The sequence below is a fragment of the Glycine max genome, chromosome 2, assembly GCF_000004515.6.
Source record: "Glycine max cultivar Williams 82 chromosome 2, Glycine_max_v4.0, whole genome shotgun sequence".
Lineage (NCBI taxonomy): Eukaryota > Viridiplantae > Streptophyta > Magnoliopsida > Fabales > Fabaceae > Glycine > Glycine max.
Window position 1 is genome coordinate 11,088,127 of NC_016089.4, and position 56,485 is coordinate 11,144,611.

General features: G+C 28.9%; 3 protein-coding genes and 1 long non-coding RNA gene across 6 annotated transcripts in view; 2 read left to right on the forward strand and 2 right to left on the reverse strand.

Moving 5' to 3' along the window:
- The window catches only part of LOC106797823 (heparanase-like protein 2), a 9,203-nt gene extending 5,349 nt beyond the window's left edge, over nucleotides 1-3,854 (forward strand). The window contains 1 exon segment of the mRNA XM_041012203.1: nucleotides 3,638-3,854. Within this exon segment, the coding sequence (XP_040868137.1) occupies nucleotides 3,638-3,854 (217 nt within the window).
- Nucleotides 3,855-10,889: 7,035 nt separating this feature from the next.
- On the reverse strand, nucleotides 10,890-15,324 carry LOC100797744 (probable leucine-rich repeat receptor-like protein kinase At1g35710). Its single transcript, XM_003518712.5, has 11 exons — nucleotides 14,924-15,324; nucleotides 14,633-14,780; nucleotides 14,416-14,487; nucleotides 13,986-14,057; nucleotides 13,675-13,746; nucleotides 13,431-13,574; nucleotides 13,250-13,330; nucleotides 13,076-13,147; nucleotides 12,825-12,896; nucleotides 11,324-11,395; nucleotides 10,890-11,247 (listed from the first exon to the last, which is right to left on the reverse strand). The coding sequence occupies exons 1-11, from the start codon at nucleotides 15,015-15,017 to the stop codon at nucleotides 11,157-11,159; spliced, it is 990 nt and encodes a 329-aa protein (XP_003518760.1). The 5' UTR covers nucleotides 15,018-15,324; the 3' UTR covers nucleotides 10,890-11,156.
- Nucleotides 15,325-17,500: 2,176 nt separating this feature from the next.
- Nucleotides 17,501-22,047, forward strand: LOC100806250 (uncharacterized). 2 transcript variants are annotated; one of them, XR_001384464.3, is made up of 8 exons: nucleotides 17,540-18,216; nucleotides 18,298-18,363; nucleotides 18,491-18,570; nucleotides 18,926-19,034; nucleotides 19,605-19,686; nucleotides 19,793-19,869; nucleotides 20,519-20,677; nucleotides 21,853-22,047. It is a non-coding gene; the product is annotated as an uncharacterized lncRNA (long non-coding RNA). The 2 variants fall into 2 exon arrangements; XR_413097.4 differs by having other exon boundaries at nucleotides 17,501-18,216; nucleotides 18,926-19,686.
- Nucleotides 22,048-31,844: 9,797 nt separating this feature from the next.
- On the reverse strand, nucleotides 31,845-35,798 carry LOC100806781 (putative SNAP25 homologous protein SNAP30). 2 transcript variants are annotated; one of them, XM_003520061.5, is made up of 6 exons: nucleotides 35,487-35,798; nucleotides 33,840-34,289; nucleotides 32,999-33,092; nucleotides 32,766-32,896; nucleotides 32,569-32,666; nucleotides 31,845-32,115 (listed from the first exon to the last, which is right to left on the reverse strand). In XM_003520061.5, exons 2-6 carry the CDS (start codon nucleotides 34,260-34,262, stop codon nucleotides 32,019-32,021), a joined length of 843 nt encoding a protein of 280 aa, XP_003520109.1. In that variant the 5' UTR covers nucleotides 34,263-34,289; nucleotides 35,487-35,798; the 3' UTR covers nucleotides 31,845-32,018. The 2 variants fall into 2 exon arrangements, with proteins under 2 accessions (XP_003520109.1, XP_040868142.1); XM_041012208.1 differs by having other exon boundaries at nucleotides 32,569-32,896.
- Nucleotides 35,799-56,485: the final 20,687 nt, after the last annotated feature.

A 56,485-nucleotide genomic window follows, 5' to 3' on the forward strand; every position in this document is an offset into this window, starting at 1 on the left:
TAATTTTTAAAAATAATTATATCAAAGTAACTTAAAACATAATTTATACTTGGATGATGATATAAAACAATCTTACATTATTAGTTTATAGCCATTAAATTCCATTTTATAAAACTTAAACTCTCATCTTTAACTGTGTCATTTTTCAAGTTACAATCTTTCTCATTTTTTAAGATTATAATTTTTGTTTTTATAGAATTTTTTGTCTCAATGGAATGGTTTATGATCTTATCAGCCCATGTAGACATCAAACAAGTTAAACTTGTATAAAAACTTTAATATGTTAATAAAAAAAGATTTTAATATGAATTAGACCTTTAATGAATATTTATTTATTATAAATTTAAATTACAATAAAATTTAAATATACAAAAAAATTTATCTATTGTGAATTTTAATTATGTAAAATTAAATATTTGTCATGTGTAGTGCACAAACTAAAATATTAAGTAAAATTATTTTAGAGACATGGATTTATTTAAAAGTTTTGAGAAAGAAAAATCACATGTAGAATAAACATAATGATAAAAAAAAATTCTATTTGATTGAATTAAGTTTAAATTATTGAAATGATAGTTAATGTAATTTATGATAATAAATTTTGATCGTAAACAAATATAATAAATTTTGAAATTAAAGATATTTAATGCATCAATTGATTATTAATCAAACATCAATGTAGTAGTGTTAATTATTTTTTTCATATATCAATATATTCTTTATACAATATGATTATCAAGTCTTCTAACCATTACGATGTGTTAACATTTCTTTTATATATATATATATATATATATATATATATATATATATATATATATATATATATATATATATAAAATGTGACATGGGTAGAGATTTAATTTATATTTTTCATTCAAAGGACTAGGTTTGTGTAATTTAAAAACAGAAGGATTGAACTTGTTAAAACAAAGGTACGCCAACAGAAATGTACCAAAAATACAATACATAGGGTAAAGTAAAAAAACAACAAAAAGTCTGTTGCATCATTCCCCACTTGTCAATAATAAAATAATAATAAAATCAATTCCATGGTTGGATCTTTCTGTGGGTTCTTAGGTGGATCATATTTATATACATTGTTCCATTCTTATATTTTATTTAAACGTGTTTAAAAACTCAATTTCTTCTATCCAAACTTATATTGACTTGATTAGTTCACCCCGGCACAGGTGATTGATTTATCTGAACATCTCTTTTTTTTTTTTTTCTTTTTCTTCCCACTAATGGTGTATAAAGGGATAAAATTTTGTATAAGTTGTTAAAGGTTGAATATATGTTACAAACATTAGACCAAAAGAAAAAAATTGCTAGGTAGTATAAAAAACACACAGAGAACAAGTACCAAGGATGGTAGCATTCGGAGTGATGAGACGCTGTTGTTGAATGGAACTCCATCCGTGCTGACCGGTCACTGGACCCAAAGCTGGTTGATCCATCTTCTCCAATCAATTTTGTTGTGCATAACAAGAGTTTGAGTGCACCAGCATGTAGTTAGTGGTTGTCATGCACATTTAGTATTAGTCAGCAAGCAAGCAGCGCATCATTTTCTTTTCATATTTTTTCTAGCTAGGTCATTAATCCCTTTTAGTTTAGGTACCTTATAAGGTTTTGTTTTAGAATTTTTTTTTCTAGTTTTATAATCAATTTCTTTAGTTTTTCTTTAGGTCATTTGTCATGTATAGTGCACAAACTAAAATATTAAATAAAATTTATGTAGAGTCATGTTCTAATCATATTTAACAACTATGCTAACTTGACTAACAAGTTTTAGCACAACTTTCCTTAAGAAACATAGATTTTATATGATTGTTTTAATCATATTATTCTTAAAAAAATATAAATTAGAAATGGAAGAAAAATACTCCCTCCAATCCAGTGCCAATCCAGTGTAACAATTATGTAATTGGAAAAAAAATATCCAAAATAATTATTATTTTAGTTTTTTCAATATAACATTAATTATTTTCTTTCACTTATATCTTTTATAATATTAGTGATAAATAACATATTTATAAAATAATTAATGATGATATAATGTTAATTTTATAAAATTAATTATTACTCTCCTTCATTTTTATTTTATTTTTTTTATAGGTATAAACAACCTAGGACAATAATTATTTTGGGATGAAAAAATGACTAGAGGGATGACCTCGTTACATTTCGAAAGGAGTTAAACTTTACATCATAATTTGAATTATTTATATTAAATTTATACTAAAATCATGAAATATATTTAATGCCAAATAATTTTCAATATATTTCCTTCTTTAAAAAAATTCTATTTAAGTAAAAAAAAAATTCATATATTAGATTAACTCGTTACACACACCATGCACCTTAACATGATATGCACTATACTAGATCCTAGTTAGATGTTTTTTAAAATTAAAATCATACAGTGATAAGTTAGTTACACCGAGATCTCCTCTCCTTTAAATCTAAACAAATAAAAAATTACTTTTTTCAACTATATAGGATATACTAACTTAGTATAACAGTGGTGGCAAAGATGTGTCAAATACTTTTGTTAATGGCTTTTGGTCTGTCTATTAATCTGCAAATCAATTGAGTTCTTTTCTGTCTCTTTTTTTTCTTCTTTCCTCTACAAAATCTGCATTGACATGTCAATGTATGTGAATGAATAACAATAGGTACCTTGACCAGCTGGGAATGACATCAACCTTCAACCACAAAGTTTATTGTAGACAAGCACTAGTTGGAGGAAACTATGGTTTGCTAGACACCACAACCTTCATTCCTAACCCAGATTATTATGGGTAAGTAAGTGTTCCTATGGGTGTGTGAGAGACATTTGCTAAAGATAAATGTTTAATTCTACGAAACAATCATATATAGTTTCATTTAACAGAAAATTTTGGCATATTAATATCCTACAAAATATCATAAAACAGTATAAGCAATCAAATTAAGACTTGTTTGTGTGCACATGGTTAAATCTCTATCTAAGCGGCATGCCTTTAATTTGATCAGAGCTCTTTTGTGGCATCGGTTAATGGGAAGCAAAGTGCTTTCTGTTTCTCACGAAGGGTCGCCATATTTGCGTGCATACGTTCATTGCTCAAAGAAAGAGGTGAGCTCTTTTATCTCAAAATCTTTTTTTTGTATTGTCTTTGTTAAAGAAGGAAAAAAGTATTTATACACAGGTTATATCATACTATCAAGGTTTTAAATATGGTTTTGTCATGTTTGTAGAGCGCGAATAAATGCATTCGATGCACTCCAATTGTGGTCGTCTTGCTATTGCGAACGGTTAAAAAAATTTAATGTTGTGGTTCAAAAAAATTAATGTTGCCCTTCAAATCAGGAAGCAGAACTTAACGTTTTTTTAACCCTCGCATGCAATGTTTTTTTTTTTATCATAAAACACTTACAATTAATTGACAATAACTAATCATACAAATTAAAATCAAGAAGTTTTTTTTCAATCTAACTCAATGCCATTAATTTGTTCCTAATCTTGGTTTAAGTGGTTCATTTCTTTTCAGTCTGGTATCACCGTGCTACTCATAAACATGTCCAACTCTACCACTTTCGAAGTATCACTCCTCAATGAGAATCTGTACCACCCGGAAGTAGGATTAAGAAACAGAAACACGCCGAGAGAAGAGTACCATTTGACACCCAAAGATGGTAACATTCAAAGTAAGGTGGTGCTGTTGAATGGAACTCCACTAGTGCTGACCCAGTCACTGCACATCCCAGAAATGAACCCAAAGCTGGTTGATCCATCTTCTCCCATCAAAGTGAAGCATGATTCAATTGTATTTGTGCATAGCAAGAGTTTCAATGCACCAGCGTGCATGTAGTTACAGTTAGTTATCATGCCCTTACATTAATGTTTTTTAGAATCTTTTTTCCTAGTGTTATAGTCAATTTCTTTGGTTTTTCTTTAGGTCATTTGTTTCTTGGAATACACGTTTGGCTCGTGACTAGATGTTTTTTAGTTCCTATCAAATTTATTAAGACCTTATATAAATTTTAAGATAAATATTTTACTTTAAATGAAAAAAAAAATATTAAATATTTTTGTTAGCATATAAGATTTTTTTTAATAAATGACTTTTTTACTTTATAAGAACTAAAAAATGGTCGGAACGATTAACCATAAGTCATAGCGTGTAGTTCTTTGAGGAGGTTATGTTGGAGAATGTGAGTGTCAAATTATTACTATTTCTAAGGGAAAAATAATTATTTTAAAAGAAAAACTGAAAGAATAATAAATACTATAACAATTGAAGTTGAGATCAATTATAATAATTAAACAATGTTTAACATTGAAATTGAAGATGAAATTTGAAAATGAACGGGAAGGATATCATGAATACCAAAAGAGATCTGCGAGAAGTTAAGCCTAGAAGTCACACCTTTAGCAAGATCGATGCACATGGGGCAGAATAATATTTTATGAGTTTATTCTGTGGCTAGGATTATGATAAAATTCATTTAATTCAGAATTATAATGAATACGTGTCTAAATTAATCTCAATCATAAATTTATATTAAAATGTATATTTGTTATTAGAAAATGCAAAAGAAATAATTTTGGGAATGGAAAAAAATAAGTAGGTTCTAAATTGGTATAATTTAGATATTTTTGTCATTTTATAAAGTTTTTTTTCATCTCTCATAGTTTTCTTGATATTATGAGAATAATTTTCAATAAGTTATACAATATTGTTTTTATTTCTTTTTCATATGTTACACATCGGTGATAACTCATGGAGAATAGTAGTTTTATTGAGAAAAAGTTGTATACTAACTGTGTAAAAAATTTATATACTAATAGTGTAAAAAAAATTATACTAATAGTATTTTTCATATGGTAAATTTGTTGGCTTTTTAAATAATTATCTTAAAAGTAATTCAAATGATAATTTGCGGTTGAATAAACATTAAATCCAATTTTATTTAACTAGTAAACCTCTAGATTAGTTTTCAAGATGAAAATTAAACTACATTTAATAATAAAATGAAATTATAGAATATAAATTTAAAAAATATAAATAAAAAAGTTTAAAATTAATAAAAAAAGGAATATACCCATTCAAAATTTAAGAATTATATCTCTACTATAATAAGATATACTTTATGAATAAAATGGACAAATATGATTAACAGAAAGAGTAAAATAAGAGATGTACTTGTTATACTTTATCCTATCTAGGTCTGGAGACAATAAATTCCTATTAAAAAAATTAAAAGGATAAAATAAATTAAATTTTTATATAAACTAAAATGAACTTATGCTAACTTTTAAAGAAAGTATGCTCCATTTAGCATAAGTTGATTTTAAATTGTGAAAAAATCTCAGTACATAATGGAAAAATTTATCCGAACAAAATCTTAATATAAAAAAATCTTTCTCTCTTTTATAAAGATATATTAAAAAAAACTCTTATAAATGCTTATAGATAGGACAAAAAATTGTTTTAAAAAAAATTATTCCAACTCAGAGAAGCTATTATCTTCTATATATATATATATATATATATATATATATATATATATATATCATTTTAGAAAAGAAAAAAAACTAATAATTATAACCAAATGATGAAATGCATGTCCGGTCATCATCAATAGTTCACTCTTCTTACCTACCTCTTGTTCTAATGTAAATTTTGTGATTTATTTCTATATATTAGAATACAAAATAAAAAAAGTTAAATTTACATTCTCTTCACTCTCTTAATTAGGTGTAGTTTTTTACATAAAAGAAAAAAAAAATCAGACAATGCAATTTTTTTACATGATTATCCAGTGATAATTCATCATGGTACATCTCTCCAAACTTGAATTTCTCTTGTCAAGAGAAGAGGAAAAAAAAAAAAGCACACAAGTTGTCTAACTCACTGGTAATACTACTAGCAATTTTTTGTTGTTTTTTGTTTTTTGTCTGTTCAGTTAGTTAAACCTGTAATGGATATTCCATGATTGTATTTAACGTTATCAACCTACCTTTAGTTAGAGAGAAGATTAACAACTTTGACTGTATTCAACCTGTCTTGTTGTTAACAACTCTTACTACACTGTTGAAAAAAAAAAGATTTTTATTTGTTTAGATTAAGAAAGGGGAGGAGATCTGTAACTAACTTTTCACGGTATAAATTTTAATTTAACAAAATATCTAACTAGAATCTAAACAAGGTCAACTAATCAAGTCAACATAAACTTTGATAAGAGAAATTGAGGTCTTAAGAGATAATTATAAATATATATATATATATATATATATATATATATATATAAAATAAATTGTTTCATTTTTAATTAAAAAAGAAGCTTGTATCCATGGATATTCATCCATGGAAGTTGTAGTAGATATTAGTATTTTTAGTGGGTATACAAGCTTAGTTCCTTGATAGATGTCCAGTGAGTAACTTTATAAATAACAACTACAATATATTCCATGGGTTTCAACTAATAACTCTGAGTAGTAGATTAATTGGAAGGTTGAAGCTTGGAGGAAAAACATTGTTACTTAGAATATGAGACGGAGCATTAGAACAAACAAGAACTGTTAATGTAAATTTAACTTTTTATTTTGTATTCTAATATATAGAAATAAATCATGAAATTTGCATTAGAACAAGAGTGACTTATTGATTGATTACGACCGAATATGCATTTCATCATCTGGTTATAATTATTAGTTTTATTTAAATGATTTCTTTATATATATATATATATATATATATATATATATATATATATAAATAAAGATAATAGCGTAACTGAGTTGGAATAATTTTTTCTTTAAAACAATTTTTGTCCTAGTGAGCATTTATAAGAGTTTTTTTTATATATCTTTATAAAAGAGAGAAAGATATAATTTATTTTAGGTTATACAAAAATTTAATTTAAAATCAACTTATGCTGAATGGAGCATACTTCTTTATAAGTTTGCATAAGTTCATTTTAGTTTATACAAAAATTTAATTCATTTTATTCTTTTAATTTTTTTAATAGAAATTTATCATCTCCAAACCTAAATAGGATAAAGTATAACATTTGTTAGTATTCTAGAGGACATCTATTATTTTACTCTTTCTGTTAATTATATTTTTCCATTGTACTCCTAAAGTATATCGCTTATTTTAGTATATATATAATTCTTAAATTTTGAAGGTGTATATATTCCTTTTTTATTACTTTTAAATTTTTTATTTATATTTTTGAAATTTATATATTTTTTAATTTTATCTTATTATTAAATATAGTTCAATTTTCATCTTGAGAACTAATCTAAAGGTTTACTCGTTAAATAAAATTGAATTTAATGTTTATTCAATAAAAAATTACCATTTAAATGACTGCAGAACATGATCAAAGGCAAAAATGTTAGGATTACATCTCTGGAACAAGTGCTGAACCAGAAAAACAAGATCGGATGAATATGAAGCATGGTAAGATGAAATTGCCTAGTCTAAGTCTTGCTTATGGACTCCAAGATGAAACTGACTGTTGAGAGGTATAAAGCACTACTTGTGACTAAAGGTTACACTCAGTCTGGGTGTAGAAGTTTGGCACTATGAGAATACTTTTGTTGCTAGCAGCAAATCAAGATTGACCTCTTCTACCATTTGATGTGAAAAATACTTTCCTACATGGAGAAATCTTAAAAGAAATTTATATGGATTCCCTAGCCGGCATGACAGATTCAAATGGAATGAAGGTTTTCAAATTAAAGAAGGCTCCATAAGGATTAAAAAAAATCCTCAAGAGCATGGTTTGAAAGGTTTACCAAGTCTACCAAGCCTTTTTGCTATAGAGCAAGTAACTTTGATCACACCTTGTTTTTGAAGAAAGGAAAAGGAAAAATTACATTTTGATTATATATGTAGATGACATGATTGTTTCAGGAAATGACCAAGGATGTGATTTCTAGTCTGCAACAATACCTTGCATCTGAATCTGAGATGAAACAACTTGGAAATCTCAAATATTTTTTGGGTATTGAAGTAGCTAGATCAAAACATGGTATTTTTCTATGTAAAAAAAAATATACTCTTGACTTACTATAGGAAACTGGGCTCCTTGGAGGTAAACCAGTTGATACACCAATTGAACAAAATCATAAACTCCTTTAATGCTCAAAATTCAGCAAGCATAGACAGAGGGGAGATACCAAATGCAGGGGATGTCATTAGTCAATTTATGCATGACCCACGAAAGCTTCACATGGATGTCGTCCAGAGGATTTTTGAGATATTTGAAGTCCACTCCTAGAGAAGGAATTTTGTTCTGAAATCATGAAAACTTAAAGGTAGAAGGGTACACTGATGCAGATTGGGCAGGTACAATTAATAGTCTTGATAGGAGATCTGGATACGATCTAGTCTAGTGCTAATGCAGAATTTAGAGACATGGCACTCAGTGTATGTGAACTTCGGGTTAAAAAATGTACTATCACATTTGGTTTAAACTATGAGTACGAGTTTATATAATGTGACAATAGGTCGGCTATAGCAATTGCTCACAATCATGTCCAACACGATATAACAAAGCATGTGGAGATTGATAATAATATTTTGAGTTCCAAGATTTGCTGCAAAGTAATTCTAAGAGGAGACATAGATTAACTTGTCTTTTTGTTTGGTATGTACACTATAATTATTTTAAAACTCTTTAAATTAATAATTATTAATTTATCGATAAATTAATAACTATCTAAATTAATAAATTTCTCCGGTCCTGACATTATTAATTTATAGAGTTTTAACTGTATGAGAGACGAAAAATAACTTTATAAGATGACAAAAATATTTCAATTATATTGAATTAGAACCTACTTATTTTTTCATTTGAAAAATTATTTCTTTTACATTTTCTAATAACAAATATATATGTCAATATAAATTTATGATTGAGATTAATTTAGACACACGTATTAATTATAATTCTGACTTAAATGAATTTTATAATAATCCTAACCTTAGAATAAACTCATAAAATAATTATTTTTTTTCTATCTTTCTTGTGTTGAAACAAATAACATAACAATATTTTTTCTTTTATTCTTTTTACCCTAAGAAGCTTATATTATTTATAAGTTAATTAAGATTTTAGTCACTCACCATTTGTAAATTCTAACTGCTGCAATTTATCCTCTGTGATTTTCAATGCAAGCTCCATATATATACATTACATTTTAGACAATCTACTGGCGGCTTGGTCCATAAGTGATTTTGAGATTGAGGTTGATCTATGATTTTAAATAGCGTTTTGTAATTGTAATTGTGATCGCAATGTAAGGCAAGTGACTAACCGCAATTGATATTGTGATCGTATCAACAGAATTTTCCACTCCTACCTACAAATAAAGGTTTTCTAACTCATTATAATATAATTACAATCGCGACCCCAATTTAAAATCATTAATCAAAATAATTTGATAATCAAACTTAATTAAATCTCTATCCAACTTTAGTACTAAAAATGAGTCTTTGCTCATAAGTCATACAAGTAGATGTGAACATATAATTGCATGCTGACATGACAGCAATTGAAACTCAATGTTGAACAAGTGAATTCTCGGATATGAAATTTAGAGTGAATTTGAATAGAGAATTTGAATTGAATAAAGTAATTTATCAGAGAATTTAAATTTCTTTAATCTAAAATTCATTGTTTGAATGTTTTTTTAAGAAGAAATTAAATTTTTGGAATTTTAAAATAGAATTCTAAATAATGTGAAATTTTAATTTCCTTCAAAAAGATGAGAAATTAAAATTCTCTTATTAATAGAAAAACTTGTGACTTTTCTTTCATGTCGATGATCCTCTTCTTCAAGAAACAACATCGAAGCTCGTGGAGCATCGACTCCTCATGCCACATCAATATCCTTCTCTCTGTAACCACACCAACTATATATTCTCTTCTCTTTGCATTCATTTTCTTTCACCCTCATAATTTTAATTTTATTTTTATCCAAACACAAAATTTTGAAAATAAAAGAATTTTAATTAAAATATTTAAAATTTATCTTGACGATCTTATTTCCATCATCCCATATCAAGTTGCAGCAAGAGACACCTAGTACTGTTGAAAAAGTGCAAGAACGTGAATCACCTCAAGCAGGCCCATGCCCAAGTATTCACCACTGGCCTTGACACTAACACCTTTGCCCTAAGCAGGCTTTCGGCTTTCTACTCCCACCCTCGTCAGGGAAGCCTCACCTATGCATGCAGGGTCTTTGAACACACAACCTCTATCATGCACGGTAAGAACCCACTCTGCCATCATGCACGGTAGAAACCCACTCTTGACACATACACTTTCTCCTCTTCCCTTCCCCTTCCCTCACCCTTCACCTCCACCTTCCCGCAGAGCACTAGCCTCCAGCGTCTCCCCCTGCAGCACGCCACCACACTCCCCTTTGTGGCGCATCACACTCTCCCCTTTGAATTTTTCAGTTCGTTCTCCTCTTCATCTTCATCTTCTTCCCCTCTTCCTTTTTCATTTCTATTGCTTTCCTCCACAATCTGTTAGGAGAGGGACACTAAAAAACTTCCTTTTTTAGAAAGATGAGGATCTTAACCCTCATCTTCCATGCTAGAGACCCCAAGTCTCTCTCTGGTGGAAGACCTCATTTGTAAAATATTTTATAGAAATGTATAAGGGTTTTTTTCTTCTTAAAATGAGTAAATAATTAAAATCTGAAAAATATTAGATTTTAGGTTAGTCTAAAATTACTTTTTCATGCTTAGACAAACGACAATCAATCCAAATTAAAATATTTCGGGTTCTGAATAGAACCTAACTGCAGCAAATCCCCTATCATTAAAAGGGAGAGCCCTCCAGGGATTTATTTTTCATTTCGTGCACAGTAATATTACTTCTTCACTGAAAAAATATGTAATATCATTCCTCAATTTTTGAAGCTGATATCAAGAGTTCAAGACTATCAATAATACAACTGTTTGGAGCGTGGAAAGCTCTTAAAATAGCAAACTTAAAACAACTGTTTACTCTGACAAGATAGATTTAGACAAAATTGAATTACCTATTTAGCTATTTCATTGAGATAATTAGAGGAACGATTGTTTCAATAATTATACAAGTACACCTCCTGAAGAAAAAAATATATATAAATATTTAGAGCCTCATTAAACGAGGAAGTCTCCATCAGAAACTTCAAGCACTTTGTGGAAACCAATGGGGTTGACACCAGGCCGGAATGCATTTCCCTCAATGTACCTGCCAAGAGCATATAATTAATTGCTCAGTTCAAAGAACATTATTGGTGATTTGCACTACTTTGTTGGAAACTCACATTTCTTTCAAAAATGGATGCTTGTAAAAGGGTTCAGGAATTCTCCCTGAAAACTGATTGTGATCCAAGTACCTGAAATATAGATTTAAAAAATAAATTCAAATTTTCAACACTACACAAAGATGAAAATCAAGTTTCTTGCAAGTGTTTGAGAACATATTTGTCAATCTAACTAGCAGATGGAAAGGAAATCATAGCAGAGTTCCAGTCTCCATTTTCCACATAAAATTAGAATTCAGAGCTTGAAACTCATAGTGGCGCATCAAGACCATACTTTGTCAGCGACAATTTGTAAATGAAAGCAAGTAAAACATGTGTTTCTAGTTCTTATATCACATTATGAGAACTCAATGCCTAAAAGTCAGGGTTTGTAAGTCTCAAGACCAAAAAGGGCAGGCATACACTTGCACGAATTTCTTTGACATCTATACATTGTTGTTGCAAACTTGCCCATGCCATTGGATTTTCTAGGATCCATCAATTACAAAGCACTTTTTTGTGGGTTATACAGATCACACAATGCCATTGGATTCTGTTAAAAACTAAATTCTCTGAACCAATAGGACCAACAACTTTACCATTATTCATCTTCTTACAGGTTTCTTTCACTTCTCCAACTCAAAATCCACAATAATAAGTCAAAATTTGTTTGTCCTCTTAGCATTCTAATCCTTCCATCCTACAGGTCAATCCTTACCCATCCTTGAAAAGCTTATAAAAATAGTTCTCATCTTTCTTTGATATCTTGATCCATATAACTAAAACTTTTTCTTCAATAACTCTTGGTACAAATTTCTTGATTTTCTTTCCCTATTTTTGTCAAGCTTATATATCTTTTGTTCTTCATTCTTTGTTCCACAATCTTGCTAAAACTCCTCAAAAGCTTTGAATGGTGTCTCATTCACAGCTTTCCTTGTCTCATTTCTAGCCTTTCATTATCTTGCCCAACTTTCAGCATTATTACACTCGTACAAGTCCTTAACTTAAACACTCCCTTTTATTTCATACCTTGAACACTTACATTCCACCACTTATCTTTGCCCAAAACTTTTGATTCACCCAAGTCTACTTTAACAACTTTTCTAACCTTAGACATCTAATCATCCCAAATGAGGTTAGCATTACCTTATGATTCTCAATTACCTTTCTCCGATAGTTTATTCTTAAAAGTCAATTTTTACCACCATTTAATTCTTTGATTCTTAACTAGTCAGTTTTTCTATTAGTAGCTATCAAAATGAATATCAAGGATCAAGACCCTATTTCGTGTAGCAAGACTTTCTCATAGAATCCCCTTGCATTGCAAACACTTTTATCAAAACTCCTTACCAAAAAAAATCAATTTGCAATCTTGAGATTCCAATCTTATTTGATAAAAGACATGTAAGTTGCAAACAAATACAAAATTGGGGGTTCACAGGGAAAAAAAATCATTGAATCCCTATTTGACGTACAACACTTTTAATGCAGATTCAAATCAACTGCAGAAAGACAAACTTACAAGTATGTCAATTTAGGAATATGAGCAACAGTGGATGGTATAACTCCAGACATTTTGTTGTAGGACAAGTACCTGCTTCCAGCATACAATCAACACGTTATGGAAATTCCAAGGAATAAGAGATAGATCTTGATCTTCAGAACAGAAAAATGATTGTACAGCAAAACTGTCTCCCCCCTCCCACACAAACACAAAGGAAGGAGGGAGAATGATAAGTGGTACACAAGGAAAGAAAAAAAAAAAACACTCACAAGATCTCAAGACTGGTTAGGTTAGCAAGTTGTGCAGGTATTCCTCCAGTAAAATAATTATTGTTTAGATACCTGGTTACAGAACAAAACTCATTAAAATTTAGAGAACAATGCATTTTATTTAAGATCAAATGAAACTATATGGAGGAAAATAATTCACCAGCAATAACTTACAGATTGCGTAGTGCAGGAAAGCAACCTTCAATACGAATGAGTTCCCTTATGGTACCCACTAAATGATTGTTACCAGCATCCCTATAAGCATAACAGTATTATAATTATAATGAGGAACAATTGAGTAAGATAAATAGTGTACTCTGCAATAGGAGATTAACAAAATGATTTGATTAATTACAAGTGCCGAAGATTTTGCAGTGTGCCCAATTCCGGTGGTATTCTTCCAGCTAAACGGTTTTCATGGAGATATAGATAGCGAAGGTCTGGAAGATTTGCTAGCTCCTTGGGAATTTCTCCCTTGAAATTGTTGAAGCTTAGGTACCTACATAAAGATATGACATCTCAATTGTAAATAAAATATGAACATTGGTGAAAAAAAGACAAGTAAGCCCAGAGATATTAAGAAGGTTAAAGTTACTCACAGATGCGTCAAACTTTTAAGCTCACCAATTTCTGGAGGAATTGCATCCTGTAGTTTGTTCCACCTCAAATTTCTGGAAGGAAACAAAGGCCAATAATGAACCATATATTTCAAATCTTAGAACCAAAATTATCAAAAGATCAACAATTGTTTGCATAAAAGCAGGGTTAAAGGCAAAATCTTCATAAATAAACAACAGTTTTTAACATAAAAATCCTGTCTATGTCATTGTACTGCATCATATCAAAATGCAAGTTTCAAAACAAAATGGAAGGAGAAACCAAAATTGAAGAGAAATCAGAAAATTCATACAGTATTTTAAGACGCTTCAACCGTCCAATTTGAGGAGGAATAGGCCCTGTCAACTTGTTATTGTGAAGATCACTGTCATAAGCACACGGTAAATCAATTCATAAGAACTTCAAAGGAAGAACCGAAATGGAAGCACTTCAATGCCACACATATTGTAATTTAAAACAAAACCAAATGCAGATAAAACTGCAGGCAAACAATGCATCATCTTATCAAGTGTATCTCAATCTTCCATTCATTATCATAGTTTTGTAACAAGCCAACAAATGCCAATCAATTAATTAAAAAAAGTGCATCTCAATCCTCCCTATTCGGCTTTCACACATTAAACTCCAAGAAAACCATATGCATTAAGCAACAAACATATTTCTCAACCCGTTACAAGGATCAAAATTTAATGAAACATAAATTAATGAAAAAACACACTTACAGCCGTGTAAGATCCAACAAGCTGGTAACAGCAGTGGGAAAAGGTCCAACAATCGACACCGCATACACCTCACTGCAAACAACACAATTTCAATCTTAATTGCACAACAACTTTACTTAAAAATCAAAACCTTTTTTTTATCAATTCAAAAAAAAAAACATCTTTTTTTTTTTAATTTTCCTAAAGCAAGTAAAGAACTTTGAGATACGATGCTCACAGCTCGGTAACAACACGATAATCACCGACAGTGGAACACGTGACACCAGACCAAGGAGGAAGATCCCCATCTCCACAAGGGTCATCACCGACCCACGCATACACCACTCTCCACCCAAGCGAAGCCTTGATCTCGTTCAAAGCCTTAACTGCAGAAATTCGAGAAACCACATAAACGACTCCGACCCATCACGTGAAAAAGCCCAAAACGACGACCCAATGGACCGAATTGGAGAAAAGGTGAGAGAAAACGACATGGGTAGATGTGGTTGAGTTAAGAAGTTAATGTTACCGTCACGTTTGAGGGTCTTGCAGTGCGAAAGGTGGACGATTGACAGAAGGATAATGAGGACGAAGGGGAAAGAAGTGAAGGGTGCACGCGCCATTTTGAGGGCGCTTCGAGAAATCGATCGTTCTTTCGTTCCTTGTTGTCGCTGTAGAATCGGTTTTTCTTTCCTTTTTCGTTGTTGTGAGAGTGGAAACGTAGATCTGAAGTGTTGATGTTGAGTGAGATGTTTGTTCTGTATTTTTAACTGTCTTTGATTCTGATTTTCCAAAATAGAATTGAGATTTGAAGACAAGAGAGAGAAAGTGAGGGATTTGATTAATTGAAGTTGAGTAGAGAGTGAGCGAACGCGGTATCAAGTTGGAGAATGAACATCCATCCAACAACACACTCGTCGGCGTCAAAACTGAAATTTTGTGCCATTATTATTTTGATTTAAATAATTTTTTCTCTAATTTAAAGTTTTTTTTTCATTTTTCTCCTTGTCAAAATTATATTTTTTTTAGTTCTTATAAAATATATTTTTTTTATTTTTATTCTAAAAATATATTAAATAACATTTTAAACAGTAAAAAAATTATCTAAAATATTTTTAAAAACAAAAAATAAATAATTATATTTTACAAGGAATAAAAAAAAATTATAAGAATCAAAATAAAAAATACTTAATTACATGAATAAAAACATATTTAATTGTATTATTTTTTTCCCAACACTTACTTTCTCTTTTTATTTGTTTATTATTTTTATATATATAATTTTTTAAAGATATTGGGTTTTTGCTTGTTCGGTTTGGTTGGAATTGACTATGGTCTTGTATTGGGTTTTGGTCCTTAAAATAGGAAGATATGAGCGCCAATGCCAATTTGTTGATTTTTTTAATACACTAACGATAAAAAAAATATTTTTAAATATTGACTACGTGAAAGTAGGATACTTTAAATTTGGGAGTTAAAGAGTTTTATAAATCTTTTTTGATGAAAAAAATATGAATGAAAACTTTAGTTGAGTGAAATTGAATCCATAAATATAAGAAATAACGGGAATTTTTTATTTTTGTTAATATCTCTCTCAATTCGAAAATTCAATATTTGAATTAATGTTCTTTCGTCGAATTTTCTTAAAAGTTATATTCATGGAGTATATACAAATTGAATATTTCTCTCTTAACATGATTTATTTTATTTTATATCTAAATATCAATCAGAATTTGAACTTTTGATCACTTGATTAAGAGATACAAATCATTATCACTCGTGTCAACTGTTAATAAAAAATAAATTATATATTAATAATATAAAATAGTTTTATAATATTATTTAATTATAAAAAAAATTATGATAAATTTATTAACATTTACAATAATTACATTAAAAATTACACTAATATATGTAATTGATGGAAATATAAAATAACCTTAGGCTATAAAAAGATATAGTAATTAAACTCTTTTTATAATATATCGAATTATATCTTATAATTAAATCTTTAAATTATAAGTGTCGGTTACTTTAATTTTTATACTTTAAAAATAATTTTTTTGAAATACTTTATTATAGTGTTAGATAATCTTGTATGATTAATTAATTAATTTTATAATAAATATTATAAAAGTCATTTCAATAAAAATTATGATTAATTTATAATATAAAATTATTTTATACATGCAATGTATGACAATAAACTATTATAAAAATATATATTTAGTTTATGAAGTTTAACAATTATTAATGAATTACTGGAAAGACAGTTTGCCCATTTATTTATTTTTAACTTTGGTTAAATATAGTTACGTATGTAACATGTTAGTGTAACATTGATGTTTTATTGGTCAAAGAATATGGGATGTATGGCATTGCTGCTTTTATCCTGGTATCATGGCATTCTTTTTTTCCTCTCATTGTGGTTGAAGTCATAGCCTTGATTCACTACTAAAAAAATTATATTCTACAATGGCAAAACCACAATGGTTCCTAAAGATCGTCTTTGCGATGACAATTTTGTAATATGGAGGACCTCAACGATGACGGTTTTACAAAATCCTTCTTAGAAAGCTACAGTCAATGAAGGTTAGTTATATAATTGTCGTGGAACGCAATATTGCATGACCCTTATGCCCTTACTCAGGTCGTGCCCTCCTTACTTCACTCGGGTCGTGCACTCCCTCCCTCACTTAGGCCGTGCCCTCACTTCGTCCTTCACTCACCGACTGACAAAGTGTCTCCTATGTGTCACGTCCTCGTCGTGTGCCACCATCATCAAAGAGGTAAGAACCCTACTGTATTTTGTTGCTGTTAGTTTCAACATCAGGAGTCTTCTATTTCAGCAGTCCAAAGCCAGGGTCAATAATCCAAAAACGCTTCTTCTTCGAAGTTATTAATTTGTTGTTGTTGTTGTTTCTTGTTTATGAGTAGTAGTAGTTGAAATTGGATGTATTGAGAGGGCTCTATGGTACAAAGGGATCGAGCTGCCAATAGGGTGCACTACAACTACCTGTGGCATGTGATTAAGTGGTCATTGATGAGGCTAGATGCTTGCATGCACTACTAAAAATTGAGCCTTTTACGTCGCTGATTCTAAGACGGTTGTAAAGGACCGTCTTAGAAAGTGCAACAGTGGCGTTTTCATAATTAACTCGAATGCAACGACGATATTTCCGCAAACCCGTCGTTGATGAGACATTCGATGGAAAACTTGTAAATTTCTTATTTTGATACAAAGATTGTCTTGTCCTGACGACCGTCTTTGTATGGTTGGTGCTGGCTTTAAACCTCGCTCTCACTCGCATCCCTCCTTATTAGCTTTAATTTAAACCTCTCGTGCGGTGTTGTCGTCTCGCGTCCCCAAATCTCTCCTCATCTCGTTCCTCATTCTACTTCTCTCATCGTTCCACCCACATTCCTCTCTCCTCCAGAGGAATCACAAAAAACCCTAACCCCCAAAAAACCCAAACCCCCCACCGCCTAGGCTTCTTTGTGGTCGCCATTGACGTCGACGTCGGGGATTTGGACGTGGTCATGGATTTGGACGAGGTGGGGGACGTGGATTTGGACGTGGTTGTGGGTTTAGTCGCGACTCTTCCAATGACGAGAACTCATTCCCTACCAGCGGAGATCCTTATAATCAGGTTTCTTTTAAGGGAGATGCTGGGAAGTCTTTTGAAAGGCGTGGTTATGGTGGACCACGAGGTCCTTACCGTGGTGGTGGTGGTCATCGTGGAGGTTTCAGCAATGGTGAAATTGGTGAAGCTGAAGAAGGACAACCTCAGAGAGCATTTGATCGTTGTAATGGGATTGGACGTGGGTGATGTTATCTTTGATGAACAATTTCTTTATTGAATTTGTTTTTATCAATATTGATGTTCCTTGGTCTATTTGCAGAAATGAATTCAAACGTGAAGGTTCAGGACGTGGTAATTGGGGAACCCAAACTGATGAACTTGCTCAGTAAGAATTCTTCTCAAAATCTAGTATTCTATTATTTTAATAGTTATAAACATTTGCATTGTTTCAATGGAAATTCTATTTTTTAATTATTTTTATTGTTTATATTTTCTCTCTTGGATTATATTAGGGTAACTGATAAGGTTGCAAATGAAACTGAAAAGAATTTGGGTGATGAGAAGCCTACAATCGAAGAAGATATAGTTGATGGTAACATCACTAATTTATATTAATGTTTTGTTGTATGCTCTGTTTTTTGTGTTTTGACAATTAAAGTACCAATGGAAGATGATGTTCCATCTTGGATTACCTGCTCATTGCATTTCTCCAAATTGATTGAACTATTTTTTTTCATGATTTTTTATAATTACTAGTCTTGTGCTCATTCACTTTTAAGATACTTTGTCTTTCCTTGATCATGATTTTTTTTCTTCCCAATATTGCTTAGCCTTTTGTAATTTGTAAGTGTTTGAATGTTCTCATGTGTAATTTTTATTAATTAATTAACAAGTACAGAGCATGGCTCTAACATTCCTTGTTTTAATTCAAAATTGTCTAATTACAGTTAAATGTGGAAGGAGAGAAATGACACAAGTGTGTTAATGCAATGGAAAAAGATGAAAATGACATCTTGTGGGTCTTTGGAGAGAACATGTCATGTGCCTTGTCCTAAGGTGTTGTTGTTCCCTTTTTTCTCATCTCTTTCTTTTTCTCGTGCTTGTATTTTCACTTTTTACTTATATATTTAAACTAACTATAATATATACATTATTATTATTGTTTTTATTTGGAATGCTAGGAAGAGTTCAAAGCTTAGTGACCAGAGCTCTTATTGTGTTACTTTGATAAGAAATTGATAAGTTCTTATAGTTCTGTGCAATCACTACTCATAATTTTAATTAAATGTAGTCTTGTAGCAGCTATACTTTTGCTAGACTTATTAATAGCCTATTTTGCTTATTCCTTCAATAATAGTGTGCTTTCATTGAGATTAGTGCTTGCATTTAACTGTCAGGCTCACTCTTTTTAGGTTGGAGATGTAGTGCTTTTTGGTATAGATCTTCTACTGTTTTCCAAAACTTTACCTTCTGATTCATGTTGCTTTCTACCTATGTCTCCAAATTCTTAGTGATTTCAAATTTGTTTTCTCTAAGATTTTAGAAGCAGGAAAAACCATACTTTGTCAGCAATGTTGCTGAAATTTTCTGACTATTCTCAGTTGTAATGTTTCATTACTGATGCAGGAGGGACAAATTTTGTGAGTGCTATGTCTGCAATATTCTCCTTGTTTTTAATTATATCTACTACCTTATAATTAACTATCAGGTCTGTTCATTTTGTTTTTATGTCCTTTTCAATTTTAGGGATTCTTTTCATCTCTTTCCTTTGAAACAATTTTGCTTATATGGATGGTACTGTGAACTTTATTTAGGTGCGAACACTGGATCCCAAAGCTGTCAATGATGAAAATTGCACTGGAAATACTAGTGATGGTGGCAACAACACATGGTATATCCTCCTTGCAACCACAACTTTTTGTTTCTGATTTCAATCTCTCTCTCTCTCTGCATGCTCGTAAATATTTAATTTAGATACCCAAGAAGATATTCCTTAGGTTTCTGCGAAGAATCTGAAGGTCTCTCTACAATATATGGAAGTGACTGCTTCTTTTTTCTTTCTGAACTTGCTTTTGTACTCCAAGTAATTCTCCGTCACTTTCTCTCTCTTGGGGTATAAGGAGGTGCAAGAACTTGGTACTCAAAAGTCTTGATACTCATTGATACTCAAATCCACTAGTCCATCACAGACTTCACATATTCTTCAAATAGATCATCACCTTTTCTTCTCTCTTTTTTACCCCTCATATTTACTTTATTATTAACTTTGTAGATTAATGTTAATTAATCTTGCTTTAAAGTAATTAATAAAAACATGTTTAATTGAGAAGACATATAGAGTGTGTTTGTATAGACGTTGTCAAATCCACGTTGAACGGAAAAATTAAACTTTCAAAAGCAAAAAACCAAAGCAACTATGTTATAGCTTTGTCCTGAATGTTTGTTTCGTGTTGGATTCAAGTGTTTTTCAAGTACACTTAGTTGGTGATCGAGTTATATGAAAAAACTAAAATTATGATACAGTGTATATATGATGGTAGGTGAAGTGCAGGCTCGGAGAAGAACAAGATGAAAGTGAGGAGGAAGCTAAGAGAGCCACGGTTTTGTTTCCAAACAAGAAATGATGTAGATGTGCTTGATGATTGTTACAAATGTAAGAAGTATGGTTAGAAAGTTGTGAAGAATAGCCTTCACCCAAGGTAATATATATAATCCTTGAATTAACCCCTTGCTTTCTTGATTTATATATAGTTTTGCAAGTTCTTTGAATAAATTTGAAGATCATAAATCTTAGAGGATGCAAGTTCCTTATGGATGCAATTTCGTTGTTAGAAAAATTGAGGTGTGATCTATATATATTATATTCTTGAATAAAAATCGATGGTTGCTTATATAAATAATAATAATAATAATAATGATTCTTAACAATTCTTAAGAATTACAAGACAATTGTAAAAACTTATTTTGAGTTTTTAATAAGAATTGCAATATTGGAGAAAATACTTGTTAAACTTTAAATTTCATGTGGCATTTAGGACATTAATTGCAAAAGTGAGTTAAGAACTTCACTAGCTAATTAATATGTTCTAAGTAAATTATATATATGATTATAACATCTATTAAAATATATTTATTCATATAATTAAGCATTTTCTTCCTGTTTTTCCTTTAAAAATATATTTGTCAAAATTCATATATGAAATCTATGATTGAGTGCACTGGCAAATGTGAAAGAAAATTATATACTTCTCTTTTCTCTTTTGCAACAAATGTGCCCTCTTATCATTTTATAATCGTTTCTTTCACAGTATTTTCCCTTTTTTGCCTTAATTATCATATTACAATTTACCATCATATTTGATTAATTTATAAACTCATAATCACCCTACATACTAGTGTATTTCATTTTATTAATCACGTAATATTATATATCATTATTGTTTAATTAGGATGTAATTAGCAAAACCAGATATTAAGGTACCAGCCCAGTTAGCCTAAACTTTTAAAAAAAGAACTAACTTTTTAAGACGGTTCTATAGATAATCGCCTTAGAAAGTATTATATATTCTAAGACGGTCATAGCACAACCGTCTTAGAATGCAGTTCATTCTAAGTCGGTCTCGTGCTATGACCGTCTTAGAATATAGTACATTCTAAGTCGGTCTTCGAGTCTAGATCGTCTAAGAATATATAGTACATAAATTCTTCAAATTTGTTGGGAACATGCATGGGAGAAGAATGTAAGCGATCAAATTGTTGATGAAGATCAGTTGCTGGGAACACATAATAGATTAGCTTTCTAGCTTATATATTTTGCTGATTTGGTAAGATTCTTCTCATATATCTAATTTATGTTCTATTATCAATTGTTTAGCAAAATGAAAAGAAAGATGACTCCAATGAAGTGCCAAGTAGCAATTATACAGGGATTGAGACAGAAAAGGATTTTTAGGTTGACACAATAAGCCTTAGTGAGGACTCATCTATACAATAATGTATACTAGTGGAACTACTGGTGAAATGACATTATGCAACTTTGGTTATTCATAGTAAGTGTTGTTTTTGTAAATAGTTTCTTTAGTAAAGGTTAAATGATGACATACTTGCAATGAACTATCATGGATCCTTTGTAAGATATTAGGGAACTAAGTTTGTTCCCATATGAATTTGACCACTTACAAATTCATATAAAATTAATATTATTTTATATTCGTTAATTGTATATTGTGTGATGATATTTGGAGAACATGAAGATGGTGTCAACCAATTTATCCGTGTGAAAGTGACCAATAATACAAAATTGTAATGTCTTAAGAAGGATTAACTGTAAAATAAAATAAACATTAAAAATAAAAAATAAACAACATCAATTCTAGAAAATCGTCTTAGACTGAAAAAATATTCTCTAAATCCAAACTATTTTTAACATTATTTAAACAAAAAGTCAAAGATTTTAAGACAGTTTCTACAAAATCGACGTAAAAAATAAGATTTTAAGACGATTTAAAAATCATCATAAAAAGTGTTGACTTCCACGACGATAAATTCAAAGATGGTTGAAAACCATTATGAAAAGTGTCAAATAATCATTTTTGAAAGTCTTTTTTGTAATAGTGATTTGTGTTGTTATCGTCTTGTTTGTATTAGTGATTTGTGTTGTTATCATCGACACAAAGTATGAACATGCAAAATATTATTTTTGAGTTAGATTGCAAGATGATAGTTGATAGATTGCTTTCAACTAGGTATGTGAATACCGAGTTAGATGTCATTCTTTTCTTTTGAAGTATAAGGAGAAGTTCCCAGGTATTCAAAAATCATTTGTTATACTCAATAAATTCCCATAATTTTAAGGGTTTTTAGAGTTTATGTAAGTTGAAATTTTATCTTATTTCAACACATATTTAGTCTTTATTTTAAATGAAATAGGTTTAATTATACATTTTGTTCCTTAACTTTAAATTTTTAATAAATTTTATCTTCAACTTTTAAAAAATTTATAAATTTTAGATTCCTTTAATTTACCCCAAATTACTTCTAAAAAAAATTTAGCCACCCACGGCTAAGAAAAACTTTTCTTTCTTTTATCAAATTTATTTGTGGGAACACGGTGAGTTTGGCTTTCAGACTACCTATGTATCTAAAAAAAATACTCATATGGTTGGTAGCAATATTTTTCTAAGATCACCCAAAGAAAATCAAAACCCCAAATCCTGACGGAAATGCACCTTTTAATTATTATTTTCCTAATTGAAAAAATAATAATTTTTTTATTTGTAGGAAATATATGTGGTATGCAGATATTCTTCGATAACAATATTTTTTTAAATGCGTAAAGGGTATTAACATATTTTTTTAACCAATAAGGAGGTGTAGTGGGTAAGCTAGTAGCTTCTACCTATGCCCAACCCACCCCATTTTTATTCCTATTCAGAATACAATTAATTTGGTCTCTAACAATATAAAATCGGTCAATTAATTCTATCAAAAACTTGGGCTTTTAATTTAATAACTTTCAATCAATTTGGTTTTTGACAATAAGGACAAAATTAATTGATACATAACAAACTCACTAAATTAATTGGTATTACAACAATTATAACTACCATAATTAACAATGGCTAAAGTCATAGATTAAATTAACATGTCCTTAACATTAATGACTAAAATGAATGATAGCTTATTAATTTTATGGGCTCAAATTTATTTTTTAATTTTAAAATTAAAATAACTAATAATTATAATTTCAAAAAGTAATAAGTGATTAGTTTGAGTAAAATTGTATTCGATTCTCTTAAGTAAGAAGTCGATTTAAGTGTTGTGAATGAAAAAAATTTAGTTGAGAGGAGAAATCTCACTCAAAGTGACCAGTCAAATTTTTTGTCCAATATTAGTCATCAATTAGGTAATAGATATTCTATACGAATAAAATGATAATAAAAGAAGTCTAATTTGATGATTTTTTTTCCACTTGATGATTAATAAGGTGTTTAAATCCAAATCGATCCAAAATAAAAATAAAAAGAAAATCAAAAACAGAACCAAACTAATTTTTTATTATTTGTTTGAATGTTTTTTTCTCTCAAACCAATTGGTTTGGTTCAGTTGCGGTTTGTGTTTTTGAAGCTGAACCAAACCACAACACTTATATTACTTTAGTGTTATATATTTTATGTTTGTATTATTTGAGTTTCACAATGTTTCATAGTATTATGTATGCGAAACTTATACAATGCATATTATTTTTTTAGACGATTTTTTAAGATATGTTTGATTTAAAATATATGAAATTTTGCAAATTTTTAATGTAGAAGATTTAGCATATTAAAAAGTTTTGTAAATTATTGTCAATCATTTTTTTAATGTAATTTTATTTAAAATATAAAATGAAAGTATATAAATTTTAATAAAATAATATTTTAACAAAAATCGAACCGAACTAAACTGTAAAATATTAGTTTAGTTTGATTTGAATTTTACTTTAAATGAAAATCTAATCCGAACCAAACTAAACCATATATATTTTTAAGTTTGATTAAGTTTTAATGAAAAATCAAACCAACGGAACGGTGAACTCCCCTAATACTTAATGAACTTATCTCTAATAAGGTACATGAGTCGAAGTTCTTTTAATTTAGTTAGTAGAATTCAATTCGAATTTGAATTCTTGAGAAAAATAAAATATTTTGAATTAAAAAAATATAAATGGGCTAAATTTTATTTTAAAAAAAAGGAGTGTTTTTTCCCCTTTAATAATATTATCCAACTTGAGTTCGAATAGGATGAGTTAACCAAACCGTCATAAGTGATCACTTTCTTATCAAACCAAAAACAAAATAACTTTATATAAATGTAATTTAATTATTTAATAAATGTTAGTTTAGTTTGTATAACTTTTTTTCTTAAAATGTTATAAATATGTTTTTTATAAAAAAAAATAGGAGTTACCTTTTATTTCTTTTTAGAAGAAGACATTGTGTTTTTTTTAGAATTTTTCAAAATCATATAACTATGAAATAAAATGTTAAACATATTTTCAATAAGAAAATGTGAATATTAAAAAATTCATGGGTATCCATAGACACAACATGAATATTTATTAGGCCAAACGGGTAGAAGGAAATTACTATCCATACGCATCTGATCTCATTGACATCTTTAATTATATTGAGCTTTCGGTATCTAATACTATATATGTTTGGTTTCCGGTTGTAAAATTATATTTTAAAAAAAAGTTATGTTACCAACAAATTATGATCTTTATTTTTGCATTCATTTTATTTTATCTATTAAATTTGTATTGAAACGTGCATTCTACAATGGCAAGCACCTAGAGTTGATTAATTAATATGACTTATCCTATAGATCGATAATTATCAGATGAAAGAAGACTTAATCCATTCATTTTTGTTTTCAACAGATTCGGTATTGGTGACATTACTACAATAATTAAGCAAAATTTCATGTAATGCACCAATTAATTTGTGATCGATTACAATATCTCTAGTACTAGTGTTGCCCAATCACTTCGAACTCTATGTTTTTCTTTGTCTCTTGGCAACTTAGGCATTCTACTTCCACAGAGTCACAATGTTCCTTCATGCTAGGGCATTGGCCATTAAATGCCAAAGTGCTACATGCTTATGTATAAGCCTGGAGGTCCTTTTTGCCCACATATATATATTGTCATGCTTTTGTTTGACTTTCTTGACTCCTTCTTCTTTGGCCACACATCTCATCAACAATTCTTCATTGCTTTTCCTGTACAACGCTCCTTCAAAGCCAATAAGATCCTTAGGATCTAACGGATATAAGTCAAAAGTATTTTTTAGAGTTTCTCTACTAAAAATATAAAGTTTTTTTAGTCATATTATCACTACTTTCTCCCTTTAAGGCTCTTTCAATGGGTGTTCTCCACTCCTATAGCTTCCAGTCTTCACTTTTCTCTTATATTTCAGTTGCTATATAGCATATTTGGTAAAAGCTTTGCGTTGTAAAAAAATCAATCTAATTATCACGGTGACTGTTAAGCAACCAAGTACCGTTTCGACATTTTGACATAAATATTCATAGTGAAAACAATGTGCTCTAGCTTCACTTGTTTAAAGGATTATAATATTCTTCATATGTGATCCATGTATAAAGCCAAAGCGGGATTCTTTACCCTAGCTATAATCCCCTTTTAGTTGAGATGACTAGTTTATAATAATATATCTTATATACATTTGCACAACTAATATTTTGTACACCATCACTTGGATTGCTTTCACTTTTTCCTCGTTAGTGAAAACACCATCCTTGTGTCCTCTATCGATTAAAACCTTATATTTTGTTATTAGTAAACTAATCTTTTATTCTTTTATACTTTGTACGTGTTTTATATTGAAGTCAGCTGTATATTCAACAACAAAAAATTGCAGTCTGTGAAATATTTTTTTATTTATATTTCATTTAAAATTTAAACATAAACATTTATAATACACGAAATACTTATAATTACTGAGAAAAATAAAACATAAAGATTTTCTTGATATGAATCAATTTCAAATCATGGATAAGGCTGAAAGTTAATTAATTACGTGGGTCAGTCTACGCATAACTTGATCCATTAACAACTCAACGAATTAAACAATAAGCAAATCATTAATTTTTTGTGTTTAACTAATTAGCTTGTAAGAATGTACAAATATATATAAACATTTTTTAATAGTAATAATAATTAAACATATTTGTGTTCAATTTTAACTAGTTTTAGTTTTACTAATTATTTAACTGAATATAGGTATAAAAAAAGTTTCATTACGTTACAAATTCTAGTATAATTCATTGGAACTCAAAATGTCCAATTAATATAAGACTCAACCGCGACTCATTAGACATTAGACTTGAGTAACTTAGTTTAAGATGAGCTTAACTATTGCCCATATATAATATTTTGATTGTTTATTGAATTGAACTTGAATAAGACTATAAACTTAATTAATATTTTGATCTTAATTATGAATTTATACATTCGGAAGAGATTTAATCTTGGTCAACACAAAGGTAGATTTGAAGATACTATGACTAAAACAATATATTAAAAAATTATTTGCAACAAATGAAAAAAAAATTATATCATTTATGTTAACATTTGCCAAAAAAATGTTAATAAAAAACTAAATTGTTATTAGAAGTTATTAATAAATAAAAAACTAAATTATACCAGTTTAGACATATTCTATATATCTATCATTCAAGACAAGAAGAAGAAAATTGGTAAAAAAAAATATTCTCATAAAAAAGTTAAGACAAGTTCCTAAATTCATTGAACACTTAATACAACCCTGATACAAATAACCCAAACCTAGCAACATTAGATACCTCAAATCGAACTCAAGTTCATGGTCAAGTGAATGAACTCTTCGATCATAAAGTAGATCAGAAATGCTAGTGCATCCTATATGTTACTTATGCTTTGGAAACTTTGCTTCTTTTTTTTATATTTTTTATATAGATACATATTATTTGTCACTTGCATGCACAAACCATTCTTGTCACTTGTCAAGTAACCTTGCTTTGCAAAACTTATTAATCTTTTCACTTTCTAAGTATGATGATTCTTTTAATTATGACCACGCACATACTGCATGTCATCATGCATATATAAGCATTGTAATTTCTCCGGAGCAATTCTAGGGAAAATACTATTCATACAAGTAGTGAAGTAGGTGATTATCACATTTAGAATATTTTCTATGCAATGTTAATTAATTTCATCTTGCAAGAAAAATTAAGCAGAACAAATTTAGAATTTTTCTATAAAATCTAAGGGTACCCTTAATTAGATTGATTTTCCTTTCTTGTTTGTCCATATTCACTCAACCAGCCAAGTAGGCCTACCCCTGAAATCCATATCCACATATCCTAGTGCACACAGGTTCCACCTGTTTCTATATATGACCTAGTTGATCAGAATTTTGCGACCCACGTTTTACACCGAAAATGCATCCAATTAAGCAAGCAACACCCATCTGCATTTGTTGGGAAGATATTGCATAAATTTTAATAATGATAGATGTACCTTTTCAATCATCGCGGACAGAAATTATACACACCCAACTGTATCAAATAAATAGAGAAATATGACTTGTCAAAATAAATAAATAAAATATGATAACACATAAGCATAATAGTAATAAAAAAAATACGAAGTCATATCCATTAAATCAAATATCAACTATAAATGAATATTTAGAAAGAAAAAAAAAATGTTGCTGACCGACATGGAGCCAAGAATGAGCCCAATTTGACCTCAGAAACAGACCAAAACCCATAAATAGATATGTCCTTGTCCTTTGGTGGCTCCATATTAATGAAACTCATGGGGTCCTCATGACCTACACCTCCAACCATATTCTCTTCAAAGCTGCCCCATAGGACCATTTCCATGCTTGTTTTCAGATTCAGCCCTTCTTTTCTACAACATTCTCTACCCTTTCTCAAACTCTAGTCCTTAATTACAAGATCAGAAAACCAAAAACAAGCATGGAAATAGCCAAATGGGAATTGCCCAATACTAAAGAAAAAATGGATTTTTTTTTTAAAAGCTAATTACAATATACAATTTTTGTCACACGAAATTACAAAGGTAGCTAGTAGAAGTAGAACCTACAACAAAGTAACACATGAATCTTGGTTTATGAAGATTGAGCAGGCATCCCTTTCAAACAAGGTTTCAACTAACCCACCGTATTTTGGCTGCAACATCAAGGCTTTTGGAGTGTCAACGACCCTAATATGACTGCAATTGTGATCACATCGGCCGCAATTTCCCGCAATATCAGAGAACATATGTACACGACGAAACTGTGACCGCGACTACAATTTAAAACATTGCCTCTAAAGATTGTCTCTTTCTGCATGCCATAGTAGCTCTCTAGCCATTGATAAATAAATATTCAATCTTCTTGCGTTGTGGGAGTCCAAGAACTTGATGAAGATTAAACTTGTGTATAAAGCCATAAAGGTTACCAAGAAAGGTGAAAGTTATGAACAGTGAAGAAAGAAGCAAAACGGTTTTGACTTAATTCACAAAAGGGTGTGATGAAAGAAATTGATTTATTGAAGTTGCTCGTGCCAGTTCTAGAATAAAGATAAATAGATATACCAAAGGGTGTTAATGGTGGTGAAACCAGTATAATCAGTTGTGAAGTGGGTTTGGTCCAGAGGGAACTAGTCTCTTCTCTGCACCAAATCTTGGGTCAATTCCATTCTCTTGGGAGGGTGGAATTGCTTCAATTAATCTTTGATGGATACTTTGGAGTTCAGTGCACAAGGAACGTGGGTTTCTCTTGGTAAAAGATTCACAATAACGAAGGAAATGATGATGATGATGATGGTGATGGTGATCATGGTTAAGGGTATTACCTGAGGAAGTTGAAGATGGTGGAACTTTGCAATTGGCTGAAGAGAAGAAAAGGAGAAAAAGGAGGAAAAAGAGGGACATGAACCTTTCACATGAGGTTGAAGACAGAGAACTCTTCATTTCTGAAACAGAGGAAAACAGGGGAGGGAGAAAAAAGTGATGCTTGTTGTGAAGGGTTATGGGAAAAAGATAGTGATGAGGTGAGGTGACTTTATGGAAATGAAGATTGAAGAGAATAAGTATTATTAATGCAAAGCAAGAGACACATGAGGGTGTGTAATGACCGAGAAAACGGAGGGGGCCTCACTCAATTAATTCTTGGGGTTTTGATTTTTGTGTATTTAGTCACCAATCACATCTCATCATCAAAGGAGTCATGAAGTTTATATGTGTAGTAGGAGTTGTGATGGGGCTTGTGTGGATGATGAATGGATTTTGCTGGCTGCATTAACGTGGAATATGGAATTCAAAGGGTTTGTGACTTACCCGGGTTAGCCACACACAACACACAAGGAAAGTTGCAAGAAATAGAGAGAGAGAGAGAGAGAGAAATGGTATTTTAGGTTTCATGCTTTTAATGAATTATGTGTGGATGATTGTGTTTGACTAGTTGGTGTTCATACCGTAAACATAAAATAATTTCTCACTATTAATTCCTTTTGTTTGATTTACAAAACAAAAAAAAAAAAACATTGTTCTACTAGAAAGTCTAGAATAAAAAGGTGACTCTATTTCCATACACATTATTATCAAGATTTTGGCACAAAGTCTTACAAAATATGCAGATTTTAGTAATTTTAAAAGAAAGGAAAGATTGTATTTTATTATGAGTACGACGAGGAAGGCAGAAGTGAAACTCCCATAGGAAGTTATTTGAGAATCAAGCTAAGAAAAGAATGAGAAGAGTTAAAATCATATGCTATTCTGAAAACAAGGAGTAGTTTGAAGTCTTAATGAATGTTAAACACTTAAACTAGGTGCGGTATGGCATATATCTGATCATAGATTGGGTGAAAGTTGCGAGTCGTAGGTACTAGGTAGGGAGCAAATTGCATGGGCTCCGAGTTGGAATGCGTGTGGAGGCATGCACATTGTAGAGTAAAGACCCCTTTTTAAAACATTTATTAGATTTAATTTTAAAGGAGATACAATAAGAGAGATATGGATAAGGTAATTATAGATTTAATTTTAAACGAGTTAGTGTGTGGATAAATGTTGATAAAATTGTTTTTTAAGTGATATGATTTATATTTTAATGTTTTTGTTAAAAAGCAAGCTAATAAGTCTTAGCAAAAAAATTTTTATCTAACACAAAAGTTACTTTAATATAGAATCAATTATAGATTCAAGTTTTTTTTATTCAACACGTCGATAGTCTGAATATGATTAAACTTAGATTCTTTAAATAAAGTTTTTCATTTAAGCCTTATGAATGAAAAAGATCCGGTTGAAAAAAAATATATAATTAAAGATGCTTTAATAAAAATTAATCATCAACTTTATCAATGAATATTGTGCATCAATAACACCAACAAAAAACTTTTGGATTCAAACTTAATTCTCCTATATAAAATTAAACATCTAAAAATTTATTCAAAATCAAATTAACTAACCATTTTGCGTGATTTTTGGTTTTTAATTTTGAAAATTTTTAAAGGCAAAACCAATTTTAGTTTTGAGTTTTTAATTTCACGTTTTTTGTTTTTAGTTTTTAAAAAGTTGTTGTAAATTAAAAATGAATAAAATGATCAACCATTCTATCTTATCTTATCTTGTTCCACTAAAAATAGTGTAATATAAAAAAACATTGGCACATAAAAATAATTAAAATTGCTATAAAAATAGTAAAAAGTATTTGAAAAATATAAGTTTATACAACAAAAATAAATATTACTTAAAAAGTAAAATTTACAATAACAATAATAAAAACATGTAACATTAATAGTGGTGACAATGATATCAGTGCGATATTGACAAAAAATGGTGATGTTGATAGTGATGAAAATAGTGAAAATAATGATAAGATAATATAATGACAATGAAAGTGAGATTTTTAAAATTGAAAATCAAATTCAAAAAATCTTTTTTTTATTTTAAAAATAAATACAAAATTAAATTAAAATTTATATTTAAAAATTAAAAACCAAAAACTTACCATCAGAGGGACCTAATAGTTCAATGTGATTCCAAAAAAATCCTAACACGAAACTAAACAAGCATAATTTTGATTAGTCTCTTTTACCAGTATTTCAGTGACACTAAGTTCCTTTTCTTTTTAGTTAGTGCTGCTGGACAATTTGTCATTGTGTGCTATTGGATCACTACCAACATTATACATATACACTATTTAACAATAGCAACTTTTCCTAACATCTATTTTCAGTTGAACCACCAATAATTCACCGAAACTAGATTATATTATATTTTTCTAAACTACGCCAACTTTTTTTTTGCTGCTGTTCAAAAGAACATTACAAGAACAATTTCAAATAGGAACAATATCTCCATCATTTGCCAAATGCTTTCAGTAACACAGTGATGTGGAAAATCTTAAAACATACAAATGAATCACAAACAATAAATGAAAAAAATTCAACTGAGCAACAATGTAAGTCTATCATCTGTCACTCACTTCACCCTACTAATTTGCGTGCACGCTGGTTGGCACCTTTGACTCGAGAATTCAACTCATCCACATCGTCACCAAGATGATCAAGAGCTTTGTTTTGCCTGCAGTTATCATAGTACATTGAACCTTAGTGAACCAAATAGCTCTCTCACATAACACACAACTATAGAAAAAAGATGTTTATAAATCCATATCTTTCATGATAATGACTGCTTCAGCATTTAAAATATTTGGATTCGGATAGTCTGAAGTCAAATTTTCACGCATTTAGCAATTCTAAACCGTCTGATGAAGATTAGACCATTCATATTTTAAAATCTCAACCTTTGATCTTCATCTTACGGTTATAAATCTAGTGACCACGTGAATGAATGGAAATTTGACTACGTTGAATCCAGTCCCCATATTATTTTCTTCATTTATTTCTTCGTTGTTAAGATATCAATTGCTCCCTCAATAAGCAAAACATGGTAACTCCAACAAATAAACCGTGTAACACAAATCCATAATAGTAAGAATATTTATTGAATTATAACAATTAACAAACAACTTACTTGTCAAGTTCAGATCCCATGCCAATTGCCATACCCTTCAAATCACCTAAGATGCCACTTAGATCTTCGAGTGCATCGTCTTGTTTAGCTTTCTCATGCTGTTTTAGTAACACCAATGAAACAATACAATGAAAATGTTGCTTGAGAAAACAATACTTAATGATAGGCATAACAAAAAAAAAAAAAAAAACACTCACTTCAACTTTCTGATAGGCATTGGATGATTCATTTGGAGGTGTGGTAGGGGCTGAGCGTCCCTTAGGCAAAGGAGCTAAGCCCAACTTCTCTCTGTCTTCCTTATTATGTACATTCTTTTTGGATGGCTTATCTGTTCACGCACCAGATACAATTATAGTATTGTTTGTTGCTTGGTCTATGAAAGAAAATGACCAAAATGTTGAGTTATAAAGATGAAGGGTGAGAAGAAAACCTGGTGTAATTATAGGTCCTTGGATTTCTCTGGTTTTCTTTGGCTTCCAGGGTTTGGAGAACATGCCACCAAGATTGTTTAGGAGTTTTTCACCCTGTTGATCAGAATGTAAATTTTTGGAATTATAAATATCGTTGGAAAGAAACACAAATGAAATCATAGCATTATTCATTCTCATCTACATTTCATTTTTAGTTTTTTTTTTTCTAGTCTTGTTCCTTCTTGAAGGGGGTCTCAATTCATTCAGATAGCTCAGTATAGCATGAATCTCAATTCGCAACCATGATAGATTGTAATCACAAACTGTATTGGTCCATATCAAAACAACAACTGTAACCATAATACAAAACCTTGGTGGCATCATAGGTGTATACTATTATCAAGCAAAGTAACCTATGCTCTACCTGGGAAGCCAATATCTATTTAAGATGTTCATCGTTATTAGCAAAAGTATATTCAAAATACCACAGAAGGGACACAAGGCTGCATAGTTTTAATACATAGTATAAATAAATAAAAAGGACAAAGTTAGATGCAGTTTTTTTTAGGTGTTTTTGGTGTTATACTCCAATCATAATTGGTGTTTTACCTTAGTAATGCATGTAATAAAAAGTTTGTATATTATAATTAGTATTGGCTATTCGAGGTGAAACTTCAATTTTGATTATCTGCCTTTTTTTCTGGTAAATATTAATTATTAATTATTAGTTTTTTTAGCAAGAAAATCAAACCCACAACCTTTTTTTCTCACCCTTCTTCTTTTACCACCCAACCAACCTTACAATAACCTAAACTTTGAACAAAAAAAGTTGAACATACAAATGAGACCGGATTCTCATACCCGGCTCAAATCCTTCTCGGTATCAACAACCATATTGTGAGTTCTGGTTATCTGCTCACCCTGCTGATGCAACATGTCAAGTGTCCTTGTGGCATCCCCTCTGATGTCCTCAGCAATCCTTAAACAATTGTTGACACTGTTTGTTGTCTCCTCAGACTTGTACACTGCATAGTTTTCCAACTCCTGAACACTTTGGTTCTCTAGCCCCCCAGAGTTGCTGAAACCATTCTTGTACCTGTCTTTGTCCTTTGATGCTGTGGAGGAGGAAGGCTTCCTCCCCCAGTCGTCGTCGTCATCGTCGAAATAGTTTCCTTTAGATTTTGCAACTGGCAGGACAGGTTCTGAAGTAGTTCTTTTTTCTGCAGTAAGGGTTGTCTTCTTATCTGATTCAGTTGGTGCTGGTGCTTTTCTAAACCCAAACATTTTCACCTTCTAGTACAAATCCAACAGCTTATAAAAAAAGGAATTTAAGAAATTAACATACAGTTTAATTTTGATACACAAGTCCAAAAGATTTCTAGTAGTCAATTAATTAAAAATCATCTCATATATATCCACTAATAAATGAGGGTGCAAACTTTTTTTTTACTTCAAAGATCAAGATTGTCTTTCAATCTATTGGGTCAAAAATTAATCTCACTACAAAGACTAAGGAAATTTTGCATACAATACAAATCAAACATGATTTTTCCATTAAAGAGATCGTTCTCATTCATTTCATATGAATGTAACATGATCGACCTTACATTCCTACACCAACCTTTGGGTTTTTTTTTTTTTTTTTACTTTATTCTAATTAAACTAATTAGCATGTGACATTACATTACACTATTACATGAAAGACACTTACCAAATCAGAAAGATTGGTTTACTGAATCTGAAGGATTTAGGAAATATGAACCACAAACGGACTCATGCTAAAGATAAAAATAAATAAAACCTATCTTAGTCTAAATACATGAGCCAATTTTCTCAATAATGGTTACTTTGAAGGAAAACATTAAGAGCCAAAAATGGAAAGTAATAAATGGCCAACATTCAAATTCAGAGAGAAAAAAAAATGAACCAAGATATTTTGGTGCATACCCAGAGGCCGGAGGAGCACCCACGATAACAATGGATAGTAAAATTTAAAAATCAAAACATCGACAACGAAATGCATCTAAATTTCTAAAACCACTCGTTTACTTGCAGAATAAGGTAGCAATAAATGAGGTCACACTATGATAAAATTTCGTGCTTACATGAACAAAAATGCTTATGCGTTTTAAAAGTAAGACAAATGCAACCAAAGAAATTCAAAATCATGGCAGAGAACAAGAAGAGTCAAATCCAAGGTGTTGAAAAAGGGTCTACGATTTCGGCCACAAGGTAAAAAATTTTAGAGTATCTAAAACCACAATGCAACCACAACTGTAGCCGCGACTTCAATATCACTTAATATAAAAAAATGCAGCGAAACCGAGGCTTCCACATCACAATTTAAAAAGCATTGATTGAAACCATCAAGGAGAATGCAAACAACCTTGTGCAAAACACCAAGTTGTATTTGAAAATGATTCAACCAAGTAAGACAATGCAATCAAAAATTCAAAACCATGAAGAATGGAAGTGAAAAATGAAAAAAATAAAATGTGAGATGAGCACCTGAAATGTGAGGACAAGAAGGTTATGCTATGGTACGTGGTGATGGATTTGCGTACAAGAGAGGAACAAGCAACAGAAAAGGAACAGGGGATGGTCGAAACAGAACATACGAGACTGAGAATTCTGTAGGGTTCGTTGAAAAATAAGAAACAGACGAAAGGTACCGCGAAAAAACAGAGAGACCTATGTGTCGTTTCAACCATAAACCACCCTTTGACAATTCTATATCGTTGCCTTGGGAAACTAACTACTAGTCTTTTAATTCTTTTTTTTTTCTTTTCATCCTAAAAAAATTGATTAATTGTTGTATACTTTTTTTTATGCTAGAAGGGTCGACTTTTTTATTTTGAGTAATAGTTTCTTAATTGTTAGAGTTTAATATGCTACAAGATAATCTAAAATCTTAAAAACTTTTATAACTTTTATTTAAAATAACTATTATAAAAATTAATAAATTTATCATGTATAATAATTTGTTATTTTTTAGCAAAAATGTATATTAATATTTTATTAGATAATAATGTAAAATTGATATAAGTTATCAACACATAACATATTTTCTCTCATTATTATACTTCTTACATAATTTCATTCAACTATCTAATGTTATGCATGATAATATTTTTTTTTATAATAATCATTATTTAAAGGTTTTTAAAATTATTTTAAATTTTTTTGCCATATAAAAATCTTTACACTTGAGAATCTATTGCAATTAAACCCCACATTCATTTATAGGTTGGATGAAGTCATTTGCATTATTAAAAAAAATATAAATACATTATATTACGTTTTAACAATTAGAACAATAATATGCAAAAAAATAAAGAATATATATATATATATATATATATATATATATATATATATATATGTACGATGAAAATATATTCAAGATTGATGGATAAAATTATTTTCAATAGTTAAATATGGGTATCAAAATAAAATATAGTTCATTATAAAGTTTAGGGGATAAATAAACTAAAAATAAAAGAAATGAATGACTTCAATAGCTTTGTGTGTGTATTTTATATAATGGAAAAACCCCAAGCTTATAAATGTTTGAATATGTCTATGAGCAAGATTAGTCTTTAAGACAGTAAAAAGAGAGGCATCTATAGCCTCTTGATTAACGACAAAAAAATATTCATTGACTTTGTTGATAATTATTTTTTGCTAGAAAATTTAACTAGTCACTTTTGATGTTATTTTCATTTCTAATCACATTTTTTTTTATCTATTTGAAACCTTAGTTAAGAAAACTTAGTCAACTCACACCAACAACTTGTCGGTCAACCCAAAGAAATTAAATTTTGCTCCCATAACCCTATTATCGAAAATGAAATGAAAGGTTGAAAAAGTATCTATTTAAAAGAGAATATTTCAAATCTTTTAAAATAATCTAAAATTGTATAATAAAAATATTTATTTGAATTTTCTCATACTCCCATATAAGAAAAATAGCTATAAAAATACTATTATTTGTGTAGATTCAATATATTAAACTTATTTTATATTTTTCTCATAAAATTCAACAGATTTTTTCTTTAAATAAAATAGTCAAATTCTTTTATATGTAGTATCTATAATGTCACATTTTTATTCAAGGTCTAACCTAAATGATTATCGGCCTAATATAAATGGGCTTCACTCAAGCTTTCAAGTGGCTGCTTATCATACTTGGATATTTACACCTCCAATTTACTAAGTACACTCTTTACCGTAGAATCTTTGAATCATTTAAAAATTGAGGAGACAAATTAACTAAGCAAATTACACTCACTCCTCCTCCATTTAGCACTTATTACACGTGGATCCCCTACTTAAAAATGTATTTCTTTTGACTCCCCTAACCCAAAACCATTAGTGATAGTATTAGTTTTTTTTTCTAAAATATCAAAATAACCCTTACTAGTTTAGCCACATACAGTGAGAGATTCAAAATCCCCAAATCCTCTCTGCTAGGATTTGCGAAAATCAGAATCATTAGTGAGCTTAGTGTGCATCGTTTTGATACGTGAAGGGAGATCCAGAAGAGGCAACCTCCAAAAGTGAGTAGTAAGCGTGATCGTTGTTGATGGTGGTGGTGGATGTCGCCATCGAAAATTCACGTGGTGGTTGTCGATGTTGTTGGTTGTCATCCAGAAGTGGGTTGTGTGTGATCTATGGTGGTCGTCGGTGTTGGTGATGGTTGTCCTCCTTGTCCAAGGTGTTGGTGGTGGTTATCGTCTAAACACTGGCTACACAAAAGTTCATTCAAACACTGACAACACTTTTAAATCGTAAAATTTTCAATTTTTTTAACATACAAATTTCAATTTTTTAATTAGGTTTTTCGATTTTAATATTGTGAAGATGATTTTAGTTGGAGATAATTTTTGTTGTGGGAATCATTGTGTGGTGTCAACACCACTATTTGTTTTGGGACCACTCCATGTGTGGGAACCATTTGTCTTTGTAGTAGTGTTTTATGGAAAAAAATTATTATTTGATTTGTTTGTTGTCGGTATGTAGGAAACATTATGGATGAGTTAGGTATTTACTTTGGTCATGTACTTGTGAATGAACAATTAAATGAGGTTGTGAATGACACTATGATTGAGGATTTTCCTATAGTTGAGGATGATACAATTGTCAATGTAAATGGCATTGTGGAGGTTGATGAAGATGTGACTTACTAGCAATTAAGTGAAGATTCTTCATCTAATAGTGAATATAATCCTATTGGTGAGGATACAAATTTGAGTGATGTGGATGACATAAATGACTTTGATGAAGCAATGAATGTTATTGGAGTTGTGCATTCAGATTCAGGCATAGATGAAATTTATAAAGAAAAGGGATTGAATGGAAGAAAACAATTTGAGTTTGATAATGATGGAAAAATCTGTTTGTGTTTTTATTTAAAGTCAATTCTAAAATATTATATTGTGTCTAAATTATAGGATTCACAAACACATTCCCAAGTGATAGGACAATCATCCAACCCAGACACCAACAATAACCCAAATGAAGTTGCAAAAAAGAAAAGACTAAAAACTAGAGCCAAGAGGAACATTAGAAATTAGGAAGTAGTTTAATATCATTGTAATGGCTAGAAACTTTTTTTTTTTAAAAAAAAACTCATTTGTTGGATTAGGCCTGTGTTTTGGAAAACAGCTTCTTAAGATTGACTGGTGCAGGGGGTTGTTTTTTTTGGGGGGGTATAATTTGTTTTGAGAATGCAAATGATTGAGACAATATTATGCATGGATGAAATCTATTTAATTATGATATGAAAGCGACTATTTATGCCAGCAAAAGTAACTCTTTTTGAATTGCAAAAGAGGACTTTATAAATTCCATGGGGAACATATAAATGCTCAAAATAACTACATGTATAGGATATTATAAAATGCACGTGGACATTTACACACATAGTTCTATACACTTACAAATTATTGATACAAAATAATGAAAGTTAACAATAACATCATGATCCACTTACAAATTAACATCAACAATTACAATTATAATTAACATTGTGAAAGTTACAATATTTTGTCTCAGACATTCACAATTCCCTTCTAAAACTAACAACTATGTGTACATTCTTGCAAATTTCCGCTTCATGTCTTATGTTTCCATTTTCATGTTTTTCATTTCCATGCTAAACTTATCAAACTCATCTTCCATGCCTTGCAATTAACTCATCTTCTGTATAAAATAAGCAATTTGGATTCGCATTGGTTCCACTACATTTAATTCTCATTGTATATCCACACTAACAATATTTTTTTTTTGTGTTTGACCCTAGTTGCACTTCAACTAATACTGTCAAAAGATTCAACCCTTAATTGAGACATTTTGTCAAACACCTTTAAACAAGAAAATAACTAAAAATCTCTTCACAAAAAAATAATAAGCTTCTTCAATTGGAAAAGATAACACAACATCACAACCCAACAATGCCTAACAACACCTAACAATGCGCCCAGTGAAAAATATTACACAGTGAAGAAATAATAAACACACAATATAAAAAAATTAAACTTATATGAAGAAAAATTAAACGTACATGAAGAAAAAATTAGCACACATGGAGATATTTATCCATGACGGAGATGCTTACACACAAGCTTCAACCCGAAATGCTTCAACATGAGCTTCTAACTTCAGCATCTTTAACTTTTGCATTTTCAGAAATGAGAATAGTCTTGGCTTTTAAGAAATTATGTGAGGAAGAAAAAGATAAAATTATTCTTAAATTACATTAAAGCAGTATGTGCGCTACAAATTTTCGTTTACAAAAATCAAACTGTGACGAAAAAGAAGATGTTATTATAATGGAGTTGCAAAAGTTACAAGATTTACTTTAATAATAATTTAGTGAGGATCTCTGTATAATAATTACTAAATGAAGAAAAGGTGAGTGTAATTTGCTCACTAATTTATACCGGAGATAATGTTTTCGATGAAATGATAAAGCTATCATTTTCTCATTACTATTTACTACTGGATTTAGAATCTTTGAATTTAGGATTAAAGAATTAACATCAACTGCTTTTGCAGCTGACTATAGTAGCACGTAATCATTTAACGTATGATTCTCCCTTCTTCACTTGTTGGGCTTGAAAATGGAAAATATATGGATTTGTTAAAATTTAAAAATGGAAAAAGAGCGGAAAATTAGACTAGGGTCACATAGATGCTTAATTAGAAAAATTAACAAGAATGAGTATTTTAACATGTGCATTTCAAAAATATTGATTTTATACAACTAAAATTTATAATTTATAATAAATAAATGTTTTTAATATAAATTACATGATAATTATAATATAAAATAAATAAATAATTTTAACTTATAAACTATATTTTATATTCATGATAAATAATTTATGTATTGTTATTTTGAATTATTGATAATGTTTTTTCTAAAATATTCAAATTTAAGTTAGAACTAAAAATATTGAAATAATAATTTTTAACATTTTTTAAAATGCTATTTGAAGTAAGATTTTTTAAAATGTTAATTTCTAGTTTTGTATTTTATTATTAAATTATCTTATTACCTTTGTAAATCTCAAGGGCTAAAAAGATAAATTTTTAATTGAGGGACCAAAATAAAAAATGCCTTAAATTTGAGGGACTAAAAATATATATAAATCTATAATATATGATACCTTGCATCTCATATAATATTTTAGGAATTAAAAGGGTCTAGTTTATTTGGTTGAGTAGGATATGTGAGTATTATAAATTTTTTTCAATTCCTATGAATAATATATATATAATATCTTAGGTGTATTTTCTATTAATTACATCTTAATGATTTGCTTTCAAAATTGTTTTTCTTTTTCCCCCAAAATTTGGGCTGTATTTCATTGTAACTCATAGAAAACAAAGATAGCATATGATTATTTCAACTTAATAAAAAAATTTAAGTGCTTTAAGTATGTAACTATTTTTATCATCTTGTCCTCGTTTTAAAGCACACATTTTGCTTACTTTTCCTTCCAGATCTTCGGGAGATGATTTTTGGTGTATCATGTTTTGTTTTGTACATTTTAACCAAAATTCTCTATTAAAGATAAGGTTGTTTGAATCGCTTATGATGATAGGATGATTATGATGAATGATAAAACTTTTATTTCTTTACCTTATTGCTAGAGACACCCTATAACTCTATGAGAATGACATTGTCTCACAAGCTGATCAGTGATCACTGCACCAGAGAAGGATGAGACAAGTTCTCCCCGCAAAATCTTTCAAAATTTTCTTGATCAGTTTCACCATCGCATCTATTCTTTTCATCTACGTACATTTAATCATTTATTTTTTTATTCACAAATGTAGTTAATATTATTAGTTTTTCTTAATGAAAAGATTTAAACTCACAATTGTTTTCTTTATTTCTTCTTTCATTACTAGACCAATCACATATTTCCTTTAAATTTTAATTTTAGTTTGGTTACTAGACACAAGCGGAATAATTAGAGATATAACATAAAATTATTAATGCATTTTCACTTAATAACTCAACTTTTCAAACGGTTTGTCAAAGGTTTATTTTTAAGAAGTGAAAGGTTTCTTTTTTTTTATTATTAGAATTTTTTATTTTGTTGAACTCAACAGCCCCAAGTTCGTGACTGATTTCTCACAAAATATATATATATATATATATATATATATATATATATATATATATATATATATATATATATATATATATATATATATATATATAATATGATCGAATTTCAATAACATATTATCCGTTAATCATATCACACATTAATTAAAAAAAGAAGGATATCGATGCCCATGGCTTGGCTCATTTCCGATTTGTAAGTATATGGTTTTCAAGATGTTGCAAGCTTACAATTTTTACCGGGATAGGTTTTAATTTTGTTCAATTTTTTTAGGTTAAATTATAATTTTAAATTTATAATCTTAATTTACCCATTTCTATATCAAAATATTTAGTTGTTCAAAGTCAACTGTCAATGTTGATATAATATATTATTGCTAACGCTTAAGTATGTAGTTGAGACGATGCTTATGTGACATATTGTTTTGTTTAATTAACTATATGAATATGATTTTCTGTATTATTAGTCGAGAGTTATTATTTTAAAAAAAAAATTATCAAAATTTATAAATTAAAAAATATTAAGATATAAATCTTTTTAATTTTACGGAAATAATTAGAGTAAAAATAATTTGTATATTAAAATTAATTTACATATTAATTTATAAAATTTAATTATAAATTAATAAAATAAAAATATGTAAATGGTTCAAAATAAAATATATAAATAATAAAATTAAAAAGATTTATATAATAAATATTTATTAATTTATAAATTTTAATAATTTTTAAAAAATTAATAACTCTAATAACTCTATACTAATAATACATAAAAGTTAATGGTAATATAAGGAGGATGAGAAGAAAAAACATACATACCCACCGAGAACAGGAATGATTTTGGGGAAGCAAATAATCACAGATCCGTCCCACCCCGTTACCATCTCCTTGCTCGGGTCAGATTTGGGTAATGATAATGTCCTCAAAGCAATTAATTCCAAAGTACATCACTTCCTTGGTTTAGCTCTTAGATTTTCCAATAGCCAGCGATCTATTGTTAACACACACCTTCACGTTGAGATGCTATTGGTAATTAATTTGTTGGTTTCTTGTCATACAATATGATGAAAGCTGTGGCCCAATTCGTTGTGGGGGTCGAGACTCGACCATCAGTGCCATGATTTCAACCGTAAGTAGGCATATTGCATAAAGTGGTCATTAATGCTTGTATAGGCATATAGCATGCTTGACTTCATTATTGACTACCTAACCTAATACACATGCTTTAAAATTCATAAAATATCTGTATCATACTCAAAACTTGTATATGTATATGCATGACATACATTGAATAATTTGTCTCCTAAGCATCCATATTCATCTACCTTTAATTTAGAAAAAAAAAATACAAGTTAAATGTAATTCTTTAACTATAATTGAAGTTTCATTAATTCACATAAGAAACGTTTGTATTCAAAATCTAACATGAGTTATTGAAATAAAACTTTAATTTCAATAGAAAAATAGTACTACAACATTTTAAGAACTTCATTTAAATTTTGCTTCAAAAGAAAATTTGACCTAGGTGTAGGCTATAGGCAGCTTTATACCTAAACCATCATTATCTTGGAGGTTCTGAAGATTCTCTAGCTGTGATTGTGAAGTTTATTTTTTGGCTTACGTGAATGGCTCTCTCACTATCCATAGCGGGACCTCCCCACTTGAAACAGTGATCATACTATTGAGTGTTTACGTTCGTGACAACGAAGCCAAGCTATCCAGCTATGCTTGTCAACTCCTCAAACTTCATATTTTAATTCACTCTGCTCGTGAAGTCCTCCATCTCCCTTCTGTACCCCACCCCACTTTCAATCAATCCCATTCAATTAGTTGGTTACAAATCACTCATTCTTTTAACAACGTTATGATAGTCCAATTGAAATCAACGCGAATCTCTTAAAGATTTTTGGTTCGAGCCTAAAATGTGATTAAAATGAAAGATTTTAGTAAAAGAAATAAATCAAGTTCTTCTGTATGTAAATATTTTGTTATTGGCAAAATCTATAACATCGTAAAAAAAATAGTAATTAAGTTCAACAAAACCTATATTCAAAGGCAATTCACGTTTGCTCATAATTTACTCTTAAATGGTAAATCAATCAAGCATGCATTTATTGAAGAAATTTGATCTTAATATCTTTGAGCTTTATAACCTTTATTATTTAGTTGTCATCCGATATCTAGCTACAATTATGTGTGTTTGTTTTAAACAAATCTTGCGTTTCAAAACATGTTCAACCTAACTTTAGAGAAACAAAGCTTTGGGTTGAACGTGATTTAACAAACACAGCCTATAATACATGTATGTAACTTGCTTATTATAACGCTGAACTGTGCTCACGAATCCCAGGACTAATATGGTGTTGGATATTCTTTTTGCCTACCATTTCTTAGAAAAGATAGTATAAAAGAGAGATTATTGCTTTGGAACACCATCCCTCTTTTCAAAAAGTTGTTTTCTAATGTCGCTTTATTATCCATCACAAAATGTAATTTTGAGATATACATCTCACCTATCGCCTAGCTGGAGTACTCAACATAGATACTTCACTTTCCATGCAGAAAAGTAAATATTAGATTATGTAGTTGATCATTTTATTGGCATATTTTTCTGGCATCTAGATCATATGCTTGCAAAATGGTGGAATTGTGTTCCTTTGTCTCTTTATAGATCTTCAGCTTCTGGTTGCTTAATTTGGTCTATTTAAACTACAACAGCCACTAGTCAATATCCAAAAGAAAATGAAACTGAAAAGAATGGCAGTGATATAGTGATACCAAGGCTGATATTAGACCTATAAAGCCATGTCATAATCATTGTCTGTATGGTGCTGAAGAAACTAATGCAAAATATGTCTATGATCATCCATCCAGACCAAAGGTGCCAATCAAAACTTTTTCTTTATAAAAAAAATTAGAATACAAACTTCACAAGAAACTACATATTGCAGGTTTGTTGCTTGGATGTAGTTTATGCTTCTTTTTTTGTCAATTATTTCGAACAGTGTAAGACTATAATAACATTACAAAAAGCCTTAATTATATTTATCCCACTATTTGACGTCGACTACGTGTATGATCACACAACACCATTAATAACTGTTGAAAATTAACCAAAACTTTAGGAATGTGTGAGACTCCAGAGCATAAATATAACATTGATGGTAAGAAATTGTCAAATTAATTAAACTCGTTTATTCTGCATGCATCCGATAAGTTATAAGTTCAAACTTTTACTGGTGTATTTGAGGTAGGATACATTCTTTACTTTTTCAGCTTAGCTTGGTCTAGGGCATCATTCTCTCCTCATAAATTTTATTTTTTGTCAAAAAAAAGAAAATAGAAATTAGCCACATTAAATTAATAAGCTATATATACTTTTCTTTTTTATAAACAAAAAAGTTCATTAAAAATAAAGAGTACCAGAAGTACTAAAAAATACAATGTCTTGTGTACTAATTACACCAATTAGTTTGATAAAATTAAAGAAACATAAAGATCTATCCACACACATCACACGGATAAATCTACTGTAGTCCATATCTAATGAAAACAGCAAATAAAAATAACAACAGCTAAAGACATCCTTGGCTGCGTGAAACAAACAACAAATGTGACACACCATGACACCACACTTCAAAAACAATCAACCCTGTACAGATATCGATATTGGAGATTCCAAGCTTCCTTTCAATTTCAAAGGAGTGACATGATCTGCCATCAATCATACTCATCACCAGTACACATACAGCATAACCAAGAAAATTAATAGAATACTCATTCAATAACATTCCATCAAGAAAATCCTGATACCCTGCAGAATTTGTTCCATTCAGCGCCCTTTATTTTTCATGCACAAAGCCACAAACCATCATCTCCATTTACTAAATCAACAATTTCTGTAACATTCACTTGCTGAGTCTTGATGAGTAATTTATTTCTAGCTGTACAAATTAAATTGACCATATTATTAACAATTTCAAAACATTAACAATATTGTTTCAAATAATAATTAATATAGAGAGGATGAATCAAGTTAGACTAAGAGTAACTCTAAGCAAGATACTTTTCATTCTTAACATTTATTTTCTTGAAATTTAGTGGTTAAGATTAGTCACTCATTATCATCATTAGATTTAAAAAAATAAATTATAAGAATAAAGAATAACTTTCTTAGAATTACTCATAGTGTAAGTTACAAAGTTGATAAAATTAACAATAATAACAATGTAAGTATGAGAAATGGTTAAAAGCTTAGTACATGATTAAGTAAAGATATTAATTCATTAGTTTAATTCTATCTGATTGAGTCATGGTCTATTTTTTTTAATATTATATAGTATGTTATGTAATAAATTAACAAAAAAATAGGGAATTAGTTAGATATTTAAACAGGCAGAATAAGACCATATAAAATATCTTATGAAATTAAAAATCAATAGTAAAAGATTAATCATAATAATACATATGTTGACTTTTATACTTATCATTTTTTAATAAATAAAAAATAGAAAAATAAAAATAATTTAAAAGACCAAGTTAAACCATTTTATTAAATTTTCTCATAATTTTCCACACAAAAAATCAATCGATAATTTCACACGGAATATTCTGTTAGTAATTTTCTGCTGAATAAAATTACATTATCGACAAATTTTTGTAGCTACCTATGGATTTCAGTCATCGATAATAACACAATTTCTTGTAGTCCGAACCGATTCATTAATTTTCCAGTACTTGAACCTATATGGTCCATTCAGATTTAAATTTATGAATAGGTGTTAACTTCAATCTTTTATATCTATATACAGAGAGTTTTCAACTAAGAAGCACACATATATATACCCCGTATAAGGAATACATTTTTTTTTAAGAAAATGGAATACAAATATGAGACAATACTGACATGGGAATACACAGTAAAATTTAAGACACATGACACAACTACATATAAAACATAAAATTAATTTGAAGTTAACATAAATCAAAAGGGATAATTTATGTTTTAAAAATGTGCTTAAGTCATTATAAATATAAAATGTAAAAAAAAATTAACTAACTATTGTAGTATTTTTAGTCAATATTAGAAAAAAGTTAAAAAAAATTATAAAAATGTGAATAAAAAGTATTTGAAGTACCATATATAATAACCGACATGAATACTATCTTATTGGACAGTTACAAGCATGACATACTACTATTTCGAAGTCTCCGTGCATCTTAATTAGTCTCAGTGGCAACTTCCTTTGCAACGAAAAGCCTAACAACTTTTGAGATGCGTGGGTTGTTTTGATAAACAAATTCACTAAACAATATCTTTTTCACTAGTCAGTGGTTGCTATATTGTCATTTCATATAGGCCTTCTCAAAGGGAACACAACATGGTTGTTCAAGACTATATTTTACCAATAAGGTAAAGTAAAGATTATAATTATATGATGATTTCAAAAGCTTCAATTTTACCAATGATATTTTATCCTATGATTCAATTGACACACTTGTCAATACGAGAGTCGTTTCTTGTTCAATTTTAATAATTAGGCTACCATTTGATATGTCTAATCAAATATTCACTCCGTTTGGTTCCATAATATAACATTTTTTGAGAAAAAAAGTTATTTGAAAATAAATGTCATTCTACTGAACCAGTGTTATATTTTATATATATATATATATATATATATATATATATATATATATATATATATATATATATATATATATATATATTAAGAATAAATGAGTAATTAATTAGAAAGATAAAAAATATATTAAAAAATTATCTAATATTTCCTATAAAATTCAACAAATTAATTATATTTTTTAATACTTCTGTCAAAATCTTAAATGTCATAGAAATAAAAAGAGTAAAAATTTCACTTACTAGATTATCTATTGAATATAACTCCTTTGTCGCATTTGTTATATATGTTTGATTTAAAGCTCTTTAATATGGATAAAATTGAATCAACTTTGAAATTCTTTAACCTTTCTTATTAATATGCCAACATTCTTGATTTTGGGAACTTGCTTTATGAGCAATTAATTCAACTTTCTAATCACTTATAAACATTCAAAGCATCAACTTTAGTCTTGATCATTTCTGATTGTAACTTTCTTGTATAGAGATATTTGATCCTTGGTCACTCACAAGAAATTTGTTCTTATCACAATCTGAAAAAAAAAATCATTGATAACACTCATTTAGGATTTGGTTCAAAAGGTTTTCTAAAATTAAAACTATAGGGTTCTGAAGCTAATAGAAATTTCCAATTAAATCGTCTCTTTAATAGATAGAGAGCTACTTAAATATTATAGAGTTTTTGTAAATTATTATACCTATTGCATTGGTCACCACAAAGAAGGAACTCTTATTCATGAGATATGCTATATTGAACAACTTTATATCGAAAAGGGTTTAGTAAACTAATACTTTTAGGGCATGCATGCAAGTAAAGTTTTGGAAGGAAAAATAAGTGGTGCAATTTTTATTTCTAACAAATATTTTCTAATTTAATATTTTTCTTAAAAAAATAAACAAAAATTTATATATATATAAATTACATAAATGTCTCAATTTAAAAATACAAAAAAGAAAGTATGACTCCCTTTTTTTTCTTCTGCTCTCTTGCAAATTAGGCATCTTAAAGTACTTATAGCTGCCGAAAAGTTTCGTTAAGAACAAGTTATTTTGCTTTTTTGGTTGAAGGCTATGAGTGATACTGTGCATGATAGATGGAACCCACACCATTACCAATCAATAGACAATACAAAACCCAGTCTACCCCTTAAGGCTTTTGTAGGTTGCTCGTGACGTTCCTTTCACAGATTATATCCACTATATATAATTATGATTACGACAAGGTTTGGGTTTAAATTGATATACATTTATGAGAGTAAGATATCAAATTAGTCTCTCATTTTTGGAGATGTTGTTAATTTGGTACCTGAGATTTAAAAAATGTCAAAATGATCATCGACTTTATATTTCGTTTGCCACATTAATCCATGTCATTAATAGTCTCTTAATACCGTTAGTATATGTGTCATATGACACGTTAAGTACCACCTGAACGCACACATGGAATTTCCACATCAATTTCTTCTACTTGCCATGTAAGGAGAGACTAAATTGACATTAAAGGAACTAAAATGACATAATATAGGTGATCATCTTTTTCCCCAAAATGTTTAAACCCTAACGGTTACTTTAACATTCATACTTTCATTCTATTTTTCCTCTTACTCATACTTTCATCCAATTCTTATTCTTCTCCTATTCATCTTTCTCCATCTTTGTAGTTCTTCTTCTATTATTTTGTGGTCTACCATGTCTGTTAATTCAAGCATAAGGGAGAATGTCACGTCAAACCGTCTTTGTTATTATCGTAGAAGAGTTACCATTCGAACAACAAGGACGACAAGGAATAATGAGAGATTGTTTTATGTTTGTCCATTACCACAAGTAATGTTAATGGTGTTTTTTGTATTCCAATTTTTGTGCAAGATTGAACATGGGTATTTTGTGTTGTGCAGCAACATGCAGATCGATGTAATTTCTTTTCGTGGGTTGATGAAGACATTGATGTTGGTGCAACTAAAATAGGTAGAATAGAACCAATACCAAACTTTGGTTTAAGATTGAGACTGGAGATTCTGCAAAGAGAAGTTAGGATTTTAACATTTAGGAAAAAAAGATGATCATCTAAATTATGTTATTTTAATTCCTTTAATGTCAATTTAATCCCTTCTTACGTGACAAATAGAAGAAACTGATGTGGAAGTTCCAAGTATGCGTCCAGGTGACACTTAATGTGCCACATCACACATTTACTAACGGTGTTAAAAGACTACTAACGGTACAGACTAACATGGCAAACAGAACGTAAAGTCAAAAATCATTTTGACATTTTTTAAATCTCAGCAACCAAATTGACAGTGCCTCCAAAAGTGAGGGACTAATTTAGTACTTTAATAACATTTATTATAAATAAATATCCACACACTATAAAACTATTTAATATAATTTAATTTAACTAATCAAGGACAAATAATAGAGGGAAAGACGTGAAATGGGCTCCACAGTGTATGTTGTGAATGAAACAAGATTCATCAACCCCAGCCCTCATTCGATTTGAAGAAGGTTATACGACTGCATTCTCAAAAAAATAAAGTTACAATTACATCATTCAATGTTTATATCTATTAGCATTATGATATGAGCCCTATTTTTCTTTTAAATGTCCATTAAGAGCAAGTGGGAATTGAGATCCAACTTAATTTTGGAACGGAAGAATATATTTAGTAGTTAGATTTGGGATAAAAAAAGAAACAAAAGATTTTTTTTTTATTTTTAGTTTGATAATTTTTTAAAATAAAAGAAATACAATAGCTTACTTATATATACAAATTTAATATCTTATTTATTTAAGATTTAATAACACTATGCCCCTAAATTATTTGAGATTTTTTATTAGGTCTTTAAACTAAAAAGATTTGTAATTGGATCTTTATCTTTTACAAATTTTGCAACTGAGTCTCTAGCTAGACTCTAGATTAGTAAAACCATTACATTTCTTTTTAGTTTAGAGAGTTAATTAAAATATTTTGAAAAGTTTGAAGACCTACTGATGTATTACACCTTTATTTAAATATTATATAACTTTTTGCTTTAAAAATAAAAATATATCCTCTTTTCCTTCTTTTTTTTTTTAATTTCAAAACCATACTCTTAAACCTTAAAAGAGAAAAATATAAATGCATAACTAGACTTTATAGAGAAAACAAATTAAAACTTGTAAATTTGTTTGGGTAAACCACCAACAAATATCACTTTAGTCAATAATTAAAGATTAAAGATAAACTTTAATGAAAATTAAAGATTAACTTTTCAAGATGAAAGAATTCAGTCATGTGAATTTTATCTCTCTTAACAATTTTTCTGTCAAAAAAAAGTCTCTCTTAACAATTTCTTTTGTATTCACACAATCATGAATTGAATCCATGTTTAAGGGATTCAACTATGTGATATAACAATGTGAAGTTTTTGTTGGTAAATTTATTCGTATAAGTTGATTCAACTAATAAGATCTAACTTAATAATAACTGTGCAGTAAAAAAAAAACGTAATCAAAATTGTTGAAAACATTCTTACTCATATTATTACTTAATTATTATATATATGTCCGAACTTAGAATGGGAAACCTAGACCTGCATTTCCTTTCACTTTAAACAGAGAAAAGCGACATTTTAATGGGTTTTGGATATTGTAATTAGCCAACTAACAATTGAGTCCCAAAAAAATTGTGCATTTAGAATTATGTATAACTGACAACCTTTCCAATGAAATAAACTTTCAAGAACTATTTTATCTCCAAAAAAAATTCTGGAACAAAATTATGCGCACTTCTATTTTTAGGAACCAAATAAAGTAGAGGTTTACTCCCACCTAATTAGATTGTTGAAATCCAAAAAATCTAGTAACACGTTGCAGTGGGGCCTCTCCAATGAGACGACACGTGCGGTTTGTGTGGTTGAAAAGAAAATGTGTGTGTGCACCGCGACGTGGGAGATTGTGTTCTTCTATTATTAAAAGTTTTGAAGTATAATAATGCTTATTAGTGTTTGAAAACGACGTGGTTTAATATATAACAAATTTTCATCTTTTGCTAAGATGAAAATGACGCGGTTGCTTAAGAATCAAGTTAGCTAATTCACACCAGAGAATGGAATCACACCACGCGCACGTCACTATATAACTTCTTCCATTAGTTGCCGACTACTTCACAACATTCTCCAGGTCTTCATTGTTTTATTCGTGAAAGAAAATTGACAACTATAAGTATTGATATAATTTTTAGAAAAAAAAATATACACTGATACAATATTTTTTTATATAATTATCTAATCGCAATTTATTATATATAATAAATTTATTAATTTTTAAAATAATTATATTAAAGCAATTTAAATTATAATATAATTAAAAAATATTGTAAAATTATTTTACATTATCAATGTATTTTTCTTTTCTTCTTCATAATTTTGGATTAAATTAAATGACTGCTCTGTATTAATCGTGAACCAAGTTTTCAGCTTGTATGATCCTCTAATGATAACAAGGAATAATAATAATAATAAAATTATTTTTTTCTGTGATACACATGGGGGCTTAGATGATGATGATAAAAATGATGATAATAATTATGATGATATTGTTAATAATAATCATGATAATAATGATAAAAGTAATTTTCATGGGACGATGATAATCATGACAAGTGGAGAAATCAATAATGATTATAATAATGATAATAAATTAATAAGTGATATAATAATTAATATATTTTAAAATGTTTTTTTAATTGCGATCTTTTAAATATTTAATTTTTGTGAGGTGAATCTTTAAATGATTTCTTTTTTCAAAAAATTTGCAATATTTAAGAGATATTTATGGAAAAAAAAAACACAATTTGTAGAGAATTAGAATAATTTTTTAATAATTAATAGTTTTTAATTAATTTATAATTAACTTAATAATTTTATTAATCAAAATTATTTGTTAATAATCTATCAGGTACTAAAATCGTTAGTTTATAAAATTGAGGAACCAAATATTTCAATTAAAAATCAAAAAGACTAAAATCATAGATTTAAAAATTAGGGACAAAATTATAATTTAACTTTGTTTTTTTTCTTCTTTGGCCTTAATGTACATTTAATAAATTATGTAGGTAGTTAAGTGCATTAATGTGCATTTAAGATCTAAGCGAGCTACATATTTAAAAAAAAAGTTTAATGTTTATGTATAATTATTTTAAAAATTATTTGAGATAACTATTTTAAAAATTAACAAATTTGTATAATTATTTTCTTATTAAGAAAAACACTCCGGCAAAGAACAAAGAAATTATGTAGGTAGTAAAATTTCAGAAAACAGTTGTTAAAAAAATTCTTAAAGTCATAATTATGTTTTTGTATGAAGACAAATTTTGATATTCCTGTAACTACTTTTATAATCAGAGGATAATATAAAGATATAAAGACAAGAGAGCTAATCTGAGATAAATAAGAGAAAGATATAAAGGAAAGTGAAATAAATGTGTTAAGATAAAATAAATGATGTAATGGGAATACATCCTTTACACAAACTTTATCGTCGAGATCCAAATCTTCCAATAACTTTTATTATAAAAGAGTAATATAACTCTATTTTATAACTATTGTATAAATACTACGGTCAAAGACGAAAATCTATATTTATAAACCAATTGTATTAGTTTAATATCTAACTTCCCTTTTTAACTTACTCGCGCTTTATATTTTGGTAATCGTAGGTTATTATACTTTTTTTTCCTGGGGCTTACACTGTGATTTCTTTACCTTTTTTTATACTGCAAATTTTTTAACTTATATGCGCAAACCGTGAACTTCTGATTTCAGATCAATTAGGGATTTTTTTATTATTTTGTTTTTAGCCTTTGGTTTGTTTTCTATTTGATTAATTGATTTGGATGCACCATACGTAAAAGTATGGACTGCTTTTTTGTCTCGCCAAAGTTGTGGAAAGTTCCTTTCACAGGCAAACCCTAGGCTACACTTGCTAGGATAATTCAGCTTACAAAGTAGAGGTAGAAGCACCCATTCACCATAAAATTTAATTAATAAATGGACGTAACGATAAAGTCACTGAGGTATGGCCAAATTACATTTCCTTCACGTATCTTTAAGAGGATGAATTTCATGCGAACAGCTAAACCAGAAACTTTTTTTCTCGTCGATATTTTCTCCCCGTTAAATCAGAAACTTATATGATAGATTGTGACATTTTGCTGCTTATCTCTTGTCTTTATCATAAGAAATCAAATTACATGAAAGCCCTCTGTCCTCACATTTTTATCTATTTCGAATTTAATTTACTTCAATTTTTATTTTATATTAGTTTAAGTGGTTACGATTAATATATTAACAATTGGTTTTGATATGATTTGTTTATTTAGATTTTACTTTCGGTAGTTTTTACTCAAGATATTTATCCTTATGCTATACTAAAGAAAGTGTCTATATTAGTTTTATTTATTAATTAAAGTATTATTAATTTTAATTTAAATAATAGAGAATATAGTGACAATGCCGAAAAAAAATATATGGGCAAAAGTATAATTTATAAAAGTAAAGTCAAACATCCTTCAACCTTCAGCAATAAAATGTTAACTATTTAATTATGGCAATTAACTTTTCTATTTTTTTCTTCAAAAAAAACTTTTTGTATTTTAATTGGAGTTTACTTTTTTATGTATTATTGATTATTGATAAAAAAATAATTTTAAAATTTTAATATCATCTCATAATGAAAAATAATTAATGAACCCCACAAGTTATAAAGTTATAAGTGATTCATGTATCATTATTCTCTTCGTGGATCATTTAATGAATTTAAGTACTACATTAAAGGATTAAAGGATGTATAGGATAGTAAATTCATTAAATGGTATCATATATAGCATTGTTAGATGCAAGTCAGTGCAATTTGTTTTGTAAAAATAGTGCTTCAGTGTAAAAATTCTTTATGAATATTTTTAATATGAAAATTATGTTATAATAAAATTTGAATTTTTTAAAACATAAAATATATTTTTAATATATTATAAATATTTTATATTATAATAAAATATTATTTTTTATTATTGCCAAATTCTTTTGCAATTCATTAACACTTTTTTATGTTGATTAATATTTACTGAATAAGTTCCTCGTGATGATTTTGTCTTCCAAACCCATCTTGGAATTAGTTGTGTTTACCAAATTTTGTAGATCATTCAACATATTTTTCTCTAATTGAAATAATTAGGATATGTTTGGATATGCGTTTGGGTATCTCAAGCATACTGTTGGAGCTTCAAACTGATTGTATGATATTTGAGTTCTTCGAAAATTATTTCTGTTATTAATTCTTGACAACCATTTACTTTATAATTCAAAATTAAAATCTCTAAGATTCTTAATTGATCCCTAACATTTCATTATAATAATCTTTTGTCTCAAATAATTAAGCGAATGTCATCTAAATAAGATATTGTTGAAATTTTATAAATTGTCATTGTTTAATTATTTGATTGAATTTTACATTTTTAGTATCAATTATGAAAATAAAATTTATGGTATTTAAATTAATGAATATTAATTGTTTTGGCTTATGATGTGAGCACGTCTATGAATTGATGGATTAGACCATCACTTGGTTCCTAAACGAATTATCTCTTATCTAATTTAGTGGTTGTAAAATTATCGTCTCATTAATCATTTTTGTGTGGTGCAATCTAATGCAAGAAACTCTAACCATCGAACAGAGAGGTTATTAGCATCTTTGTTTCCCATTTATACAAAATTGGTTCATGCCAATCAAAAGCTAATACTCATAACTTCAGTGTATTTCAAACATAGACACGAAAGTAACATGTATAGATTTAATCTTCTCTTCAAGTACATGTCTTTTACCTCTTTATAATTATTATTAAATATTATTATTAGCATGTTGTGAGTTTGATGTTTTTCTTTTTCTGATGATGATGGTTGTGTATATATCTTTTATCCTTAAATTTCCTTAATCTCAAAGCGGACAAATAAACTAACATTAGTAAAGTCATGTCGATGAATATAAATATTCAACAAGAAAAAAAAAATGTTACGGTTATGTTAGGCAAAGTTAATCGAAGCTGAAAAGTATGAAATAATAAAATTAGAATTTATTTTTAAAAAAATAATAAATAAATAAATATATTAAAGATAAAAGTGGAAAAAATATAAAATATTAAAAATTAATATTTTATAAAATATTATTTCAAGTAGTTTAAAAAAATATTAAAATTTATTAAGAAATAACTAAAAAAAACTTACCAAATGGTTAAATACATTTTTCAGTTAGATAAAAAAATTAAAAATATAATTAACTAAAATATCTTATTGAACATAAATTATTTGTATATATTTAAATCAATCGAATTTGGAACTTATTTTAAATTACCATCAACAATATAATTTGGAACTTATTTTAAATTACCATCAACAATATAAGACTTCATATTTATTAAATTATATTAAACAACTTATTATTGATATGATTTGTGAAAATAACATATCCCGTGGAGATAGGGATTGTATACATTGTATTTCATTCCCGGGTAGGCTTTTCCCTCTCGCCCAAGTCCTGCTAACATCTTACTGGCTATACTTAGTAGGTATATACCCTTTTCAAACCCAAAAACGTGCTTTTTTATTTTTGTGGTGGGTATGTGTGTATACAATCTGAAGAGATACACAACACACAAACTCATTCAATAGTTGACTGTGGCATGAGCTAATCGAAAGATTCTATACACTACAAATTAAAGGAAAACCTTACTTCATTATTTTTTTTATTGAGAAATATTTTGTATACAATTTTTTATAGTATATACTTTGTTTATGGATTAAATATTACTAATTTCTTGAGCATGGACATTATAAGCGTCAAATTTATTTAAAAGGAAAAAAGTCTTAAATAAAGTAAACATGTTTGCTAAAAAAAAGTAAACATGGTATATTATTCCTACTAAGTTTTTATAGAGACTATTATATGTTTTTTCATTTGAAGGCAACACTACTTAAATCAGGTAGGGTTATTATTGGTGATCAAATTCTTTTTTATTTAATATGTTTGTATACTTAAAATTCAAATTCAAAATCACTTTGTTAAACTGGAATATTCTCATGCTAGTTAATCTATGCACTTTGACATGATCGATCATTCCTACTAATATATTAAACTATATATAGCTAACAATCAAGTAAAATCAAAATGATATAGACTAAAAGATAAAAAGAAAC

What these genes read in the sequence shown, in the direction of transcription:
- LOC100797744 (XM_003518712.5), bottom strand. Translation starts at nt 15,017, where the DNA reads ATGGCGCGTGCACCCTTCACTTCTTTCCCCTTCGTCCTCATTATCCTT. An exon ending in TTGAAGCGTCTTAAAATACT is followed by an intron (nt 13,747 to 13,985) that starts GTATGAATTTTC and finishes GTTTCCTTCCAG; the next exon opens with AAATTTGAGGTGGAACAAAC. An exon ending in CTTAAAAGTTTGACGCATCT is followed by an intron (nt 13,575 to 13,674) that starts GTGAGTAACTTT and finishes ATCTTTATGTAG; the next exon opens with GTACCTAAGCTTCAACAATT.
- LOC100806781 (XM_041012208.1), bottom strand. Translation starts at nt 34,262, where the DNA reads ATGTTTGGGTTTAGAAAAGCACCAGCACCAACTGAATCAGATAAGAAG. An exon ending in CCGAGAAGGATTTGAGCCGG is followed by an intron (nt 33,093 to 33,839) that starts GTATGAGAATCC and finishes TCTGATCAACAG; the next exon opens with GGTGAAAAACTCCTAAACAA. An exon ending in AGGACCTATAATTACACCAG is followed by an intron (nt 32,897 to 32,998) that starts GTTTTCTTCTCA and finishes GTGCGTGAACAG; the next exon opens with ATAAGCCATCCAAAAAGAAT.